Source organism: Mytilus californianus, unplaced genomic scaffold (genome assembly GCF_021869535.1).
Source record: "Mytilus californianus isolate M0D057914Y unplaced genomic scaffold, xbMytCali1.0.p SCAF_3, whole genome shotgun sequence".
Taxonomy (NCBI): domain Eukaryota; kingdom Metazoa; phylum Mollusca; class Bivalvia; order Mytilida; family Mytilidae; genus Mytilus; species Mytilus californianus.
The window spans coordinates 21,143,677-21,215,765 of NW_026262679.1; the positions used below are offsets into that span (position 1 = coordinate 21,143,677).

Consider the following 72,089-nt stretch of genomic DNA (forward strand, 5'->3'; position numbering starts at 1 on the left):
AGGGAAGTGGGGGTAGGGGATAGGGAATTGGGAGTTATGTAGATTTATATAAAAGTAACGAGATGAGGTATGATTGCAAATGAGAAAACTATCCACCAGAGTTCGAATGATGTGTAAATATATCTATGTTTGTTTGAGAAAGCTGATCATAGATTACCTTCACTAAGACAACATGAGATGATTCTCCAAATATGTGTGTATGTTTTGTGCGAAATAATCATGATAATTGATACAAAATCAAAAAAAGAAAATTTGCCCAGTAATGCCTCACAAAATTAAATATCAGCAATAAATCAACCATTTCATTTTGCGGAGTTGGGTTGCTTAGAAGACTTTGACAATTAATAAATTTCCCTGGTAAAATAATTTTCCCCTAAACCATCCATTATGTAAGAATGATTTGCAGAAAAGTATTGTGTACAAATTATATAAATAACTTGCTCACAGCTAAATACAAATTTCGTCCCTAAGGAAAATTAACATTCCTCCAAGCATGTAGATTTATATAAAAAATAAGGAGATGTGGTATGACCGCCAAATGAGACAACTATTCATATTTATGTATGTTTTGGAAAGCTTAATATAGACAAACTCCACAATTTACTATTATAATTATCTCCCTTTAAATGACTTAGTTGGAAAATTGATTCGAAAAAAAAAACAAATATTTGGTATTTGTCAAAATAGTCTCAATAATGCAGGAACCACAATTTTTCTTTATTCAAATAAAGTTTAACACATTTATCGCCATTCTGTCTAAAAATTTGCAGATGTAAGCACAGAGCTAGAGCGATTGTGTGCTGCTATTTTACAATCTAAGATGGCGGTATATGGTTTATCTACCATGAGTCGGTTTAGAATGTCTGTTAAGGATCCAATGTTTTTCTCTAACAATTCATATTTTGGTATTAAAGACGTTTTGTTAATGAGTTTTTTTCTCTAAAAATCTCCATTGGGAGTTGTGAAAAAGCTGTACGTACAAGAAAGCCTCCATCATTTTCATTAGAAAATGCCTGTAGATGTACCAAGTCAAGAATATAACAGTTGTTCTCCATTTGTTCTGTTGATTGATATAGTCAAGCGTTAGATGTTGTCATGTTTTACGGTCTTCTCATACATACGTAAGGACCAATTCATGTAGAGGTAATAATTTAAAAGCAGTATACAAAGAAAGACTTCATTGGTACCCCAAATTTTACCTAAGTTATTATTTTCAGATCTAGGATAAACAGACAAAAGGAAACTACCCACTGTAGACATAATTAAAAAAGCAATTTCTAAATACATTATACTTATATCCAATCCATTGTAAAATCTACAAATTGGTCAAAGTATCTATTGAGATATTGAGCACATTTGATGAATAAATATTTCTATGATTAAACTTCAAAACACAGTGTGATTTATGATGTTCCAGTGTTAGTTGTCCTTGTATGTAATTCGATATCGGTTTCAAAAAATCCGACCTTCCAGTTTTGTCAATGCGTTATCTATTGCATCAAGACATATTCCTGTTACTTTTATACATCTTTGACCTCCGACGATTATAATTGAACGATCCCATTTAAGTAATCAATAATTGTTGATAGAACAAACCTAAAAAATATTTTATCGTTATCGGGTATTTCGGGATACAATGATTTAATTTTGATAGTGATATTAAAATTATCTGTACGGCCAAATGACTTTTATTACCGAAAACTGAACCATAAAGATTGTTTGTACTTGAGACCAATCGACAATCAATTCGCAGTGGCTTGTGGCTCTCTTTTCCCTGGATTCGTTTATTATTTGAGTCTGCATATGTTATGAAATCTTTTAAAGAGATAAGTACCACTGACTCTATCAAATTACACGTTTTTATATGCAAATATATATTTTACATTATAATGCCCAATTTGCTTGAGAAATTGTAACATTTTATACCAAACTGAGTCTCTAATTTCTTGAATGTTAGGTACTTTTCTAAACAGGAAAAACATTTCAAAAACCGGAAGTGCCTTCTTTTGATTTACAATAGTACAAAGTGATATGTCATGCTCAACTGACTCGTACAATATATGGTTGTTTGGTAATTGTCTCAGGAAGGGACGTACAAATGTCTTTTAGGGGAACATTGTAACCACTGATAGCATAAGTCTTCCTGATTTCAAAATTATATAACTGATAGACACTTTTCTGTAAAATATTGCCCTAATATAACTTCTAATTTAATACAATATTATCTCATAAATTAAAGGTAAGCACCAAGACGTTACCATGTACGGCCTTTAAGATTGGATTAATTGGACTATTTTCAATTGCATGTGGGATTATTTTTTTTCCCAATCTTATATAAAGTTTTTGCACATATCACCAGTAGTCGATTTAGACAAAAAAAAAAAAAAAACACCCAATACTCAAGAAAAAAAACGTATAACAAAAATATCGAACTTTAAGTTAAGTTCAAAAAGGTGGGTCTATAAAAACTGACAAAATTAAATGTTATCAATCAACGAAACGAGTGAAAAAAATCTGGCATATTCTTGACTTGGTACAGCCATTTCCAGAAGAAAATTACGGGTTAAACCTGGTTTCATAGCTAGCTAAACCTCCGACTTGTATGATCAACCCAAACAGACATAACATGTTAATGTGACAATAATTGGGGTCCAGCAGTCATAACTGTTTAAACATACATCACACACATACAACTTAAATGAATAAAACATTCAAACAAACCTACAAATAAATATAACAAAGATACCAGCTAAAATGTTTTTGTAGTTGATTGTAAGTTGACAAAGACGTAGATAAAAAAAGTTTTTGTAGTTGATAGTACATACCATATATAGTATACACCTTCTCGATAAAGTACAAATCAAGTAAAATATAGATACAAGGGTAAACAAAATAGAAACCTCGGGACCCACCTGAACCATGAATGCCCAAAGTCAAAAACTCGATAGCGGGATGCATACAAACCGAGTCACGTCCAAAGGAAACATAATAGCACAAAGACAAAAAAAGGGGAAACTATAAAGCTGATAAAAAGATACACTACTTCAGGTGAGGAAAATTTGTAATTACAAAATTGAAATCGTCTCGTTTATCAAAGATTCTGGTACTGAGATGACCAGTGTTGTCAAATTCGAGCTAAATGTCTAGAAATGAGACAGACAGAAGAAGCTGTATCTGAGGTTTCTTTAATATATTGTTTAGGAGAATGTTTAAACGGGACACAAGCAGAAAAGTTTGTTTTGTTAATGGAAAGAACTTCATCAATATACCTGTATGTGAAATTAAGCGATATAACTTTTTTATCTACTTGTTTTTTACAATGTCTAAAAGAAAAGAACTCCGACTAATATGAAAATAAGAAAAGGTAAGACAGTATAGGTGCACTTTTGGTTCCCATATGAATGCCGACAACCTACCCAAACTCCAACTTCGACAAATATGTTGTCAATGAGAAACTCCAGCATACTGATCACTTGTTCTTCTGTTTAGCATGTTTTCCCCGTCTCATTTTTACGAAAATGTGCAGAATTATATCCCAACAAAATAAATTTGTAGCATTTGGTACCATTTTTCTGGAGGAAAGCATTGAAGATTATTTCTTGAAGATGGTTTTTTTAATTTTTCATGTGGTATGTAGGTATTAAGGGTGGAACATTCGAAGGTTTTGATAGGGTTTATTTCAGAGAATGACCAAGATTTTAAATTTTCCAGAAATTCTTTGGAGTTCTTACTTAAGAATCCATATACGGTTAATGCCACGACGCGAGTAAATAGTGTCACAGTATTTCTGAATCCCTCCTTTTATGATACTCAACATTTAGCAGTTTTGCTATAAAATTTGTACCTCAATAAGTCATGTTGCGCTCCCTTTCCCTGTTTTTACCTGATTTATGATTTAAAAGCGTTTTTTTACAATGCATTAAATTGTGTAAGCCTTGCATTTTCTATGTGTATCTATGTTTGTGTCTAGATGTTTGACTTAGTACAGTTATTATGTATTAGTACCTTTTGAGGTGTTGTTATTCTTTTTGAGGTTTTCGAATAAGCTTATTTTAAAACAAATTGGAACATAGCCAAATTAATCCGGAAAATGATAAGCAGTCCTGTTAAATTTGCTCACTCAGTGCCGAAAAGAGAGGTAGACTCAAGAATAATTTGGAATTACGCATTAGATGCCAAATTTCTGCCACCTAAGATTTGTCAAATGCAAAAGAAAAATCGAAAGCAGTAGATGTGTAAACATTGACTTATCTCAAGACATTGTTTGATTGAACTTATTTCTCTCCAGGTTAAGGTAGTTATAATATAGAAAATTAAGTACTTAATTACCACATATGTTCTTCTCTTATAATTACATCAACTAATTGTTATATGTGGGATATTGAATCTGAGTCACATTGGTTGAGGTAAAAGTCCATATATCTTTCGACATGGCGTACTTTATCTGTTGTTAATACCCGTAAATAAATATTATCAGATTTTTTATCAAAAGTAACAGCCTGTTTACTTCTTTTTCTAACTGTGATCTACAATACGTCAAGTATAACATTTTTACAAATATGTTGATACGTTTCTTTGTGGTAAAATAAAATTGAGAATGGAAATAGGGAATGTGTCAAAGAGACAACAACCCGACCAAAGAGCAGCAAACAGCCCAAGGCCATCAATGGGTCTTCAACACAGCGTGAAAATCCCGCGCAAGGAGGCGGCCTTCAGCTGGCCCCTAAACAAAAATGTGTAATAGTTCAATGAAAATGGACCTCACACTAAACTTCTAACCATATAAATGAACTAAAATTAATACACAAGACAAACAATCAAATGTATGATTTGAAAGATACACATACTAAATATAATAGATTGAATCCAAATCTCAATACAAATATTGGCGGTTACCTTGGGAGTATCTAAGAGATTCAGAGTAAGTATAAAGATATCTACATGGAGAAATGAAAATAAAACTTTATATATTTAGTGCATCTGAATCCCTTTTCTGAACAACCTTCATCTGGAACGCACAAACCTTAACATTTGAAAGCCAGGGATGTATATGTAAGTAGAAACATTTGGAATCTTATTGCCAAAATGGAGCAAGAGAGAAAAGCCAAATTCAGCTATGGTAAAATTTTCCTGAAAGATGCATTTATATTAGGTAGGCTGCAATTTACATACAATAGATGCATTATCAACCCAAAAATACAAATGAATAAAAAGGAACGTAAATAGATTGCTGTTTTTGCCGAAATTTAAAAAGTAAAGGTCAAGAGAGTATCAGATGCAAGCACATAAACACTATAGATAACATCCCAATGATTAAATAACACATAATTCATGGCTTTATACAGTATCTTGATGAGTTTATTGTTTACAATATTGACAAAAATAAACGTAATTGTTTGAACACAACGTAGATTGAGGTTATTTGTGTGGAAAGGGAAAGTATCTTCTGGCAAATATGAAATTATCCTCGGCGTATACATTATTGTATTGGAATGCATCATTTTGCAGTTCTATTATGGAGACATGCTGTAACAATAGAATAACTTTTCTGAGAATATGTTTTTTATCAAACAGACGGAATTAGTTGGAACTGTTGGTAGTATTACCATCACTAAAGCAATCTTTACGATATTAATCCATTAAACAAATCGGATGTTTATTTGATTGGAGAAAACGGTGAAAACCAATTTTTATGCTTGAATATTTTTATAATACAAGACACACGTTTGGAAACATGCAACATAACATTCATTAAGACAAGCTAATCATTGGAACATATTAGGAATAATCTATATTTTGAAATATGAACTATTATAATGACAGAAACATTCTTTCATACAGTATTTTGAATTATTACTTCGTTAATGATCGATGTTATACAGAACTGTACAGAGTTGGCCAATTGAATCTTGAAAATTGTTTTCAGTGTTTGTCATGCTAACTTATAATATTTTGAGTGCTTCACAAAATTCAGTGATAGATTGATAAAAAAAAAAATACAATACTAACTGTGGCTATTTATGAACATGAACAGTCCCATGTTCGAATACAGGCATACAGTCAACTAAATCTAGTGCATAATGTACTCTTACTCATGCATATATGTACAATCATCTTGATCAGTGGACTTATTCAGAATGTTCTCAACCGCTGAGAGTTGACAATGAGGGTCGGCTGAGAAGAAAAGTTTACTTTAAAAGACATGATTTCAGCTTCCAAAATAAAAAAAACCATTTCATTTCTATGAGCAACATTCAAGCGCGCCTGCATATGGATATAAAAATAAGAAGATGTCGTAATATTGTCTATGAGACACCTCTCCATCAGAGACCAAATGAGACAGAAGTTAACAACTATAGGTCACCGTACGGCCTTCAACAATGAACAAAACCAATACCGCATAGTCAGCTATAAAAGCCACCCCCAAATGACAAATGTATAACAACTCAAACGAGAAACAAACGGAGTATATATGTCCAAAATTGAAACGATATTCCAGGGCTTGCGTCTCCTATTAGAATGTCCTTGAAAGATGACTGCTACTTATAAGGAAGCTATAAAACCATGGATTCCTAATGGTAAATTTGAAGTTTTACCGGCATCATCATGAGTTGGTTGATTGTTACGGAATATCTGTGTCACAAATGTTTCTCATCTGTCATATTGTCGTAGAATGAGAAGTAAAATCGAAGTGAACTTACCAAGAGCAAAAGGACATGTGCAGGATATGCCTAACCTTCTAGATAATCCAATATCACCTCCAGTTTTTGATGGGTGACATGTGGTTAAGTCTATAGCTTTATATATAGATAGAAGAAGATAGGCGGACGATAGATTGAAGATTGTTGTTTGTCTTTTCGTCATTTTTAGGGTGTTTGTCATGATTTTGTTGATCTCTTTTCTATTTATGAGTTTTACCTCTCCCTGTAGGTGTCTTTCGTCTTTTCTCATACAGAACATATACATATTAGTGTCACAGATCATCATACATTCGTTTCGTTACATTTGCTGTAGCTAGACCTTGTTTTCTAAGCTGTGACGTATCAAAAATGTAATTTTGCATCGGATACTTGTGGTGAGTACAAACTGGAGTCACTGTACGTTGTAGCAGGAACACTTAACCGTCAATCATCCGAAAGCATCAAATGTTTTGCTTGGTCTATGTTACTTTATTTATCGTTATTGTTCTGTAAATATTTTTTTCGTGAATAAATGTATGACCATTTTGTGAGAACTATACAACGAAACAACTAACTTTATAAAGAAATTACCTGCGTATCAATAAACTCATCCCTTATATTATTAAGACCAAGACAATTCAGAATGCAATTTAAAAACACATATCACCTCGTTTCAGCGGCAACCTGCCTCTAACGGTTACTTTCAGACCCTCCCAAACGTTTTCTCTATATAATTTAACTTAAACCAGCAATCACTCGTCTAACGCGGTCAGTGGTGACCTATTTATTGCACGAAATCTTTATTTCAACTTTAAACAACGGTCATTTTAATGTTTTTAAATACCGAAATCATGACGAGAAATTCATCTTTTCAGTATCGAAGTCAAAATAAAAATCGGAACACGTTTGCAACGGAGATTCCTCAGTAGGAGTTGAATTAGTTTTAAATAGCAATTCTATGTAGCCATCAACCAAGTTGCGGCACGCTTAGTCTCAGATTTTCTTGAAATTTTGTTTGTTGGTAGCTATCGATAAAAAAACAAGAAATATGTTGACAAAACAATTGTTTATGTCCCCGTTGCCATGGTAACAGATTCCCTTGGATTTTGCCTATAAATGCATATTTTGACGAACAGAAATGACCCATTTTTAGCAGTCATTATGCACACATTTCAATTTTGATGAATATTTTGACATTTGTTCATTAAAATATAACACTTAATGAGTAAGATGAAAGATAAAAATTTATTCTAATAAAAAGGCAAGAGGGTGGCAGCACTGATTTAAATAACGGAGTTTTCATTGTATTCATGAAGGCAAATTATAGGCATTTTGCATGACATAATTTCACACTTTTCCATCCACAACCAATTATATTGAGGTAATAAATGTAAACTATCATTGTTGACTAGGAATAATTCATAACTAAAGGTTTGGGAAATAGGTTGCTAGGGTGGTTGCTATGGAAACGTAAAAGTGTCTTTTTTTGTTATTTTGTAAAAGAATTTTGACCTTGTTATTAAAATAGCTTAAAAACAGTGACAGATAAAGGATGAAAATCACTTGAGACATGTTGTGCATTCAATGACCTTAAGGTTGACCCAAAGGTCAAATGTTATTGATGACCTTAACCATTGACCTTCAGTCTTTTTTATTAAATTATGTAAAGAAATTGTAACACATAAACCCATACAGTATATAAAAAAGGTGTTCAGAATGATTATTGTTTTTACTTGGTAATGAAGCAAAATGCTGGAGGTCAAGGTCGTGTCATAAGTTCTTAGCAACGACCTTTACTTGATATAAAAGTACCTAGTAACCATACATATTTGGGTTCAGATTAATATGAACTATGATAGAGATCCTAATTGAAAGATAAGGGGTCAATATTGTCAACATATACTTTAGCAGCCATTCTCATATAGTTAGAAAATGCCTAGCAACCATCACTGTGTTGGTGCCTTGGGTCTAATTTCCGAGATTTTGAAACTAAACTTGTAATTCTTTCTTCCAATTAGACTTTTGAATTCCTTTTAAGAACAGAAATTGTGTTTCTTAGAAAATTCACATACATGATTTTACTCATGTGAATTTCAGTTAATCACCAGCCACTTTGTCGCCTGTTCTGATATGACTTGAAATACAAATGCTGTTTTTTTCCAGGCATAGATACATGTATATATAAAGTAGTTAGAGCAAGACAGGAATTTTATGGTCAGTAGGTATTAATCAATCGTAAAATTTCCAGAACAACTGGACAACATCAAATGTAAGCTTTAAGCAAATTTCGCAGTTATTTTACTTCATAACTTTTTTAGATAAAAAGTTACAAAAAATGTTAAAGACTTTGAAAGACGATTTTAACGCGTTTTTTTTTTGCGAGCCTAGCCTACAGGGCAAATTGAGTTTTTCATCTCTTATCGTCCATCTTAGTTGTCTGTAAACTTTTGCAAAAGTCTTGTCCTTTGAAATTACTAGGCATAATGCAACCAAAACATATCATTCTTTTTTTTTCTCCTGTCCTTTTTCTTTCCTCTTCTCTTTAAAATCTAATGAAAATGAATTATATCCAAAGAATTATTTTATGATAATTTATTTATTGGTCTAATGCTGTTACAATTACCTTATTGCTACAGCTTTCACAAACAAGGTACCCTGATGTATTAATATCTTTAAGTACATGGTGTCTTAAAGATAAGTTGTACTTTATAATTGTTAGTTAATTACATACTTTAATACAAACATATATAATGCAAATCACCTAAATTGGTATTTACGTATTTTTTGTTCCGGATTTGACCTTTACTTTTTCATCCTTATACAATCTACCTGACACATATTTTACTCCTTTAGAAATATAGATACAGGACATTTGAAGGGACATAAATACCTCATATTTTACTTTTTTGGTCTTAATCTTGAAACTTCAATAAATGAATAGAAAGTAATATAGCAAATCAAAGTTATTTCTATTGAAAACTATTATGAATAAATGGACAATTTATTAGCAAGAAATACCAACAAGACTAATTAATCAACATAGTCGAAATTTTCTTTTGACTCCATATAGGCCTTTTGCCCTTAAATGATTACTAAGGGTGACGAATTCAAATAACAGCACTGTTCTTGTTTCCTTATCCCAATTATTTAATAACAAAAAAATCAGCTGACGATTTCAACCAAGTCCATTTTTCGTAGATCTGGTGTTGCTGGTCATTTTTTACATTAAATGTTTCTCTCTATCTATTATTGTTTTCAAGATAATAGGCAAACATGAAAAAAATGTTAAAATTTATCATTTAAGGGCAGAAACTCCTGTAAGAAGTTGTCAAACAGTTTTGATGTAAATAGACAAAAGGTAGATCCTATCATTCGAAATATTTAAGCTCCTGTCAGATTTTTCACTATTTATAACAGTTTTCAGGATGATAGACAAATTAAACTTGCATTTTACCCCCTATATTCTATTTGTAGCCATGTTAGCCATCATGGGACACATTTTCAAAGTACATACTCTAATGATGATTGTGGCTAAGTCCGGTAAGGGCTAATTTCGGCCGAGAATTCGAAGTTCATCTGATGAAATTTTTTTTACATTTTAAACACTATAGTGTGTACTTCACTCGATTCAATCAGTTTGTGTTAAAGATTTGAACTGATTTGGTCATTACAAACGCTCAAATTCAAGTTTAAATATGAAAAATATATCAAATATGCCATTAAAAGTCACTTTTCAGATGGTTTTTGTCTAAAATGTGTTCAGTCTAAACATTTATATATGTTATGCATTTTCATTAAATACAATATATCTTTAAATATTAAGACTGAACACAAGTGCGGCCACTTCCATTTAAGACAAAAAAAATCAGTATTTTTGCATGCCATATTGATGCTTTGTACCTGATGCGTGTCCATTGTATTGTAAAAACGACCTATATTTATCAAACAAAAGTTTTCTACTTTCTTATAAATAGCTTAAAGTTTACAGTTTTTACCAACTTTGTAAAAACACTATATTTTGGGGCCAAAAAGGGGTCTTACTGGACCTACTACGTTCGCTTATTAGTTTCAGCGGAGAAGATTTTTTGAACAAGTTAACGACGACCAGCGCAATGTTATGAGCAAATCTCACATGGCCCTGTGGCCAATAATTTTTCAGAACACACAACGTATTTTTTTAAGAAAGAGTTTTTTTTTTTAAATCATCCACTGTTGAAATACAAACATAGCAATTGAGCGGATTCAGGGTAGTTCTATAAGTAAGGGTGGACCATTTTATATTTTGTGATAGGGATAAGGGATGCTTATTGAAATGAATGTGATGGTGTCTAGAACTGACGATCAATAATATTGCACAAGACATGCTGAAAAGGAATTTTCTGTACATTCAGATGCATATCAGTCACGTACGATTTGAAATATGAAATAGGTGTGTACACAATGAAAAAAAAATGTTCGGCGAAAAAATATGAAATAAGTAATCCAGCCTTAAATCGAGTGCAAATGATTATTCTGTCTATGCAAAACCTCTTGCCCTGAAGCCCAACCCCAACCAAAGAAATAAAACTGGTCGACCTCTTAGCAGTTCTGTTCCTTTTCACTTGTTCTTGTAGATTCATAGGACCTGCCTTAAAATAACCTTTGGTGTCTGGTGGAGAGTTGTCTCATTTGCAATCATACCACATCTTTAAATTTTTGTATTTGAATGTGAAATCAGTCTCTTGAAATTGCATCTGCCATATAATTCACTATTCTTGATTATACATGTTCTTAAAGAAAACTGCATGTTTGATATTAATTTTTTTCTGATTTTTGTCCCAATCAAACCGAAAATATATTGTTGCTAGACAGTTTTTCAATATAAATAAATGGTTGCTAGGCACTTTTCCAATATAAAAAGATTGTTGCTAGGCACTTTTCTACTTTAAATGAATGATTGTTTAAAACTTATGTGATGTCACCCCCCCCCCCCCCCCCCCCCCCCTTGACATTTTAGGTAAGGTTTATGTAATAGTTTATATAGTCCTGAATCAAATCATGTATGGTTACTAGGTACTTTTTTATCAAATAGGGTTGGTTGCTAAGCACTTTTGACATGACCTTGACTTTTTACTGTTTATATGTTAATAAAATAGTGGATTTAAACGTCCTGAACATTTTCCCCATGTATGGTATGCTACTTTCTATTATCTTTCCTTTCAAAATTCAATTAATATACACAAGGTCAAAGGTCAAGGTCATCAATGACCTTTGACCTTGGGTCAAATTTATGGTTATTTAATTGCCAATAGTTTGCAAATCATAGTCATTCATTAGTTATTACTTTTTGTGGATTATCTAAATAACATGGTCAAATTTCAGAGGTAAAAAGGCAAATATTACACATTTTTGTTTCCATAGCAACCATCATAGAACCCAATATCCCAAACACTTTGTTATAAATAATCGACAAGAAATATTGATACTTTTTATTTATAGCCACAGCTTAATTGGAGGTGGATGCAAAAATGTATAATTTGTCGACTCAAATACTATGAAAAATGACCTCTGCTTCTGCGGTTGTGACAATATTCAGCAAAAATATTTTTTATATACGATATTATTGTTTTGTTTTTTAAGTATCATGATTCTGAAGAATATTATCAAATATCATTAAATAAAATCTGGTTTTGATTCCGAAAGACTGCAATATGGTTGTTTTTTTTATGCTAAATTCCTCAAAATGTACGGGAAAACTCATTTACTTGGTTGCCATGGCAACCGTGGCCTAGCAACATTTTGGTGGGCATTTTTCTTACTTTTTTACCTGAATACATGTTTTGGCTAAGTTTCAGGAAAATCGGGGACTATGCGTGCCAACCCCCCTATATGAAATGGTTGGTGGTTACATTTGTACAGAGAATTGTTTTTTTTAAATTTCTCGTATTCCTCTCCTTTAAGTTTCCATTGAAAACTGTATCATCGACTTATTTCTCCACGAATATTTATATATTTTGAACGTTTTTTTTCACATTTACAGAGCTAGAATCCGCCATTTTTTTATTTCACTGACGCAAGAACGATAATTCTACCGATTGAAAACACTAAAACAATTTACCCCGATCCCGACCATAGGCAAAGTCGGAATCAGAATTTTATCGGAACCTCATTTAAAAGGTCACCTCTCTTGAGCTGTCACTTTTGATACTTCCCAAGAGTGACTGCTTAATACAGGTTTGACTGTACGGCCATTATCCAACAAGGAAAAATATAATCTTCCATGCAGCAATTTGAAATTAGACACTGTATAGTTGGTTACAGGAATAAATTTATGGGGATCAACAGTTGCTCTGTTGAAGCTTATTTTATCATTGGAAAAAAATAGTGTGACATATTTTAATGGGTAAAGGAGTTTATTATAAATCCAGAAACTGGCAAGAATTAGTCACCAGATGCAATATTGATCACATTTTATGTATAGATCAGCTGTTTATGGTTTGGCATAAGAAACAATGTAATTAAGTGTCATTTCCCCCTATATTATCAGAAATCTGCCAAAAAAAAAAAAAAAAAAAAATTTGGAATTTTTGGTCCTCAATGCTCTTTAAACTTGTACTTGTTTGGCTTTATAGCTATTTTGATCTGAGCGTCACTATGAGTCATGTAGACGAAACGCGCGTCTTGCGTATTAAATTATAATCCTGGTACCTTTGATAACTATTTACACCACTGGGTCGATGTCACTGCTGGTGGACGTTTCGTCCCCGAGGGTATCACCAGCCCAGTAGTCAGCACCTCGGTGTTGACATGAATATCAATTATATGGTCATTTTTATAAATTTCCTGTTTACAAAACTATGAATTTTTCGAAAACTAAGGATTTTCTTATCGCAGGCATAGATTACCTTAGCCGTATTTGGCACAACTTTTTGGAATTTTGGGTCTTCAATGCTCTTCAACTTTGTACTTGTTTGGCTTTATAACTATTTTGATCAGAGCGTCACTGATGAGTCTTATGTAAACGAAACGCGTGTCTGGCGTATTAAATTAAAATCCTGGTACCTTTGATAACTATTTACACCACTGGGTTGATGCCACTGCTTGTGGACGTTTCGTCCCCGAGGGTATCACCAGCCCAGTAGTCAACACTTCGGTCTTGACATGAATATCAATTATATGGTCATTTTTATAAACTTCCTGTTTACAAAACTATGAATTTTTCGAAAACTAAGGATTTTCTTATTCCAGGCATAGATTACCTTAGTCGTATTTGGCACAACTTTTTGAAATGTTGGGTCCTCAATGCTCTTCAACTTTGTACTTGTTTGGCTTTATAACTATTTTGATCTGAGCGTCACTGATGAGTCTTATGTAGACGAAACGCGCGTCTGGTGTATTAAATTATAATCCTGGTACCTTTGATAACTATTTACACCACTGGGTCGATGCCACTGCTGGTGGACGTTTCGTCCCTGAGGGTATCACCAGCCCAGTAGTCAGCACTTCGGTGTTGACATGAATATCAATTATATAGTAATTTTTATAAATTTCCTGTTTACAAAACTATGAATTTTTCGAAAACTAAGGATTTTATTATCCCATGGATAGATTACCTTAGCCGTATTTGCCACAACTTTTTGGAATTTTTGGATCCTCAATAATCTTTAACTTTGTACTTGTTTGGCTTTATAACTTTTGATCTGAGCGTCACTGATGAGTCTTATGTAGACGAAACGCGTCTGACGTATTAAATTATTAAACTGGTACCTTTGATAACTATTTACACTACTGGGTCGATATCACTGCTGGTGGACGTTTCGTCCCCGAGGGTATCACCAGCCCAGTAGTCAGCACTTCGGTCTTGACATGAAAATCAATTATATGGTCATTTTTATTAATTTCCTGTTTACAAAACTATGAATTTTTCAATAACTAACGATTTTCTTATCCCAGGCAAAGATTACCTTAGCCGCATTTGCAACAACGTTTTGGAATTTTGGGTCTTCAATGCTCTTCAACTTTGTACTTGTTTGGTTTTATAACTATTTTGATCTGAGCGTCACTGGTGAGTCTTATGTAGACGAAACGCGCGTCTGACGTATTTAATTATAATTCTGGTACCTTTGATAACTATTTACACCACTGGGTCGATGCCACTGCTGGTGGACGTTACGTCCCCGAGGGTATCACCAGCCCAGTAGTCAGCACTTCGGTGTTGGCATGAATTATAATTATATGGTCATTTTTATAAATTTCCTATTTTCAAAACTATGAATTTTTCGAAAACTAAGGATTTTTTTATTATTCCGTGCATAGATTACCTTAGCCGTATTTTGCACAACTTTTTGGAATTTTGGGTCTTCAATGCTCTTTAACTTTGTTCTTTGTTTTGTTTTATAACTATTTTGATCTGAGCGTCACTGATGAGTCTTATGTAGAAGACACGCGCGTCTAACGTATTAAATTATAATCCTGGTACCTTTGATAACTATTTACACCACTGGATCGATGCCACTGCTGGTGGACGTTTCGTCCCCGATGGTATCACCTGCTTAGAAGTCAGCACTTCGGTGTTGACATGAATATCAGTTATATGGTCATTTTTATAAATTTCCTGTTTACAAAACTATGAATGTTTCGAAAACTAAGGATTTTCTTATCCCAGGCATAGATTACCTTAGACGTATTTGGCACAACTTTTTGGAATTTTGGGTCCTCAATGCTCTTTAACTTTGTACTTGTTTGGCTTTATAAGTATTTTGATCTGAGCTTCACTGATTAGTCTAATGTAGACGAAACGTGCGTCTGGCGTATTAAATTAAAATCCTGGTACCTTTGATAACTATTTACACCACTGGGTCGATGCCACTGCTGGTGGACGTTTCGTCCCCGAGGGTATCACCAGCCCAGTAGTCAGCACTTTGGTGTTGACCTGAATATCAATTATATGGTAATTTTTTATAAATTTCCTGTTTTCAAAACTATGAATTTTTCGAAAACTAACGATTTTCTTATCCCAGGCATAGATTACCTTAGCCGTATTTGGCACAACTTTTTTGAATTTTGAGTCCTCAATAATCTTCAACTTTGTACTTGTTTGGCTTTATAACTATTTTGATCTGAGCGTCACCAATGAGTCTTATGTAGACGAAACGCGCGTCTGGCGTATTAAATTATAATCCTGGTACCTTTGATAACTATTTACATCACTGAGTCGATGCCACTGCTGGTGGATGTTTCGTCCCTGAGGGTAACACCAGCCAAGAAGTCAGCACATCGATGTTGACATGAATATCAATTATATGGTCATTTTTATAAATTTCCTGTTTACAAAACTATGAATTTTTCGAAAACTAAGGATTTTCTTATCCCATGCATAGATTACTTTAGCCGTATTTAGCACAACGTTTTGGAATTTTGGGTCTTCAATGCTCTTCAACTTTGTACTTGTTTGGCTTTATAACTATTTTGATCTGAGCGTCACTGATGAGTCTTATGTAGTCGAAACGGGCGTCTGGCGTATTGAATTATAATCCTGATAACTTTGATAACTATTTACACCACTGGGTCGATGCCACTGCTGGTGGACGTTTCGTCCCCGAGGGTATCACTAACCCAGTAGTCAGCACTTCGGTGTTGACATGAATATCAATTATATGGTCATTTTTATAAATTTCCTGTTTAAAAAACTATGAATTTTTCGAAAACTAAGAATTTTCTTTTTGGAATTTTGGGTCCTCAATGCTCTTCAACTTTGTACTTGTTTGGCTTTATAACTATTTTGATCTGAGCGTCACTGATGAGTCTTATTTAGACGAAACGCGCGTCTGGCGTATTAAATTATAATCCTGGTACCTTTGATAACTATTTACACCACTGGGTTGATGCCACTGCTTGTAGACGTTTCGTCCCCGGGGGTATCACCATCCCAGTAGTCAGCACCTCGGTGTTGACATTAATATCAATTATATGGTCATTTTTATAAATTTCCTGTTTTCAAAACTATGAATTTTTCGATAACTAAGGATTTTCTTATCCAAGGCATAGATTACCTTAGCCGTATTTGTCACAACTTTTTTGAATTTTGGGTCCTCAATAATCTTCAACTTTGTACTTGTTTGGCTTTATAACAATTTTGATCTGAGCATCACTAATGAGTCTTATGTAGACGAAACGCGCGTCTGGCGTATTAAATTATAATCCTGGTACCTTTGATAACTATTTACATCACTGGGTCGATGCCCAGCCCAGAAGTCAGCACATCGGTGTTGACATGAATATCAATTATATGGTCATTTTTATAAATTTCCTGTTTACAAAACTATGAATTTTTCGAAAACTAAGGATTTTCTTATCCCAGACATAGATTAACTTAGCCGTATTTGGCACAATTTTTTGGAATTTTGGGTCCTCAATGCTCTTCAATTTTGTACTTGTTTGGCTTTATAACTATTTTGATCTGAGCGTCACTGATGATACTTATGTAGAAGAAATGCACGTCTGGGTTAATAAATGATAATCCTGGTACCTTTGACAACTGTTTACACCACTGGGTCAATGCCACTGCTGGTGGACGTTTCGTCCCCGAGGGTATCACCAGCCCAGTAGTCAGCACTTCTGTCTTGACATGAATATCAATTATGTAGTCATTTTGATAAATTTCCTGTTTACAAAACTATGATTTTTTTCGAAAACTAAGGATTTTTTTATCCAAGGCATAGATTACCTTAGCCGCATTTGGCACAACATTTTGGAATTTTGGGTCTTCAATGCTCTTTAACTTTGTACTTGTTTGGCTTTATAACTATTTTGATCTGAGTGTCACTGTTGAGTCTTATGTAGACAAAACGCGCGTCTGGCGTACTAAATTATAATCCTGGTACCTTATATACCTATTTACACTACTGGGTCGATGCCACTACTGGTGGACGTTTCGTCGACGAGGGTATCACCAGCCCAGTAGTCAGCACTTCGGTGTTGACATGAATATCAATTATATGGTCATTTTTATAAATTTCCTGTTTACAAAACTATGAATTTTTCAAAAACTAAGGATTTTCTTATCCCAGGCAAAGATTACCTTAGCCGCATTTGGCACAACTTTTTGGAATTTTGGGTCTTCAATGCTCTTCAACTTTGTAAGTGTTTGGCTTTATAACTATTTTGATCAGAGCGTCACTGATGAGTCTTATGAAGACGAAACGCGCGTCTGGCGTATTAAATTATAATCCTGGTACCTTTGATAACTATTTACACCACTGGGTCGATGCCACAGCTGGTGGACGTTTCGCCCCCGAGGGTATCACCAGCCCAGTAGTCAGCACATCGGTGTTGACATGAATATCAATTATATGGTCATTTTTATAAATTTCCTGTTTAGAAGAATATGAATTTTTCGAAACCTAAGGATTTTCCTATCGCAGGCATAGATTACCTTAGCCGTATTTGGCACAACTTTTTGGAATTTTGGGTCATCAATGCTCTTCGATTTTGTACTTGTTTGGTTTTATAACTATTTTGATCTGAGCGTCACTGGTGAGTCTTATGTAGACGAAACGCGCGTCTAACGTATTAAATTATAATCCTGGTACCTTTGATAACTATTTACACCACTGGGTCGATGCCACTGCTGGTGGACGTTTCTTCCCCGATGGTATCACCAGCTTAGTAGTCAGCACTTCGGTGTTGACATGAATATCAGTTATATGGTCATTTTTATAAATTTCCTGTTTACAAAACTATGAATTTTTCAAAAACTAAGGATTTTCTTATCCCAGGCAAAGATTACCTTAGCCGTATTTGGCACAACTTTTTGGAATTTTGGGTCTTCAATGCTCTTCAACTTTGTACTTGTTTGGCTTTATAACTATTTTGATCAGAGCGTCACTGATGAGTCTTATGAAGACGAAACGCGCGTCTGGCGTATTAAATTATAATCCTGGTACCTTTGATAACTATTTACACCACTGGGTTGATGCCACTGCTGGTGGACGTTTCGTCCCCGAGGGTATCACCAGCCCAGTAGTCAGCACTTCGGTGTTGACATGAATATCTATTATATGGTCATTTTTATAAATTTCCTGTTTACAAAACTATGAATTTTTCGAAAACTAAGGATTTTCTTATCCCAGACATAGATTAACTTAGCCGTATTTGGCACAAATTTTTGGAATTGTGGGTCCTCAATGCTCTTCAACTTTGTACTTGTTTGGCTTTATAAATATTTTGATCTGAGCGTCACTGATGAGTCTTATGTAGTCGAAACGCGCGTCTGGCGTATTAAATTATAATCCTGATACCTTTGATAACTATTTACACCACTGGGTCGATGCCACTGCTGGTGGACGTTTCGTCCCCGAGGGTATCACCAGCCCAGTGGTCAGCACTTCGGTGTTGACATGAATATCAATTATATGGTAATTTTTATAAATTTCCTGTTTACAAAACTATTAATTTTTCGAAAACTAAGGATTTTCTTATCCGAGGCATAGATTACCTTAGTCGTATTTGGCACAACTTTTTGGAATTTTGGGTCCTCAATGCTCTCCAACTTTGTACTTGTTTGGCTTTATAACTATTTTGATCTGAGCGTCACTGATGAGTCTTGTGTAGACGAAACGCGCGTCTGGTGTATTAAATTATAATCCTGGTTCCTTTGATAACCAATTATCTATTACATTAAGACATATTTCTGTTTTTTTTACAACTTACGTTTAAAAAAACTCCGAAGATTGTACTATCAGCTATTTTGGGATAAAATAATTGAAAATTGACAATGATACTAAACGGATTGATTATGTCAAAAGATATGCTTTCATTGCCTGCATAATATTCATAAAGATACCTTTTCGCTGAGGTGGATAGACATACAAGTTTGAGTGATTCGATGCTTTCTTTTCGTCGCTTCTTCACATGCTATGATACTTACATATTATTGAAAAGAACTCAAAAACATTGTACGAACTAAATAACATAATGTCAAGTACACAGCAAACACAATACACAAACAAATCCAAAGACATTAAGAGGACTGGGTTTCTAATCAATATGGAAAGCACTTAATCGTCCCTAACCGAGAATTAAAGAAAAAAACGCAGACTATAAAAAATGTTATAAATACCGATTTTGTAAAATAACAAAAATCACGGAGATAAAAAGACAATTACGAAAGCTTGGCAGGCAAAAGTATATAGGCTTCATCTTGTTTTTTTTTATGAATGCAATGCACCCATTTTTATTTATCAGTGGTATAAAAAGCTACAAAATAGAACTTACATTAAAAATCAGTACAGAAAATCTCTTTATCCTAATGTTTACGGTAATAACGATATACGATAACACAACCACGCGAATAAAAAGAACAACAACAAACAAAACCTTATTAGAAATATCTCACGCTTAATCAAAGCAAACTAAAATTGGCTAAATGCTCATATCATACCTTCCTTCACTCTAACATTTTTGGCAATCAACGCAGTTCTTTTTATATACATTCGAGCCTACCTATAGAAAGTCCTTCTCAATTACGTAAATATGCGACCATTGTTTTGTACAGAACTCCAATGCAGAAAAAGAAATAACAACAGTTTAAGACATGCAAGTGTATGGATTCCCAAGAGACAAGATTTTGTTTTGGTTTTTTAGTAGTAACAACAAGAAGAAGAAGCGCATTTTGTCAATGTCTCTTCAGTGATGCTCGAGGCCAAAATACTCTAAAATCTAAATTATAATATAAATGTTGAACGATAATAAAATAGGAAAAGAACCAAATTTTTAGCCAAAGCCAGACGAAGAAATGAGATATAAGCATGATGGGGATAAAGTTCTTTGTCAAAAAAATTAAACAGCAAGTTTCAATTAAGCAATATCCGTATTAACATGCACGTATCGCATTACTATTGTGCAGGTGATACCATTGGGACGAACAGTTCACCAGCAGATGTATCGACCCAGTAGGTAGTTATAACACTAACGGTTCATTTTTTCTTAATCAGATACGCATTTTGATTATAAATGTCTCTTCTGTGATGCTCGAGACCAAATTAGTTAAAAAAATAATAACCTAAAAGAAACGCCGATTAAACAAAAAAAAAAAGGACCAAAATTATAGCCGATCCCGTACAAGGAATCAGAGCTATGTTTTAGGAAAAAACATTCATTAATTAAGAATAATTCAAAATTTTCGATAAAATGATATTCGTATAATCATATCAGTACCAAATAAAATTGAGAATGGAAATGGGGAATATGTCAAAGAGACAACAACCCGACCAAAGAGCAGATAACATTCGAAGTCTACCAATGGGTCTTCAACGCAGCAAGAAAATCCCGCACCCGGAGGTGGTCCTCAGCTGGCCCCTAAATAAAATTGTGTACTGGTTCAGTGAATATGAACGTCACACTAAACATATAAAGGAACTAAAATTAAAACAAACATACAGGACTAACAAAGGCCAGAGGCCCCTAAGTACTGACTAATTGGCTTGTTATTTCCTGGGTCATGATCCTGTTACTACATCAGCAGAGGTATCGACCTATAATCAAATTTGCATTGCTAAAGACAAACTACGAGGGTTAACATTTTTTTTTATATGTGTAGAGACCTTTCCAGCATCATATTTCAGTTATGTTATTACATAAGCATATGTTGTGCACAAGGAAATTATACCGTATGGATTTTAACAACCACTTGGTTAGCAACGCAGTGTGTGGACTATCTATCATTGAGGTTAACATCTGTCCAATAGCTTTTATTCAAATAATTTAATTTGTCAGTAAATTTCAGGTTGATAAATAAATATTTGTAGTTGTACTAAAGAAAAACTGCAACACACTCAGACAAGGTTGATTTAAGTTAGTTTTGAATTTCTGTTTAGCATTTCAATTTTTTCTTCTCTTACAATGCACATTTTGGCGTGAAATTAATTTGTTCATGAAATGTTTTTCTAAAAACCCACATTGTGCGCTGGGTAAAGCCGAAAGTACAAGAAATTCACTTTCACTTTCTTCTGAAAATGCCTGTACCAAGTCAGGAATTTGACAGTTGTTTTCCATCCGTTCTATTTATTGATATAGTCAAGCGTTTGGTCTTGTCATGTTTAAAGGACTTCACCCTTTTTGAATTTACCTTGGATTTTTTTTGTAAATACTTATTCACAAATCTAACGGAATTCTTTGCTAGACGTCAAAAACGCAACACATGTGCATTGAATTATTCTGATACAGGGCACTGTGTACAAATTACAGAATAAAACGGTAAAAAGAAATGTTAATATCAAAAATAAGAAAATACTGTTATGACTGGCGAAATTACAGAACAATACAAACAAACATTTGGACAGATCAGTATATTTGATAGATATCTTGACATGGTACATTGTATTAATCGGATTTTGAAGGTTTATAATGATATAAATCAATAACTTATTTCAATAGAATATTAAATTAAAGATATATCCGATCGCTTTAAAAAAGCTCATAATGTACGTAGAACATAAAATGCTCAAAAAAGTATAGTCTTTAATATTTGATTCAAATTTCATATTTCTTAGATCAATACGTACAGTTCCAAGTAATATACTCACTATCAAAAGCAAGCGTAAGGACCAATTCATGTAGATGTAATATATTGAAAGCAGTACAGAAAGAAACACTGCAGCGGAAACCAAAATATTACCTAAGATGTTATTTTCAAATTTAAGAATCACAAGCAAAATAAACACTGTAGACATAATTAAAAATGCAATTTCAAGATACATTATGCTCATATCCCATCCAGAACTGTTCTGCAATTTATAATTCGATATAGTATTGTTATCTTCAGAAACAAATAAATGTGGGTCAACGGTTGTTCGGTTAAAACTTATTTTATTCTCGGAAAAAATTGTTTGTGATATAGTAATAAGGTGTGTATTGTAAAATCCAAACACTGGCCAAAGTTTCTCTTCAGATGAAACATTGAGAACATTTGATATATATATATTTCTATGGTTACACATAAGAACAAAATGTGATTTATGAAGTTCCAGTGTTAGTTGGCCTTGAATATAATCTGCCATCTGTTCAAAAATAGGACCTTCCAGTTTTGACAGTGCGTTATCTATTACATCAAGACATATGCCTGGTTTTTTTACACATCTTTGACCTCTGAACATTATACCTTGACGATCCCATATTAAGTAATCAATCGTCGTTGTTAGACCAAACTCAAATAATATTTTATCATTATCGGGTATTTCAGGATACAATAATTTTATTTTTATATTGATATTGAAATTATCTCTACGGCCAAATGTTAGACTTTTATTACCGAAAACCCAACCATAAAGTTTGTTTGTGCTCGAGACCAATCGACAATCAACTCGCAGTTGCTCTTGTCTCTCTGTTCGCTGCATTCGTTTCTCATTAGCGTCTGTAAATTCTATGGAATCTGTAAAAGAGATAAGTCCCGCTTACTTCATCAAATTACATGTTATGACATGCAAATATATATTTTACACTTTAATGCATAGTTTGCTTGAGAAATTATACTTTTTGATACCAAATTGAGTTTCTAATTTTATGAATGTTATTTACTTTTCTAAACAGGAAGAACATTTCAAAAACCGAAAGTGCTTTATTTGGTTGACATTAATACAGGACGATAGGTCATGCTCAAATGACTCTTACAATATATGGGTATTTTTCCCAACAGGAAGGGACGTGCAAATGCCTTTAAGGGGAACATTGTTACCACTGATAGCAAAAGTCTTCCTGATTCCAAAATTATATAACTAATAGACACTTTTCTGTAAAATATTGCCCTAAGATAACTTCTACTTTAATTCAAGAAAGTTCTTATCAGATGAATTAAATGTAAGCACAAAGACGTTATCATGTACATTTCACGAAAATAGTGGATTAAACCTGGTTTTATAGCTAGCTAAACCTCTCACTTGTATGACATTTGCATACAGTTCCATTATATTGACAACAATGTGTGAACAAAACAAGCAGACATAATAGGTAAAAAACTACATTGTTAGCGCTTCCAGCGGTACATTCGGCTCTTTAGACAAAAAAGCAGGAATATATGCCATTCATACAGAAACCTCTCACAGACATAAACACCTTACGAAGTTCTTAAAATTTAAGATATAACGATAATGTTATGTCACTGAATAACACAAGTTCAGCTGATGGACCGTTACTTCATGACGGTATCAACATCCCAGTAGCCAGTACTTCGTTGATTGCATGAGAAAACTGATATTGTTTGACTCAAATTTGCTGTTATAAAATTTCATAACCATTTTAAATTAAGAAATGTATCTCCCTCATACATAGCTCTGACTATTCGTCTCGGCTCGAACTGGGATTTTACTTTTGGTCTATTGTGGTTTTATCAGCTCTTCAGCGTTTGCATTAGGCTTTGGACTTTCAAATAATGTTGGTCTAATCACTGAAGAGTTATATACTATCGAAATGCTCATCTGGTGCATTAAAATTGGTACCGTTTATGATATTAGTAAGTGTCTGTATCTGATATTTCACAGTTGTCATTAAACATACTACAGAAACAAGAAAGACTGCTTCACGTTAGAATCTAGTTCTTGATATTGAACGGATTGACGAATTCAAATTAGGATCTAACACATTCAATGTATACAAAAAGAAGATGTGATATGATTGCCTATACAACAACTATCTTACATTCTTTCAAAATAGGGCTCCCAGCCAGCATGAGCATGTAAACAGTGAATATTGGTAAACGAATTGCAATTTTACTTATTCATTGGAATAGAGTTTCCCACAATTGTCCCTCACTATTGAAAAATTAGTCGAAAAAAACTGTAAATTCAAAAATTAATGCGTGTATTTATTATTTCGAATCACTGATAACTGGTAAAAATGAGAGATCTTATTAATGCGACTTCAAAAACTTGGTGAACGTGAAATTATGAGTGAAAGTATTAATAATTGCGAACCTGATAGCGTCGAATTTTTCGCATTAACAAAACCAGTATAATGATTTCTGAATTTACAGTATTAGGTAGAGTTTTTTTCTGAATTATGTTTCCGTTCCGATTCGATATTTCTCAATTCTAACCTGACATTTCGCAGTTACAACTTGTCATTTAGTCACTTTTAATTTGACATTTAGTTACTTTCAACTTGACATTGAGTTACTTTCAACTTGACATTCAGTCACTTCCAAATTGACATTTCTCAGTCATAACAGATTTAATTTTGTCTGTAAAAGACTTTATACGTATATTCTGAACTGTCTAAATGTACTGTAAATTCAGAATGTATTGTGAGGTTTTCATTAATGCCAATAATGCGACTGGGTGAGTATCTCAAGAATAAGAACTCACATTTGGATATCTGAAACATAAATCTGTATGCAGCATTTCCAGAAATTGCTATAATTAACCTTGAAGTATAGTCGAACATTTCAAAACCATAATAATAAATGTTCGGAATAATTTCTGATTTTACAGTATTTTATAGTAGAATATGTATATTTTTTCTCTCGAGAGGAATTTCAAGAGTTCATTTCATATGTCAAGACCAATTACCAAATCCAAAGAGCATGACTGTTCACTACCAAATATACAACATGTTTATGACTATTGTTTTTATTTGAATTCAACAATACAATAATAGTTATCATATTGTTTTTTTTTGTATTGATAATGATTAAACAATTTATATATAAAAATTGTAATAAGTTGAAAAATGTTCAGTCCCAATAGGTGGTTGTAAATATTGAATAGTAAACATTTTTAAAGTCTCAACTTCTAACCTTGTTTAATAATGCGTTTCCATTGTTTGTAGATTAATAAGATGTACCATTTAACTAGATTTATTTTATTTTCTTCTTCAATGTTTATGATTTATAATCTGAACTCTGTTTCTGATTATCTAAAAGACAACTGATAAAACAACATTTTGCCATGTTCTTTTATTTCATTTTCAGATATATCTATGATGTTCTGTCACTTAATAACCCACATTTCAACTTACATATCCAAGTGAATTTGAGATTAAGGATATAACCAAAAACAGAAGGACTACTTCATACCTTGATCTTTTCCTCGATATTGACACAGATGAACGACTTTAAACAAGTATCTATGACAAACGTGATGAATTCAAATTACCAATTGTCAACTACTCATTTTTTCAGCAGTTCGTCGTATAGCGTGTACATATCTCAGTTAATACGTTTAACGTTTGAATGATGAAAATCAATGGACTTCATTATTAGGGGTTTCCCATACACATAAACTGCTTTGGAGTTTTGGAGGTTTCTGCTATTTTGACTCTACCTTTGGATTAAATGAAAAACTTTCAGATAGAATTTTGATTTCTGCAATATATCTATGAATTAAAAAGCTATTTGTTTACAGAAGATATTGGTCTTGTTTTCACTGTTAAGAGTGTATAGAATAGCTGATTTACGAACAAATACCTCGTGAACTCACAATATTTGTTTCCGGTTAATTGTTCATTATGTAATAGGAAATTACAAAGAATCCTTTTTGTTTATTCATTGCATACCCGACAGAATCCAAGACGACATAATTTCTACGTATGTTTTTAGAAGAAAGGTATTTTCCGAAACCATAAAGACACTTTTGTGGCTGAAAAATGTATCAAGTCATTGTTGATTGTAGTCCGTATCATATCGATGTCAAGTTCTGTAGTCAACAAGAAGAGGTAACCAACAATGTTTCTTTTCGATGGAAATTGTAACCATCGGGTTTGCACCAAATTATATGGTTGATAGACACTCTTCTGCAAATAACATTTTTTCTCTTCTATTTTTTCTGGAATTGGAAACAAAGAAGGTAATTTTAATATTCAATATTAATATTCATATGTAAACAACAAAACGTAAACATATCTTACCTTTTCTAAATTTTGTTTTTTGAAGTTCGGCTTTCAGTCTTTTGTTCTCTTCTTGCATAACATAGTAAAGATAACTAGTGTTAATGTTTTCACATGTTTGTGGTCCATCTGTTGAACTATCACTCTTCAATTTTATTGATAAACTGTCTAACTGGTTCGACATTTTTAGAATAGCATTTGATAATTGAAAACCATTCTGTTTGTCGTCTATAAAGATAAAAGGATATTTCAAAGTTTGTATGCTGTTAATTAACATACATACACATATATAAACGAAGAAACCTTGAAATTTTTGACCTCAACGTATCAATACAAAGTTTTAATGCTATGTAATTTAATCTAGAAAGGTTAACTATGTACATATAAAAAAGAAGATGTGGCATGATTGCCAATGAGACAACTCTCAACAAGAGACCAAATGACACAGATATTAACAACTATAGGTCACCGTACGACCTTTAACAATGAGCAAAAACAATACCAAATAGTCAGCTATACAAGGCCCCGAAATGACAAATGTAAAATAATTTAAACGAGAAAACTAACGGCCTAATTTATTTACAAAATAATAAACGAAAAACAAATATGTTACACAGCAACAAACGACAACCACTGAATTACAGGCTCCTGACTTGGGACAGGCACATACAGAACGTGTCGTGGTAATACTAGTTTGAAGGCGCCAACCCTCCCCCTAATCTGGGACAGTGGTGTAACAGTACAACATAAGAACAAACTATAAAAATCAGTTGAAAAAGGCTTAACTCATCAGATGGGTACAAATAGAAATACATCTAACAAAAACTCAGAGTGGACATGGACGGGTACTTGTACATCCAACCAACAAAAAGACAAAAAGACACAAAGTACAGATCTGAGAGTACTCGCAGTTACTGACAGCTAGTTAAAAGCCAATAACAACTAAGAAAAAAAGTCATGCATCTAAAAGTTAATTATCAATCAGTACACAACCAACATCCAATGGATTTAGTGTAAAGACGTCATAAACAGTCAGAGAAAAACATGACCTTGTGTGTTGTCAGGTTCTGTAGCCAACGAGAAGAGGTAACCAACAATGTCTCTTTTTGATGGAAATTATATCAAATTATATGGTTGATAGACACTCTTCTGCAAACAACATTTTTTATTTTATTTTTTCTGGAAATGGAAACAAAGTCGGAAATTCTAAAATTCATTATTAATATTCATATGTAAACAACAAAAAGTACACATATCTTACCTTTTCTAAATTTTGTTTTTTGAAGTTCGGCTTTCAGTCTTTTGTTCTCTTCTTGCATAACATAGTAAAGATAACTAGTGTTAATGTTTTCACATGTTTGTGGTTCATCTGTTGTTGAACTATCACTCTTCATTTTTATTGATAAATTGTCTAACTGATTCGATATTTTTAGAATAGCATTTGATAATTGAAAACCATTCTGTTTGTCGTCTAAAAAGATAAAGGATATTTCAAAGTTTCTATGTTGGTAATAAACATACATAAGAACAGAGTCTTACGCTAATATAAACGAAAAAACCTTGAATATTTGACCTTAACTTATCAATACAAAGTTTTAATGCTATGTAATTTAATATAGAAAGGTAATTTATGTACATTTATATTTGTTGAAAAAGAGACAAGTATAAGATACTATTATTATAGATTATATTCGAATTGTTTCGAAAAAAAACAGAAATAAAATTGATTATTAAAAATAACATTACGCTTATTGATTTGTTTCGCTAAATTACATTTTGATACAAAACTTTTGGTTTTTTGTCGGTTTTCCTGCATTCACAGTTTATGCTACTAAGACTGGGTATTAAAGATCATGTCTACCTTGTCTTTTTATGCCGTTGTTGTATGTGATCTGCAACCGACGAAATAACAGCGTAAGACGGCATGATTTAATTTAGACAGGTAAATATCTTTGAGCCAACTTTTAGTAATTGCAAGCATTTTTGATTCGAACTAGTCTTCACTCGTGATTTCTTTCCATTTATACAGGTACTGTACCGTTTAGTTCATGAACGGATTTTTAATGTATGTTAATTCATTACCCTTTTTATAGCACTTGGCTGATACCGCTGCTAGCGGATTATCAGTCCCCGAGGGTATCATCACCTCATTTATATCGTAGATTTTCTAAATTTTCCGTTCATAAATTGATAAATCATTAAGAAACTAAGGTTCGAACTCCCCAAAACAAAGTTGACCTTAGATGGATATAGCTTTTGTTGTAGATCCTTTTTGGTCATACAGCTCTTCAGCTGTTTCGGTTCTTATACGTCTTTATATATATAAGAAGATGTGGTATGATTGCCAATGTGAATTTTCCTTTCTTTTGAACTCGAATAATTGAGATGATTGGAGGACAAAGTTTTAAAACGCATTAACACCACCACATGTCAAAATACTGGAATATCTGTAATTCATACATAAACTCCTCAATGAAAAAAACGTCTTACGAAGTTCACATACATTCAGATATATTCAATGTTTTATTTGATTTTAAACATATTTTATTCATTGATATATAAAAAGGATTGGGCAGCACACACAGCCTATAAAAGCGCTCTCCATATTACATGTACAAGGAATAAATCAAATATTAACAACTGTATTTAAAATAATATAAGATAGTGGAAAATGCATGCTACTTATTAGCACACACAAACAAATACATATTTAGTGTTAATTACTAAATGTATAGTATATTTAAGTGTGTAGGCAATTAATCATCATTTAGTTAAGTAAATATCCTTAACAGTCTTTAGAAATATATCTATAAGGTTTGGAAGAGACATGGAAGAGACACTAAGCTTACTAAGTGGAAAGAAATGAAATGATGTTGGAAAGAATGAAAGAAATGAAAACAATAAACACTAAATAAGTAGATAAAAAATTAAAAAGATTTCAAACAAAACGATGAGTGTCGCTGATATATTTCTGAAAAGATTTGAAAATAGCAATATTTATATCATACGAAAATTCTATGTTTCCAAAAAGTAATAAGTCAATATTATCATCAACTTTGTAACTTGACATTTTTTCAGACATGACATTCAGTCAGTTCCAACTTAACATTGTTCAGTCATAACAATCTTAACTTTGTCTGTAAAGTCTTGATACGTATAATATTAAATGTTTGAATATATACTATATACTACGTAGTGAAAAATGTATGATTTTCTCTGTTGAGTTTCGAGAGTTCGTTTTATACGTCACAACCAATTAGTAAAACCCATCGAGCATGGTCTCTACGAAATATAAAAAATTCATATGACTATTGTTTTCGTTTGAATTCAAGTATTGATTAATAATTATCATGTTGTATTTTTTGTATTCATAATGATTAAATAATTCATATATACATATTAAAATAAGCTGATAAATATAAATTCGCTGGTTGTTAATTTTGAACAGTAAAATCCCCAATTTCCTAACTTTTAAAGTCTAAAATTCTAACCTATTTATATAATGCTTATCAATTTATTAAATAATTTAATTCAATTGATCAATTAATTAGATTTATTTCATTTTCTCTTCCTCAATGCAATAATCTGTTTGTCTATAATGTTTATTAATTCTAAGCTCTGTTTATGACTTATAATCTAAACTATGTTGATGACCTATAATCTAAACTATGTTGATGACCTATAATCCAAACTATGTTGATGACTTATTATCTTAACTCTGTGTCTTAACTTCTGAAAGACAAAATGAAACAAAAGACATCTTGCCAATTTCACTTTCAGATATAATGATGATGTTCTGTCACTCAATAACCCACATTACAATGATTGCTAACATCTCATATAACCTACGATGTGTTGGTGTCTCGACTCACTAGCGACATGTTTTCGTGGTCTTATATGTTTAGATACCAGTATAATCGTCTGATCTGTAATTGTACTGATTATGACGCCTTGACTGAGTATGAAATAGTATGGCGGGTGAAGCATGTATTGCAGGAGACGCTTACCCTATCAACGCTCCTCGCTCCTTTTGAAGTTCATGCGGTTTTCTCGGTTTTAGTTTGTTACCTTGATTTGTGTATTCCTAATCGATTTACGAGATAGGAACATCAGATGTATACTGCCCTTTAGTTTATAATCTTAACTCTGAGTGTCAATATAAAATCCTATGTATTACCTAATCTAAGTTTCAATCTTCATAACTATTAAACTTGTATTCAGTTAAGTTATCATTTTACATATATATCAATAAAGGCAACAGTAGTATACCGGTGTTCAAAAGTCATAAATCGATTGAGAAAATTAATCCGGGTTACAAACTAAAAACGAGGGAAACACATCAACTATAAAAGGAAAACAAATGAACAACATGAACACTGAAGTGCAACAAAAACAAACGCCAACATACATAGAAACGAACTATTTGATAACAACTGTCATATTCCTGACTTGGTACAGGACATTTTAAGAAAAAAATGGTGGGTTGAACCTGGTTTTATGGCTAGCTAAACCTCCCGCTTATATGACAATGTTAAAAAATATCGCTAAAATGACAACACTACGTGACAGAAATACAGCACAAACACACGAAAGAACACCTATCACAGAGAAACGCACAAACAAATAATATAATAGTCGACACAACATGAAACCGCAGATCAACAACGAACATCTTTCGTCAACGACAGACACCACAAGACATCACAAACAGTGACGCACTTATGTAATGCAATCTCGAACTTTATACAATTATTTTCGCAATACCAGTCCAAATAATTTTCACGACAATGATGGTATTGAAAGGCTAGTTTATAATTATTTGGACTACAAACGATAAGATATAACACATTATCCAACAGAAACTGTAACAGAAACATCAAAAGTAAATACATGAATGTTGGATGTACAAAATACCGAGACACGTCGGATAGCAAAGCAAATTCACACTCGGTATAACAGTCACATTTGGGAATAGGTCACGCTCGGTATTTAGCAGACAGACGACATAGATGTTAAACCACAATCTAAGATGTTGTAAAAATGTCATTAGTTAGTTAAGACATATAACACCTATAAACGTTTCTATCTCCCAAACATGTCCAATCCCCCCAGACGTGTCCATTTTATCCCAACGTGTCCTTACAATAATAAATCGCCCAAATGTGACCAATTTCACATCCCCTAAACGTGTCTGGTTATTTACTTCGCTCACATGTGTCCGAACTTTTACACTCACAAACGTGTCCGACAATTGTTATCCGCCGAAACATGTCCACTTTAAGACGCCAATACTTTTAATGCTAATATGCCCTCTGTGATGACAGTTACGTCTTTAGGGAAATTCAATGATGAAATCGGGTTTCTACGGGGGTCTAAAGACAAAAAAGTATGAAAACCAATATTCAATGACATCAATGCATAGGTATTTAAGGGACAATTCCTTGATATATAAAAAGAGTTACTGGTATCTATGATGAGGTTATTTAAAAGAAGAAAATAAAACATTGTGACCACGTTTAAATTGCAGAGATAGTCAGAAGAGTCATAGACTGAAGGATGATAAAAAACAAATTGTTTTTTATAAGGAATCCACTGAAAATCTTTATGTTGGTCACACATGCAAATATTTCATCCATATTGATGACGAATAAAAAAATTAAATATGAACAAAAATATTTTACATTAGGTATTAGTCATACAGAAGGCTATATGAACGGGGTCCTTCAATTCTGTATCTTTCAGTTTTTATGTAATTTTTTTCAATTTTTTTTTTCATTTTATTTACCTGTATTCTCTATTGTTTATATTTTAGCACCCATTATTCTCTATTCTGTATTTTTCAACTCCATGAAGACTCCATACAGTTGGTTCATAATGTTTTATTTTATTTTTGTTAAGTTGAAATCAATATTTATTGAGACAATTTATGTGTGCTTATATACTACTACTTTTGCCTCGAACACCACTAAAGATACATTTATTGTCGAAATGCGCATTTGCTGTAGTAATAGTAGGTAGTGACTTTAATAAGATTTACCGGAGGAACACATTTTTGAATTTAATATAATAAACAAAAGACACTTCATGAAGTTCGACTGGAGTTTTTTTTCTCTAAAGGATTTGTGATAACGAATCACTGATTTATAACACATTTTCACAGTTTTTTTTTAATAAAGACAGGATTGGGCGTCCTTAAACAGGACACGTTTTAAGCGCCTTTAAGCAATTAGAAATGTTAAGAAGTTCAGTGACGTCATATGGACACATTTACGGTGATGGACATGTTTCTGAGTTTATTAAAAAAACCAAAAAAAATCAGATAATTTAATTTTAGATAGTATTATTCCAAGATGGCATATCAACCACTAGTAACAACTCATCATGTTGAAACTGATGACCAAATATAAAATCCCTCTGTTAAGTAGTCCTGGAGAAACTGTGTGATGGAGAATAATTTTTTGTTTCAACGTGTTAAAATTTCAAAGAATCGCCAATAAGAGGTAGGTACTAAAAATATATAAAAACCGCTAATTCGTAAAAACTCCTCTTTGTAAAGCTAAGGTTAAAAAATTAACAGCATTTTTTCAATTCGTACGAAACAAATGTGTGACGGTAAAAAAACTATTCAACATATTGATATATTTAAAGTATTGGCAAATAGAAAAGAAACAATATGACAGATCATGAAAGAATTTACACGTCACACCATATTACAATGAAGCTACAAAAAAAAAACGAAGTAAATGGATTCCATAAAAAAATTGTCGACAATTTTGTTTGAAGAACGGATTTTTTACGTGCAAACTACAAAGTATTCTCATAAATTGATAAAAAGGTTACATGTTATCACATGAATTCAATGTTCCGCATTTCTTGTTTGATATTGCTGCGTTTGTATGAATCATTGTTGTAAAACGCTCGTAATCAAGGGTAACACAGTGGACAGAGGTAGTTAAGGAGTCAAAATATCCAGTTGTTCACCTATCAATAATAGATAAATGGAACTCGTAAACGTAGTGCTTTATGTTTCGGAATATAAATCCAAACGCCCCCAACCCCATCCACACACACACACACACACACACACACATAGTATAATGACTTACCAGTTGAGATGACGACAAGCATTGTTACAGACACAACTACCGTTAACACAATGCCAACAACAGATACCATAGTACCAATACATATGTAATTTATTTTATTAGGCAGAGCTGTGTGTATTTCAGGGGTATGTTTTAGAGATTTTACAACATTCACTGCGTCGTCAGATCCTTTATTCGCATCGTCGTCACTACAATCTCCATTGTCATTACATTCGCTTTTACAAACCGGTTTCTCCATTATTCTAAAATGAAATGAAGAACATTTTAAATATCAACCATATATTTCATATTCTTTCACATAAAAGTTAAAACATAGGCAAAAGATTTTTTTTGTTACAACAGGGATTTATCAATGAAGTTAAACGTTACAAAAGTGTTATCATTTGATCATAATAAAAAAAAACGAATCGTTAAAGTATGACGATACATTCTGTAATAGCCAATCGACGTAAATGGACAAAGTGAGTCACAACAGTTTTTATGCAGTTATTTTCCATCACTATTCGATATATTATGAGCTCATTTGATAACACACTGAACGATATTGATGTGAATCATAAATCAATAAGATTAACAGCAAATTATGGCTTAAGGTCAAGGAACAGTAAATGGGCTATGTCACAGATTTTGGTAAAATTTGGCATACAACTTCTTTTAATTGAACTATAACTGTAAATCGAAAAAAAGCATTCGTCTCTTTTATTTTACGAAATATTACTGATTTAATTCTTTCAAAATAGGTAAACATTTTTTATAGAAATCACATAGAAACGGCGAGAAACGTTCTTATAGAATCATCAAATCTCATATTTCAAATCTATAAATTTTTCTTAAATAGATATAAAAAGATGTGGTATGAGTGCCAATGAAACAACTCTCCATCAAAGTCACCATTTGTAAAAGTAAACCATTATAGGTCAAAGTACGGCCTTCAACACGGAGCCTTAGCTCACACCGAACAGCAAGCTATAAAGGGCCCCAAAAATGACTAGTGTAAAACCATTCAAACAGGAAAACCAACGGTCTATTCTATATAAAAAACGATAAACGAGAAACAATTATGAACCACATCAACAAACGACAACCACTGAACATCAGGTTCCTGACTTCGGACAGGTGCAAACAAATGCAGCGGGTTTAAACATTTTAATAGGCGCCAACCTTTACCCTACCTGAAACAATAGTGTAACATCACAACATAGAAAAAGACACTATAAAATATCAATTGAAATGGCTTAACTCGATCAAAAGACATATTGATAAAAACAAGGGAACATACACTGAACGAATAAATTAGATCTATGACACAATGTAAATACAAAATTAATAAAACAAAGGGGTTAGATGTAGAACAATATCAGAAAGACAACAATAATTTTGGACAAAATGCCGCCAAATAAAATAACGTACACAGGTAAATAAAAATAATTTTGTTGTAAGGTATACATGGAGTACGGAAATAATTTTTACAAAATAAATAATTTTGTTGTTCCTAGTAGGAGAACAAAAGTGTAACATCACAAAGTGAAAATTATTTATCGTAAGGTTACCTTAAAAATAATGACAAAAATAGTACTTGTATTAGTTGTTTTATACATCTTTGAAAGAATTAGTAATTACAATTATTTAAGGAACATATGTAATTGTTTTGGGTTTCAAATTATAAATAACCTCAAGTCTTAACAGTATCCATCTATTTATATTTGTCTACCTTTAAGATTTTAAAGGAAAATGCTATTTTGATAGTCCCAAAAGACAAATCTTTGACCCAGAACCGTCGATATGAAAGGCGACAATTAGTGTTCCAGGAGGATTAGTCCTTATATTGCATGGGAAAAATAACTAGATGTCTTTGAACATTCGTTAAAGCTGGTAAAATCTGTATGAATGGACACCTATAAAAACAATATTATATAAGTAATTTTTAAAATAGCCCCGTTTTCATTATAACTTGTATAGGTAATTTTAAATGTTATTTGTTGAAGTAATCCTCCTGACTGTTGAAGAGCTGATGAGATTAAAATAAATCAGGAGAAAGAGATACGTTACTTAATCTAAAATGATTTTCAAAGTTTTATAATAGATTCTGATTGATGACAATGATAAAAAAGGTACAGGCTTATAATTTCAACGCGCGTTAAGTCTACATATCCAAGCGTAATCAGTTGCACTAGAATCAAAGCATTCGGAAGGCCAAGTCAAATACAAAGTTAAACAGAATCGAAAGCCAACAATTTTGAATATTTCTGCTATATACGGCTAGGGCAATCTATGTTTTGGCTTCGAAAAGCCATTCTGTATCAAATCACTACATATTGAATTAATAAACAGCTGATTTACAGAATATTGATATATAAATGACATTTAAATGTCAACACAAATGTGCTGACTCCAAGGCTTGTTGCAACGTCCACATCAGTGGCATCAATCTAAAAAACTCATCAAAGAAACAAGGCATATGATTTGGTAGGCCAGACGGGCGTTTCGTCTATTTTAGAATCAACATTTGTATATGTGTTAGATTATGTTCATGGTTTTGATATGTAAATGTACGGATTCGAACATTGAGAATCTTATCAAGGATATGTTAAAATTTATGTCAGTATGATCTCGGTCTCCAATCTTGTGTTCATAGACATTGTCTTTCATGGTAATGTTCCAATTATTAATGACTTTATAGCATTTCATTCCAGAAATCTTTGACAAATGTGCATCATGCAGTAACATAAAGCACACTCTGGGGTCATTTCAAAATATTTTTATAGTTTGATAATATGTAACATAACTATTTGCATTTATATACTTGAACTTTATTTTTATATAATTCCTTGAATATAAAAGATGAACAACACTAATTCACCACCCCATTGTTTTCTATGTCAAATTTCTCAATTTCAAACAGTCACAGCTCTTTTAATTTAAGTTCAAATACAGTGACAGTCATAACAGGTCAAAGCAACACCTTATGGTGTCTTGTACTGAACAAACCTTGAATTGCATATAAGAGAGTACTGGGTCCCGGAACTTGGGAAATACCGAAAAAGGTACTTCCTATCTGAAAAACAGGCAAAATGTACCCTTCTTTTTTAAATTTATTACAACCTTTTTTCTTATTCAAAATTATCAGCCAAAAAGTGTTCTACAATGATCATCAATCATGCAGCTTTCATTTGATACCACAATTACCAAAACATTCCACATATTTTGAAAGTTACACCTATGCGTAGGAACTTTATTATTCCAAATATGTACTACGTTTTGGACTGGGCCCGAATAAGTAGAATTACACCTCAAGCTACATATTTGTCTTATGTGTAATAGTGTAACATCTGATTATCTCATCCATTTTGTTATTCCAATGTTGTTGTTATTTATAAGATATTGATAAATGATTGAAATTTCAAAATCTGATAAGTTGATCTATTTCATTATTTATTCTGATAAAATTAACCTTTTATTAATATTAACTTGGTCTTTGACAGAGTTATTTTATATGAGGACATATATTCAAATTTTATATATTGTATTGATAATTCTGCTATCCAATTGTGTTTTAATTTTAACTGTCTCAGTATGGTATTTTCACTGGCCGTTTTCGTTGATTAGATCATCAAAATAGATTATAAACTAATTTATTCTAATGATCCAGTATGGCATAGTATTGGTTGCAAAAATTTGATATTTTTCATTTAAATGCAATATTTCTTATTTAATTGGTATATTTCTTCATTCAAATGGTATAATTTTTCATTCAAATGGTATAATTTTCATTCAAACGCAATAGTTTTTATTCAATTGGTATAAAATGTCATTTGAATGCAATATTTTTTATTCAATTGGTAGAGTAGTTTTTTATTTATATGCAATCATTGCTTTATGGGAAATTCTTTGACGTCATAAGGTCAAATTTGCAACAACGTTTGTGATTGGTCGGAAATTGTTTGGATTTCTTCCCTTTCTTTCTAAACATGGGTGACCAAGAATTAAAAAATGCGTCAGAATATCGCCCCTCTTAACTAAATCTAACGTTCGTGCGAGTCCTGCACTGGCTGTTAAAATCTTGTGGTCATAACTAGTATTTCTATTGCAAAATTTCGATGGTCAAAACGTTCGGTCCACTTTTCAAAAACCGTTTCATTGTATATGGATTTATATGCAAGTTTTAAATAGATAAGACACCGTTGGTTTTCCCGTTTGAATGGTTTTACACTACTAATTTTTTGGGGGCCCTTTATAGCTTGCTGTTCGGTTTGAGCCAAGGCTCCGTGTTGAAGACCGTACGTTGACCTTTAATGGTTTACATTTACAAATTATGACTTGGATGGAGAGTTATCTCATCAGCACTCATACCACATCTTCTTATATCTATATACAACGTAAACCAGACGTTTCTCAGACTGTTTTCTTTTTTTAATAAATCCTTTGCCGCGCGTTGTGTACTGATTGATAACTCAGTCTGGGAGAACAAAATTTATTTCAGTACCAGTTGTAATTAGGTTTGAGCAAACTTCCAGTTATTGCAAATACTCATATGTCGGTGCTTTGTGTCTATTGTCTTAATGTTAGTTTTTTTGTGTGTCTCGTACCGATCTTTTGAGTTAATTTGCTGATTTGTGCAGGTTGTTATTTTATTGTACTGTTACACCACTATCCTAGCTTCGGGATGGGTTGCTCACAAACATGTTGTTGTACTGTTACACCGCTGTCCCAGATTAGGGGGAGGATTGGGATCTCGCTAACATGTTTAACCCCGCCACATTCTGTATGTATGTGCTTGTCCCAAGTCAGGAGCCTGTAATTCAGTGGTTGCCGTTTGTTGCTTTGTTATACATATATGTGTTTCGTTCGTTTTTTTGTACATTAATTCGGCCGTTAGTTTTCTCGATTGAATTGTTTTACATTTTTGATTTCGGGGCCTTCTATAGCTGACTATGCGGTGTAGGCTTTGCTTATTGTCGAAGGCCGTACGGTGACTTATAGCTTTTGATTTCTGTGTCATTTGATCTCTTGTGGAGAGTTGTCTCATTTGCAATCATACCACATCTTTGTTTTTATATCCACCCTGCCATATTCTTTATTCTGTCCCAGGGATGGAGCCTGTAGTTTAGTGGTTGTCGTTGGTTCCTCTCTCGACTCATATTTGATATTTTGTAAATTTTTTTGTTATGTGTAATAAGGCAGTTTGTTTTTTCGTTTGAATTGTTCACACTTTTCATGTCGGGCCTTTTATAGACGACTTTACAGTATCAGGTTTTTGTCATTGTTGAAGGCCTTACGATTGTCTACATGACGGCAAAAAGCTCTACAGAGCTTATGTTTGTAGTATTTCATGTAACCCGACTAGCCTGGCATCCCGGTCCGATCTAGCTGCGCGTCGCAAGGGCCAGGTGGGGAACAAATACCACGTGATCGATTCAGTGCCAGTTGAATCTAAAGTGAGGCTGAATAAATATATGCGTAAATTTTGATGTTTGATGTAAACAAGCGATTTCAAACAAAAGTTTAGGAATCATACACCTTATCGCTATTTGTCCGCCATTACTGGACATCACAAAAGTTCCCGTAAAATTTTGACGTCATAATAGAAAATATCTGACGCCACAATGGAAAGTGATTGTTGTATGACGTCAAAATTTCTCGGGTCTAGCGGGAAAAGCGATAATGTGTATTGCTTCTGATTCAATAAATTTTGCTTTCAGGTTGACCAGTCCCCAATGTCAGTAATTTAATAAAATAAAATAACTTCTAGTACGTGTAATCAAAAACAACTTAATATACTTTGAAAAATGTTGTACATTAAAATGATTTAATATATATTTTATCAGGAAGGATTATATGGGATAAGAGTCAACGAAACAACTCTTTAATAATAATAAAAAAAAAAATTTAATAAATATTGTAGTTGTCTAATGTAATAATAAATGAAAATAGATGTACATGTATCTTTGCACCTGCACACATCGTTTTTATATTTACAATATAATCTGTTGAAAAGGGAAAACTTTTTGTAGTTGTCATATTTAGCTTTACCAGTGTGCATTGCGCGACAAAATTAGCATTAACCAATCATTGACAGGCAGTATATTGATACCCGCCTGGCTATACTGACAAGATTAGCCAGGACCCCAGGCTAGTAACCCGTCTTTAAATAATTTTTTCTTATCTTATCTTATCTTATCTTATCTATAATTGCTTACATCCACTTCATATTTGAACTCCGGTGGATAGTTGCCTTATTAGCAATCATATTCCATCTTCATTTTTATATTATATACGTGACTTCTAAACTCTTGTTTTCCTGAACAAGCATGAAATAATTTTCACTGGGCGTTAACATTAGCAACAAACAATCAATCAATTTAAACTTGTGTTAAATAAGAGGAAAACCATTTGATATTGATTTATTTGTTGGGGTGGGGGACAGAAGGATTTCATATATGAATATGGTTGCCTGGTAAGAGCTGAAAAATAGGTATGATTAGCGACAGATTGAAATGAGTAATAATTCCCTCTCTTCCCTTCCCCATCCTTCATCTATAAATTTAAACTGACCACCACGGAATAGCCCAATAGTGTTGAAAGTAGCGTTAAACACCAATCAATCAAAATCCCTTCCCTAGAATATCAAATAATCGTCCCTTAACTGTTATTGTCCGTGTAGTTCTTATACTTATCCAGCTTATCGTCCTACAGGGATGTACTACTAAGGCTGTCATACCATAAAAACGTTTATAAAACAGTTAACATTCTAATATATCTGCAAGTTTTGTTTAATTAACATCGATTTTATATATATCCTTATTGGTCAATCAATTTTTCCCAAATTAAGTTAAGAGGGGGGTGGGGGTGGGGGGGGGGGGGGGGGGGTAGGGGGTCAGTGAAAAAAACTATATGAATTAAGTTTATTTTTATCCTACATTGAACTTTTGATGTCGTCCCTAATGTGCAAAAAAGTAAAAAAGGGGCGGGACCAAACCTATAGATAACATAATAAAGAAATGATGAAATATACAGATTACGTTGATTGACTTTTGGTTGCCTTATGTCCAGTGGCAAGTATGTCACGCATGTTTAGGACAAATATAATAGAGATCAAAGGATAAAGAATAGAGTGAAATAGTAAAAACTAAAATATATAGAATTATAGAAACGATCTTTGATCTGAAACCCCTACCCTCACACACACACCATAACCATTACTGCCAATACTCGCATATATACATCTCTATACAAATATCTAAATTTGAACCTACTCCCCCCCCCCCCACCCCCCCCCCTTCTAGACACCGAGGTTTTGGATCCGCCCCTGTTAAATGTGTCTAATTATATACATTTTGTACGGGTCTAGATAATAGCTAAACGTACAATCATATAATTTGTTGGATACCTAATTATATTATATAATGTGTCACAAAATAAACTTGTATACCCCCCTTCCCAATGCAGTATTGAAAAGTAAATCATTTAAAAGTCCTGGAGATAAAATATGTTTTGAAATATGCCCTGCATACTTATTTATGCAAAGACATATAGTAATTATTGAACTACTGTGGGGCTTGAAAAAAAATCTATTTTAGGGATTCGGAGACGAGAACAGTAAAAAAATGCTCAGCAACGAATCCTAAATGTAAAATGATTTGCAGCATAAGACATGAGAGCACATATTATAGATAGTATTAAATATGAAGTTCACGCCTCATATAGTGAAGTCCTATGTCATAGGACTATTGTTGTAACATGGGTTAGTAACTGGTTCCAATTTATCCTGAATTGTCTTTATTAAAGAATTAGTTCCGGAGTATAACAGCTTATGTCTCTACTTGTGGGTTTCTGGTTCTGCTGTCGTAATTATGTGATTTTTTTTCTACATGTAGTAAAAAAAAGGGGCTTAGTCCAAATAATTGTAACGTCCTGGATGCTTTTTATTATAATTTTTTCATGTGTGCCTTCCTGCAACGTCTCTGAGGATCAAGAAAAGTAAAAAATGATATAGCACTAAAGAACGTCATGATTACATGTATCTGGACTTAGAAGGGGGAGGGGGGCTAGCTATGTATTTTTTTTTTATTTCAATGTGTAGACTGTAGGAGAGTTTCTTCGGAAAAGGTTTTCATTGGAGGTGTTTTTGCCATGCACGCAGGCATCTATTTCTATCCATGAACAAGTTGTGTGTCAAATTAATTATGATTACTTGTCACTCGCATTTTTTGCTCGTCCTGGCCATTATTGGCATTAACAGCCAGTGCACGAACTCGCACGAACGCCAAATTTAGTTAGAGGGGCGATATTCTGACGCGTTTTTTAATTCTTGATCACTCAAGTTTGGAAAGAAAGGGGAGAAATCCAAACAAATACCGACCAATCACAAACGTTGTTGCAAATTTGACCTTATGACGTCAAAGAATTTCCCATAATGCAATTATTGCATATAAATAAAAAAAACTACTATACCAATTGAATAAAAAATACTGCATTCAAATGACATTTTATACCAATTGAATAAAAAATATTGCATTTGAACAACAATTATACCATTTGAATGAAAAATTATACCATTTGAATGAAAAATTATACCATCTGAATAAAAAATATTGCATTTAAATGAAAAAATATACCATTCAAATAAAAAAAATATTGCATTTAAATGAAGAAATATACCAATTAAATAAGAAATATTGCATTTAAATGCAAAATATCAAATTTTTGCAACCAATACCATGCTATAATCCAGGACAATAGTCGATCATTTTAATAAACTTACTAGTTTCTTTAACTATCTCGAAACTCTGTTGATCTTTATTAGCTTTACCATTAAAACATCAATATGAACAAATAACAAAAAAAATTAAAATGTCAAATTAAAAACATAACTGTGCAGAAAGCCGACGCGCTGAATGAACAATCGATCAATACTATTCAACCACAGTGATCGAGTAACATTGGCATATTGAATATTAAAAAAATCACTTTGTAAATAAACCGACTAATGTGTACCTCTTATATATAAAAACACATTTAAAGTTAAATTACCTGATCAAAACTAAGTTAAATAAACGTTCGAAACGATGTTTTTTTAATTTTCAAATACTTCTGATTTTTTCTATATATGTGATATATGCTGAGAGACCAGTATCGAATATTATCGCCGATACATTAATACTGCTTTCTTTTCCCTTACTTAGCGGGTATGTTTGTGCTAGATACACAAAAGTTAAAAAATGCTTCAATATATGACACATGACATAAAATGCAATGGAATGAAAGAAGGACATATCATTAGAAATTGTTTGATATAAATTACCTTTTTCGGGTTAAAATTGCAATAGTATAGAAGGTTTAAATAGAAAATAAAGTACCTACCACATACATACGATGTTTTGAGTCGTGGAGGTAAGGAGCTTAATCGTCTTTCGAAATTGTGTACATTATCTGTAGTTCGTACCCGTGAATAAATCTTACCTAGTTTGTACATATATGAACTTTTTACTTCCTCTTCATATTATCTACGATATGCAAATATAACATTTTTACAAATACACATAGGTTGATATCTCCTTTTAATGTGTATTGTATGATTGGCAAGATACAGATACTAAATAGTTAACGAATATTTTTGTTTACGTTTACATTTGGACTATTTTTACGATCCAGAGGAATTATGAAAGTGCCTGGAAAGCGGATGATGCATTGGTAATAGGTGAAAAATAATATTCATCAATAGCATCATTAACATTATAGTATAACTGAAAAAAACTTAAAGGGTATAAGAGTAAGGAAAAATAAGGAGACAATCTCCATGAAAATATGAACTCGTCCTCTCAATATATATGGTGTGATGGAGTTCAGCATTTTGCAGTTCTATAATAGAGATTATTGATTTGGTTTTTGAAAAAAAAATAAAACATAACTAGAATTATATGTACAGTTATATAAACGCATGATCATACATCCTGTCGAGACAGTTTACTTAAGCTTTGACCTTACACATGGTCACGCGGTTCCCATAATGTGAATGGAGTCTTTGCACTAAATCAGTCCGATAGGTACTGATTAATACTTAAGGACACGATTTATCTATTAATTGTAATTTGGTTTTCAGTAACTGCGAGTACTCCTATATCAGAGCTAAGTGTCTATTGTTTTTATGTTAGTAGCTTTGTGTGCTCCGTACCGAGCCCTCTGCAACTGACTTTTAAAGTTTGGTTGTGCTGTTACATCAATGTCCCAATTTACTGCAGCACTGAACACTCACAAACATATTTCAACCCACCATATTCATGATATTCAATATGTGCCTGTCCCAAGTCAGGAGCATAAAATTCAGTGGTTGTCGTTGGTTTATATCTTTTATTATGATAATTGTTTTTTCGTAAATTGATTTGTTATAAATTAGGCCTATAGTTTTTTGTTTAAATTTGTGCACGTTTTTATGTTTGGGCCTTTTACAGCTGACTAGACGCTATGACGTTTTCTCATTGTTGAAGGCCTTAAGGTGACATTAAATTGCTTGTTTTGAACATCATTTGAATGAACCACATCTCGTTATCTACGTTTAAATATGTGACAACTTTACGACAGACGTTCTCTATCGGATAACTTGTGGTTGTACAGGGCTTACACCATAATATATACATACTTCGTCTCAAATTTAGCCCAACAACGTTAGTATTTACTCAGCGGAATTCGAACCCCTGCATCTGAGACATCGTGGCAACACCGTCTGCACTGTGTCTAGCGCCCTAGACCACTCGATGTAGATGGTATACCTTATAGGTTGCAATTCTGTAAATATAGACAATGCAATTTCCCATAGGAACTCCCTCTGCGGCTGAAACTGTGACACTTTTACTATGAAGTTTCGTGAAAAATAATATCCCAGAACGGAAAGTTTATATGCACTACTATTTTATTCAAAGGTCAAAATATAGGGCTGTGCGGCATATTTTCAACATTTATATGCCCTGAACTTCTAAGAGTTTAAACTTATACTAAAATTCTATACTACCCTTACCTTCATATTTGGACCTCCTAAGAATTAAAATTTAGGCGCTACCATGTCTTTCTATACTGGTTACATTCCCAAGTGATGTCTCTATGAGATGAAACACAGAGATCATAAATGGGAACCAGCACATTAACGAATTAACATATCTATGAATATTATATATCTCCCCAAAAGAGGCGTGGTTTGAGAAACAGCTGTATTTACAAAGTGCAACCTATACAAACATTTATTCAAATAGAAAACCTTTTAAAAACACTTTTTCTCACAACAATACTTATTTATCAGAATTATAGCCTTAATGAAATCACTGCATATACTCTAAGTTTCCTTTTACAGTACATTTTATACCCCTACCCCTATTTCAGTTTTTTAAAGAATTTGAAAACAAGACTTTAATCATTGCCAGCTTACCCTATGTGCATGTTTTCTGACATGAAATGTCTAAAACATGTTTGAAACTATTCTGATAACAAATTGAAAGCATTTTAGAATACTATAAATGTATTGTTTAGTAGTTGATCATTCCAACATTCAAGATTATACAAAGTATCCAATCCTGCCTGTGTCTCCAGTCCACATCTTACTGTATGCCTATTTGTCAATGACAGTTCACAATTTATGTCTCAAATGATCAGTTAAGAATTCTTGTCACAACAGTATCATCTCTAACCATATAACTAATATAAGTTAGTTAATGTATGAACTAGAAGTGTCTAAACAAAGCCATATTTGCAAAATTGTATTTAAGAAGATATCAGTCTGGTGCATAAATTCACTAAAAGTTTGATAGAAATGACTGCTTACATCTTATTTTTGCATAACTTTCCAGCACAGTTATTGTTTTGTTTACAAAAGACCTTGAAAATAATAAAATCATAGCATTTACAAGTTAAATTATCTGTTTTATGACCCAGGGTAGGCATTTTTTTCTGTTTTTTGCCCCCTGGGGCCTCACATTTCCTAAATATTTTCCCTGTTTCTAGCAATGTGGAGTATTTAGTATATATTTAGGATAGAACACACTATTGTAAGTTTTATTGAGGTCTTTTTGTAATTCTAGCTTGTACTTTTTAATGCCGCGGTCACAAAAAAACACATTTAGGTGTTACGGCTTACTTTTGGGTTATCGACAGGACAAAAATAACATAACAAAATTATTTAGGAAGGATCAACGAGTTGCAATGACTGCAAAGAGTAAATATAAGCACTTCTAAACAATTTAAATCACAAATAGGCATATATTATGAATTTATTTTGAATTCAGGGCTTTAAGTAAACCATGCATACTGTAAACTGTGAATTTATGCTGAGTCATCATAGTTAAGGCTCAGGATTTTCTCAATCTTCATGAAAAATTTATAAAACTTCATATTTGAGTTAAATTCTTTAAAATCTCTGAGATAAACCAGATTTTGTGAAATTCTGTATGTTCTATTTTTTAACCCTATATAGGTTGCAATTCTGTTAATATAGACAATGCAATTTCCCATAGGAACTCCCTCTGCGGCTGAAACTGTGACACTTTTACTATGAAGTTTCGTGAAAAATAATATCCCAGAACGGAAAGTTTATATGCACTACTATTTTATTCAAAGGTCAAAATATAGGGCTGTGCGGCATATTTTCAACATTTATATGCCCTGAACTTCTAAGAGTTTAAACTTATACTAAAATTCTATACTACCCTTACCTTCATATTTGGACCTCCTAAGAATTAAAATTTAGGCGCTACCATGTCTTTCTATACTGGTTACATTCCCAAGTGATGTCTCTATGAGATGAAACACAGAGATCATAAATGGGAACCAGCACATTAACGAATTAACATATCTATGAATATTATATATCTCCCCAAAAGAGGCGTGGTTTGAGAAACAGCTGTATTTACAAAGTGCAACCTATAGATCAGTTGTTTTTGTCTGTCGTAAAGGATGAAATGTATTTTTTTTCTTGATTTGACGGCAGATCTAACATTGTTTGGCTCAATTTGAGACGAAGTATATATATATTATGGTGTTAGCCCTATACAACCACAGGTAATTAGATAGAGAACGTCTGTCGTAAAGTTGTCACATATTTAGACATATATGATTTAATCAAAATTTGATGTGACGACATGGTAAAATGATTATCCTTTACGACAGACAAAAATGCTAATGCAAATTTGCAGTTCTAACATTGTTGGGCTAAAATTGAGACGAAGTATATATATACGTCTGAACCAGTGACGACTCTACAACAGATTTTATCCATCGGATCACCAGCAGTAATGGTGATACAAGGCTGAAAATACATTATGTGTATATAATTCGTCTAAACAACAGCCCAACAATGTTAGATCTAAAAATTTGCGGAAGCAAATTTTTGTTCTTCCCTGGCCAGGATTCAAACTCATGCTACTGAAATATCGTGGCACTAAATCGCCTTGCACTATGACCGACGCACAAGACCTATATAAACATATGACTTGTCAGTGTAAACAATGAGTCTGTTACCTTCTGATTTCTATTACATAATCTTCTTATAATAAATTAAAACAAACAATATGTAATAACATATTTAAAAAACAACGATTGACTTTGATAATATACCAATATGATAGAAGAAACGGAAAGTTTATATGATCTACTCAAAAACTTTTTCAAAAGTTTTGCAAGAATCGACCAAATACATTAAAAAGGGTATAGTGACAAAGAATGCATGTTTGAAGTTGATATTAACGATTTCGAAACTTAAATGATGTACCTTCTCGAATTGTAAATGCCAATTTTATATTGTATTGTTATCATCAGAAATAAACATATGTGGATCCAAACTGGTTCTGTTGAAACTGACGCTGTCTTTTGATTGAATTGTAAATGTCATATTTATCAAATGTGAATTGTATTATCCAAACACTGGCCACACTTGCAAACCACGTTACATGTTAAGTTTACTTCCTACGTATTTATTCTGTTTTTATGACACGAGAATAAAATGTGAGCTTTGAAGTCCCATAGTGATTTGTCCTTGAATCCACTCTGACATCAATCTTTGACAATATTTCATCTGAGACCTCTAGACAACTTCCAAATTGATGTTTACATTTGAAAGCCGTCACAGCAAAACTTTGATAAACATAAATGTTTTTCTACAGATATTCTAAAGAGGATGAAAGTTTTTCTTGCGTCAATTAAGATCCGTTCAGTCTTTGTTCAGACAGATCAGTAGCAGATATTTACTTGTACAAATACACATCATACTGAATTGCCTAAAATCCTACTGAACAGTAATGAACGGTACGGAATCGACTGCAAATGAACTGTCTGAGCAGAACTGAACTGACTGCAAGGGAACCGTCTGAACAGTACTGAAAATGACTAAAATGGTGAACATGACTAAATAGTGTATTGTTCAGACTTTTCAGATTCTGTTAAGATCAAAATGACTGTTTCAAACTCAAATTCATGTACTAGTGATCGTCATATACTTGGATGATATAGACTAAGTTTGGAACAGGTCAAACAAATATAGACAATGCATTGCGACACAAATGACAAAAAAGATTAATAATCAGCAAACCCATACAGAGGTTAACGTTGGAAAGATATCAAACAGAACAATCCTAACTATAGTTGCGGCATGCCCTGTCTCAACCTTCACATACACAGTGTTATTCACATTGCAATGCGATGATAGCTCAATGTCGAGGAATCATAGAAATGCCGGAAAGTTAGATATTTTTTGTTTAACCTTCGTATTATCAAATTGATGTAGCATCAGTACATGTAAATACTCTTATGGCATTAAAAAACCACTAAGCATGCTATAGAAAAACAACCCGGAAAAAACCCCGGTTGTAATGGTCAATGGTGATACCCATTAGCAAGGGCTTCAGTATTTTCATGGTTGAAATGACCCATTGAACAACGTTTATTGATTAACGTAGTCATAAAATAAGGTTGATTTCCGCTGCTTCCAAGTTAACCCTTAAGATTAGGTGGAAGATACTAAATGGATATATAAACTCATAAGTCGATAACTAACTGACAACGCCATGGCAAAAACGGAAAAATAACCAAAGAAGAATAATAGTATACAAAACTCAACATAGAAATTCAAAACCAAGCAACAAGAAAACACACGTTGAAGTCAAACAAAAAACCTCCGTCGATCTCATGTGCTCCGGAAGGGTCAGCAGTTGCCGATCCACATGTGGCACCCTTCGTGTTGCTCGTATACGTATAAACTCGTTAATGATTCGGTGAAGTCACATTCGCGGAAACGAAGACGGGATTATGGTTTCAACACTTGGCACCTATCCGTCGTCATCTGTGAATGGTTAATCAACTCGTGATGGCTTTATGAACATGACGGTTCTATTACATGTATGCTTTTAAATATTTTCTTGTCAGCTTTCTAAGAGTGTATGTAGTGACCTGTCTTGATACACGAATTTTGCACCTAGATATTATATCAACTTGTTTATGCACATGTATGTTGTGGACATGTATGATATATAACCCACTGAAAATGTCAAATTGGAATGATTTCCCTTTACATGAATGGGACATTTTTGGTTCACATGTAAGAAAACATATTAAAGAAAAATCCTCGTAAATACGATGATGTCAAAAATTTACAGAAATTAAAAACTTGATTGAACTGAATTTGTTTTACTGAAACAGCGAGACACAAACGAATAAGAAATATTGTGTTTGCCAACTGATGCCCCCAGAATGAGGCGAATAATAACAATATTATCATAATTATTAAACATAATATGAAAAAAGTTTAAGCAAAGTATAATGTTAAGGTAAATCTAGACAAGCGCTTCGGACGCTTATGGTTTGTAACGTGTTATTTTATCTTTCTAGCACTGGGTATGATACCCCTTCTCGTGGACTGTTAGTCTTCGGGCTATCATCAACCCAGTAGCCAGCGCTTCGGTACTGACAGTATTCATAATACACTTTTCTAAAATATTCCGTTAATTGTATTACGAAATCATGAAATAAGTTACGACTCTAACTCCCTAATGCAAAGGTGACATTTGACGACATTTGGATATTCTTTGTATTGTCCCTTTTGGTAATACAGTTAATAAAGTTTCTCCGTATTTATACATCCACGACACTAATTTTGTTGACTGAATGTTAACCCATTTCTCTGACATGAGTCTATTGTAGATTATTTTCTGAAGAATCCATTGTCAAACGATATGTAAATTGTCTGATTTTTTTGTTTAATTGTTTTCATTTTTGAGTATTTAATTCTTTGGCGTGGTTTTGTTAACCCAGGTAGCATGACGTTCAACTTTCGGCATTACTAAGGGAAACATCAATACAACACAGTTCTAACTATGATAATACAGTGGTATAGTTACAAAGCAATATAAAATATAGAACGACAAAACTGTAGCAACGAGAAACATAAACAATTGTATTCCGTATGCCAGGTTTGAACATGATTTTGATGTTCGATTTCGGTTTATGATGTACTGAACCGAAAAGTTATACGATTGCGGCTATTACACCATGATTATAAAACTGTTCAATTATCTAACATTATGCAATTGACACTTGCCACGTGTTTCGAACAAGGACTTTTGAATTTTATTCAATCGTAGTGAAAATTTGCATTTGTTTTCAGTTTTATAATGTATGGTATCAATCAATTTGTCTTTGTTTGATCATTAATGATTCCAAATAAACAAAATGTCAATTTTTTAACGAAATCTATGTTAAATAAAGTCTTACATAACAAACACAGTAAGTAAACTACCCCAACTCACCCAAATTTAAGCACAATTGATTCTTCACGTTCAAATAATTAATTTTGCTTTTTTAAAAGCGCATAGCTACCTTGATCTATTTATACAAAATGTCTGATAGCTTTGATTGAATATACTCTCTGAACAATTGCAGACTTTACCTGCAACATATATTTTGAATTTGAATATATTTAAGTTTTGATGTCTTGTTGGATGCCTAATACAGATCGGAACCATTTTCCAACTATAATCCACAATACACGAAATTATATTATGTAATTCCCTTGATTTATTGTCAAAACGCAAAATCGACAGCCATTGTATCAGAAATGGATTAAGATAGAGAATGTATAAGTAGCTGGATTCAGAAACGATAATCAAATTTCGAGTAACGTCGTGGGTTGATTATCGATTACGAATCCACTTTTTCTTCGAACGAAGGAAAAATATAACGTGTTCATTTGTTTATGATTAGTTTTGATATAATTAGTTCATATTCATTATCAAGTAAATGAAATAAGTAGTTGTTGATTATAATAAAAAAAAAATGAAAATATATATAAAAGCTCATTGTTTGACCAACTGAGACAGCACTAACAAGAAGTTAAACGATTAAACGCAATATTGATGTACATTTCTAAAGATGCATATCAAATGGACATCTGTAAATTTGTATATTACATGTACATCTGTAAAACTGTATATAAACTGTACATCTGTAAAGCTATATATAAACTGCACATACGTTACTATCTATTTAAACTGTATTCAAAATGTACATTCTGTAAAGCTAAATATAAACTGTTCATCTGTAAAACTATATATAAACTGTTCATCTGTAAAGCTGTATATAAACTGCACATATCTTACTATCTATTTAAACTGTATTTAAAATGTACATTCTGTAAAGCTAAATATAAACTGTACATCTGTAAAACTATATATAAACTGTTCATCTGTAAAGCTGTTTATAAACTGCACATATGTTACAATCCATATAAACAGTACATTTTTACAGCTGTATATAAACTGTACAGCTGTAATGGTGTATCTAACTGCACATCTGTTACAAGGCATAAACACTGTACATATCTAAAGCTGTATAAAAACTGTACATCTTAACTGATTTTCGCAGTTCTGTAACAGTATTGTTTTTTTCAGTGTGTTTCATGGACTGATTTATTTTCCTATCGAATCTATACTAATATTGCTCACCTTCTCTTAATCAATATTTCTCTTCTGTTTAAGTAAATGATGCATGCAGTCCATATTTTTCAGTGTCTTTTTTATAAGGATGTCAGTTCACATTTAATCACTGTTTCCATAATTATGAACATTTATATTAATTTAAAAATAAGAAGATGTGGTATGATTGCAAAAAAGACAACTCTCCATTAGAGACCAAATTTCACAGAATTTAACAACTATAGGTCCCCGTCCGGCCTTCAAAAATGAGCAAAACCCGTACAGCATAGTCAGCTATAACAGGACCCGAAATGATAAATGTAAAACAATACAAGCGAGAAAAAAACTTTTTGTCTGACTTATGTACATACCAATGAACGAAAAACAAATATGATATACAGCAAAAAAACTACAACCACTGAATAACAGGCTCCTGATTTTGGTACATGTATCATCAAATGCAGTTAATGTACCGTTTTGACGCATATCAACAGATGTACAGTTTATACACAGCTTTCAAAATGTACAGTCTATATACATCTTTATAGAAGTACAGTTTATATACATCTTTACAGATGTACAGTTATAGACAGCTTTTAAAATGTACAGCTTATATACATCGTTACAAATTTACAGTTAATATACATCTTTACAGATGTACAGTTTATAAACAGTTTTACAGATGTACATTATATATATATATATATATATATACAGTTTTACAGATGTACATTTTATATACAGCTTTACAGATGTACATTTTATATACAGCATTACAGGTCATCTTTAGAAATGTGCCTGTACTAAAGTAGCAGTGAAATACTAGAATTATTGTTGGAGAGACTGAAAACATTCCTTTTCTACGTGCATATATCAATGATTAGGAGATTTGGAATGATTAACAATGAGGCAACTATGAATCAGAGACCTACGGACATTGATATCACTAACGATAGGTCCTTGTACTGCCTTCAAAAATGTGCAAAGCCGATACCGTATATTAGAGGTTTCCCGATTTGCTACGTATCAGGTACGGTTGGTACGTAACTCAAACGTAAGTGCTGTCTTGGAGGTATCATTTAATGCATGAGATTATTTTATTTATAATGATAAAATTAAAAGAATTAAAATGCATATCAGCAAGAAACTAGCTTAACGTTTTATTTGATAACGATTTCAACGTTTCTAGAATACTTTGATTATGATTCTTTATGAGATTATTTAGTTGTGCACAAATGCACGAATCAAACAGACCTTAAACGAACTGAATTGACACGGCCTAGATTCTAAATATAGATTTGTGTTTCTGATTGCTATAGGTATTGTTTTTGATTCGTTTATTTGTAGGGGAAAAAAATTTCTCATGTATAAACAGAATTCGGAATAATTAAAATAATAACTATGAACTACTTTCTAAAACACGTATTACTGGTATTGGTTATATACGTTAACGTGTTAAAATTGTGTTTATTTCATATTATAATTAGTTCTTGCATGATTTTGAAATTAGTTATTATTATTTAAGTAATCTATTTCGGTCATTACAGCAGAAGATTGTTCTTGAGAGGATGAGAGTGCTGAGAATTCATATTGAGTGAGAAAAGAGCACTCTTCTCATCTTTTTAATCAACAACTTAAGATTTTTTCCTAGAAATGCATTCTAAAAAAGTGAACTGAAAAAATATTGTAAAATAAGTATTCACTATTCTGTTGCTGATGAAAAAAAAAACCACCAATGTCTTGAATCATTGAATTTAAACGACTAGAATAATATTCATATAATTATAGTATATTGTACTGACACTTGTGTTCTTTGAATATTATATTAGCGTATCTTTTATTTGACACTATCTTCGTACTTTTAACCCTGGTAAAATTTCTCATACGTGTGTATGACGATTTTTGCGAAAATGCAGAAAAATATAAGAATGGTATAGATAATGAATTTGAACTACTAAAATAACTTACAATATTAAATTCTATTAAAGAATGCGAAGTATTGATATTAATTATTTAATACAAACGTTTGTTGATCACCGATATGACATAAGTTTATATGTATACCTAACGACTTGTTCAGTCGGATTTATATGTTGTTTTTTTAAAACTTATATGTTTATACTTTGAGTTGACTTGCACGCGAGGTTTTTTAATATGGAATGAGGTTAGAACGGAACAGGTTTTGTATTTATCTTCATCATTAATACATTTTCAATAAGGTCAATTTTGTATGTTAAAATAGCTCTTATTCTATCATGTTTTCTAAAAGTCTACCCCAAAAAATGCCAACCTATTCATTTTATACTGTTATATCAATATAACAGGCAAAAAATAGATAAAATATGAATGTGCTTTATATTTAGCTTCGTTTTGCCTGTGCAATTTCAGGGGAAGTAATTCTTAATTATAAACCGTTCGTGTAACCAACGGTTACTTGCAACGGTTGGTTGAAAGCATAATCGAGTACACACAATATCGTTTGTTATGAATAGGGAACATATCCACATGAAATTTATACCAAGTTGTAGCTAAAAGTCCTCAAAATACTTTTGGAAATGATTCATAAAACATACTTTCAAATTAAGGGCATATATGAATTATTTTCAAAAGTTCAATGACGGCTCCTAGTTCGTACTAAGCTTGGTACGGTAGTAAATCGGGAAACCTCTATTAGGGAACTACTTAGATCTTACGGACGTTATTTATGTTTCGTCGCCACCACAGTACGTATCTCTCGATCAGCGCAATGACCACATAAGGAACGATGGCAAATAAAGGTGTATACATGTCAAATATAAACTACAAAAAGGGCCAACTTGTTACTATTTGTTGGGCTTTACAGAGACATAAAACTGGTAAAAGTTCACACCCTGTTTATTACAGTATAAAGCACAACTGGGAAATCGGCAGTTTTGACATACTTTGCAAAAATATATATAATAGAGTCTACAAATATACAAAAGGAGCCCCAAGAGGATACAGAGAACTTACAAATGCATAAACTTTATAGAACTCATGGTCCATTTCCGTAACTTTATATTGTTATACAGTTTTTTGCACCAAACATAAGACTTTAGGTGTCTGATCTTTCTTGTATTAACCGAGAGAATTGATTGAATGAACTACTTCTGACTGAATAACGTCATATGAACACTGACGTCGCTTTTTATACAGAATGATATTAACCAATCAAATAGTTCTATTTGCAATCTCAGGGCAAACGTACAGATTTCGTTGTTCTACGTATCCTCTCGGGATAATTCACACTTCGTAAGGGATCATAACATCCAGATGGATCCATAAATATATGATTAACCAAGAATGAAGTATATAACTGTGATCGAATAGAATTAACTAAAATCCCCACTGGAATACAGTTGATGACATACAAAAATGTATGTTCTGAACTGGCGAATATTGAAAGTAGACTGAAACTACAATATAACAGCTAATATATAGATAATAATATAAAAACAAGGAGATGTGGTATGATTGCCAATGAGACAGTTATGTTACACTATTGTTTCAGGTAGGGTGAAGGTTGGCGCCTATTAAAACGTTTAAACCCGCTGCATTTGTTTGCACCCTATCCTAATTTAGGAACCTGATGTTCAGTGGTTGTCGTTTCTCGTTTTTTATATAGATTAGACCGTTGGTTTTCCTGTTTGAATGGTTTTACACTAGTCATTTTTAGGGTCCTTTATAGCTTGTGGTTCGGTGTGAGCCAAGGTTCCGCGTTGAAGACCGATAATGGATTACTTTTACAAATGGTGACTTTGATGGAGAGTTGTCTCATTGGCACTCATACCACATCTTCTTATATCTATCCACCAAAGGTCAAATGAAGTGAATTGGAGCAATTATAGGCAACCGTACGGCCTATAACCCGTACCGTATAGCCGGCTATAAAAGGCCCCGACATGAAAAATATGAAACAAATTAATTGTGAAAAACTAACGGCCTAATTTATAACAAAACAATTTACAAAAACCAATAGGACAGACTTGAACCAATGACAACCACTGAACTACAGGATCCTGACTTGGGACAGGCACATAAAGGAATTCGGCGGGGTTAAACATGTTTGTAAGCGCTCAACCTCCCCCCGCCCCTCCCTAACCTGGGACAGTGGTGCAACAGCACAACATAAGAACAAACTATAAAAATCCGTTGAAAAAGGCTTAACTCATCAGATCGAATCAAAGAAAAACATAAAAGAAAACACAGACAAGACGTGGCAGGGAATATATCATCCCTAACAACAAAAATTACACTAAGTACAGATTCGAGAGTACTGGCAGTTACTGACAGCTAGTTCAAAGCCAATAACAACTAATAAAAAAATCATGTATCTAAGACTAAAATATCAATCAGTACAAATCCAACATCCAATGGATTTAGTGTAAAGACGTCATTAACAGTCAGAGAAAAACATGACCTTGTGCAATGCCAAAGTATAGGTATCGACAGACTGTAGTACCGTGAAAGTACATATGTGAAATATTTGGTATGGTTTTAATTTACTGATAACAAAATCAATATTTATACCAATAAAAACAGTATTCAAAATGCAAAGATTTAATTACAGTGTTGAATTGGTAACTTTTTAGCGTAAGTTTATTAAAAGGATTGATAAGTTTGTTAAACACATACAAATTTGGGGGCATCCATTTAAAAATGAGAAAGTTTTTCGGCAAGTCTGTGGATCTCAAAGCTTTCAAAGTTTGTGTCTATGCTTTCCCAGTTAATATGAGCGAAGAAAAGTTGCTGCACCCTTATTGGCATTTACTGTGTTGAAAGGAACCATATTCTGTTTTTTTGCAATAAAATCTTCTTCAGAATAAGAAGCAAACCGCTTCACATTGCCTTGTATGATCTTGTTTTGCTATGTTTGTTTGTTTTGTTTTGCAGACGACATTTTGAGTGGGGATAAACCGGAAATTAATAGTTTGTTATTTTCTTTTTAGAAACAATTTTAATATCTTTTTTTTCCAAAATAGCTAAAGCATATAAAAAAAACAGTTATTAGAATTTAATGTTTATCGCTGAACCGTAAAAATATTCGGCCATTTTTTGATATTCTCATAAACATTTTTGGGGTTGCATTTGAGGTATAAAAGTCGTATATACCCCTGCAGTTTTTAGAATATATACTGACATCTCTGTGTTGTTATGCAATCACAAAACTCGACACATTCGTAATCCGTAATATATTGTGATATGTACAAAAATATATTAAAACCGATCGGTCTCCAAACTTTTTTTCAAGCTACATTTGGTGAAAACATGACATATTTTGTATGGATTATACTGGACAAAACATTATTATGTGAATAGAAGGTGAAATAAATGATATAATTGTGGAATAAAAAACGAGAAAATAGCGCTCAGAAAATGCTTTCAGAATATAAAAAAAATAGGGTCACCGTACGTTTTTTTCCTGTTATGACATAAAATATACAAATTTCATGTAGATTCCTGTATAAATTGTACTATTTCAAAGTTACCTCTCCCTAATTCACTAATTTAACAGAAAATGAAAATCAAACAAAAATAATCTACGATTGTAAAATTATTAGTTATTACTAGTTAAAATCTTATAAATTTGTTCATTTAGATGAAAATTCACCTTAGTTAACTGCATTCCTGCATCAAATTTTGTTGACTTGATTGAAAATCTAGACCTATTGTGTTCTGATATTTTACAGTCCGAGATGGCAAAAGACATCCATACTATAACTATAGGCTTTTTGTAATTCTTGATTATTGTTTGGTTGTTAATACAAGAAATTATCGCGTTCCTTTTTGGAGTTAATGCGATTACTTTGGTTTTTGTTTGTTACCTTGATTTGTCTCTTGCTAATCGCAATGCGAGATCTAAATATCGGTAAACTACTGTAGTCGTAATTTATTATTGCTTCACCGAAACCTGTCTACCTGTTGACAGTTGTCCTGCTTTGGTGTGAAATTTTATTATGTAACAATAATTGATTTTAATGATAGGAACTGTGAAAATAAACAAAAACATTTAAGGAATCATCAAATTACTTTTGTTTATTGATTATTAATTATAATTATGATTTGGTTGTTCTGTCTTCCCTCTACACAAAATGTATAAGTCCAAAAAAATAATTATTGATTTACTATATAAATATGACAAAGAGAATGTTTGTATAATTCAAGTTGACCTTAGACGGATTTGGTTATTATTTCTAGGTCCCTTTTGGTCGTATAGCTCTGAAACTGTTTCGGTTCTTATACATTCTTGGCTTTAAATTATTCGGCTTTCAGCGATCCTGGTGACGGTTCATCCAGAAAAGTGCTAAGGACGCATGAAACATATAAAGTGTTGTTATTTTTTTTTAAACTTTTTTGAAAGTTCAAAATTTTAGCCTTTTAAACACAATTATATGTTGTATATGAAAACAAAATCAAAAAACTATTACCGGGTATTGAAACTAGTTACTTTGCATATCTCTTTACCCACACGCGTACGGTAATCAATGAAACTGGTTTGATTTGCCAGTTCTTTAGAGAATGTCTACAATATTAGATTCGAGCATTCTTTAAAAATCTGAAAATAAAAACTTAACACTCATTCTTTCTTATCCTTTTGGTTTTTATTTTGAAAATAACATAGCATTACATTTTACCAAAACGAAAGCAGTAAGTAAATGAAGTAATAATCTAACCGATCTGCCTATTTTTGAACATAAAAAAATCAGTTTTATCTTTTTAAGGCCGGATTTAGTCTACTTCACAAAATCTTGACATACACGTGAGCGTTACGTTCTACCATTCAGGCAGCTATGTATTCTGTCTAAAATAGGTAAAGATTCAATTATGGACAAACAAGGCAAAAGATACCAAAGTAACATTCGAACTCATAAGTCGAAAGTAAACTGACAACGCCAATGCAAAAAACGAAAACCGATCAAACGACAAACAACAGTCTGCAAAATACAACGTATGAAACTGAAGACTGAGCATTACGAACCTATCAAAAACTCGGGGCGATCTCATGTGCATCAGAATGGCAAGCAGATCCTGTTCCACATGTGGCACACGTCGTATTGCTCATATAAGTACAAACCCCATGATAAGTCTAATTCGGTAGGTCAAATTCGAAGACAACAGGACGGGATTGTGCTTCTGACAATTGGAACATTTCCGTCGTCATCTGTGAAAAAAATATTCCATAAAGGTCAACCAACTCATGATGGCGACATAGTACCATAGATATTCTCAAATCCCATAAACAAAATTGTTGAACACTTACCTACATAGATATCAAATGATAACATTTCAAAAGCTAATGAATAAAGCCAAATAAGTAATTTTTTTTTTATTATCATAAAACACATATTGATATATATACCCTCACGTCCGGAATCGCCGTCTCCCGTTAAGCACATTCATTTTGTTAACGTATAACCAGACGAACGTAACTTACGACCAGCATCATATATTTATGAAAACAGATTACAAGTACATGTGGGTAAACATGGACAAAATACATGAATATACACAAAAATAACACAAGAAACAAACAAATACACAAACACAAAAACAAAATACGAGTAAAAGCCAAAAAAATAAATATTAATAAAAATCCAACTATTCCCTAGATCCAAGCTCCATACATCCAGGAAGATATCACTTAATTAACTACTGGCGAAGTTTCTTATTGTCATATTAACACTAAAACAATAAAATTTCCCCCATTTAATCTAGTTCATTCTAATAACCATAGGTACATAAAAGCCCATACAATATGATTAAGTTGACAAATACGGATATCTAGTATGTTGGTTCTCTTATTCTCATTAAAGAAGTTTGTATTCTTCATATACCAATAAATTTTTCCTGATTTTGTTCATACGAAGAAAAAAACACGTATTCATCTTTTCAAACCATTAAACTGAAAGGTCTTAAAAACATTTGAATCAATTAAACTATATTATATTTTCAGAGAAAAGTACGGTATGAATCTTTCAAAACATTAATTGTACATGTCTTAGGGAATTATTTTGCCTTTTCAACTATGTTTTAGATAGAGAGTTCTAATTTAAATGCAAGATAAAGCAATCTAATAATATTTGAAGTCCATTATAAGCTTTAGTATAATTGAATAACTTATAAAGTAATACCTTACAATCAAGGAAAATCTTCAAATTATTCCTTTCGGAAATTCAAACCAAATAGCCAGTGGTTAGTGCTATGGATTCATAACAATCGATTGTTTATTTATCAGACAGCTTTCAAGCCTCCCCCCAAAAAAGACCCACTTGATCTTACCCAAAAGGCATACGTTTATCTTGCAAAAACTTTGCATCAGTTTTACTCTCTCAAAGACTAACTACTCGTATAAATTTTAGGCACACCTGAATTGATAATGATGTTACACAGTTTAATACGTGTGATATAATATTGAAGTATATTATTCTTGATCTAGCAAGACCGGGTCTAAAATGAGCTAATTTTCATCAATTTATATCATTGGAATTTGTTTTCCCTTTTCAGCTTCATGCGGTATATTTAGCATTAATAATACTGACAAACTATCCAATGAGACACATGACGGATGCAGCCTGCAGAGCCGCGACGTCTAGCCATCCTTGGGTGTATCCAAAGAGTTTTAGTTACAGTATTTCTGAAAGTATGGATTAAATCGACGCTACTAGCAACTTGTTTTCGCAGTAATAGATCTTTAGCAAAGTGGTCTGATCTGTAAATTTACCAATTGTGCCTTATTTTCGATCGTGACATTGGGCTGAGTGTAGATTGATAAAGCATGCATAGCAGGAGAAGGCTACCCTGTCGACACCCGTAGTATCACTCCTATTGGAGATCATGCTATTCCCTCAGTTTTTGTTGATGGTTATATTGATCTGTCATCTTAATCTATTTATTGAAATTTAAATATGATCAGTAAAATAACGGTTGCCTTAATGTACCACGCCACATCTGTCTATTGAAGGACATAATTGCCCCCAAAATCTCCTTTTTTCAAAACAAACAAATACAAAGGGACAATCAGACACCTTACTTATTTGTAGTTTTTTTGTAATGATATAAATAATATCACTTTTTTATATAGATTTTAATAATTTAATTTTGGATGTAACGCGTCTTCTGATTGGCTGACGTTGTTTTGTTTATCAGCTCATAGACATAATTTTGTCATGTGACCGTGACGTCATCAACGTTTTTTCATGGTTTACTCCGGTTTAAAATGGAATTTAGAATTAAATTATAAGAAATGACTGTAATATTTTTTCTGTCTATTCGAAATAACATAAAAAATGTGGTGCACATTTTAAAATAACCCGCTATGCGGGTTATTCAGTGTGCACCACATTTTTGATGTTATTTCTTCATAGACAGAAAAAATATTACAGTCATTCCTTAAATAATAAAGTATATCTGATTACTTGAAAAAAGACCATAACGCATGTATGAAAAATAATATAAATCAAAAAATTTCAAGGGAATCTTATTTCTACAATTACAATGTAACAACTCATTAAACAATATACACACAACTGAATAGTGCGTGACTTTTTGAAAAGTGTAAAGGAGTTTATTATGAATCCAAACAATTGTCAGAGTTTGTAACCAGATGGAATACTGATTACATTTGATATATAGATATAATTAGAAATGTGATTGATGACGTTACAGTGTCAATTGCCCAACTATATAATCTGAAACACAGTGGTCTGAAAAAACATTCCCTTTTGACAATACGTAATTTGTTACATAAAGACTTATTCCTGATTTTATCCCCCTGACAGCTTTGACTAGACGATAACAAATTAAGTAATTAACTACAGTCTTCAGACCAAACCAAACTAAAAAAAAGTGGAGCGACATACAAATATAAGTGGCTCGTTGTTTTCTACTCTTCGACTGCCGCACTTGCATTGATACCTAAACAACTTGAAATATACCGAAGACTTTTAACAAATAAATAAAATAACAGCATGTACACAGGAAACAAATATACCAAAAAAACATCGAAAGACATTTAGAAGTTTGAGGGTACCCCAAAAGATTCTAAACAAAATAGCAAGCTGTTAATCATCCCACACAAAGTATTCATTTATTTGTTGAATTACAAAAACTATAGAGATAAAAAAAGACAACTACGGACGAAGTTCCTGACGCTTGACAGGCAAAATGATAAATGTTATTTATCCACTTTTTGATGATTTCAATGCCCCCATCTATTTTTTTTCTTGATCAGTGATATCAACCTGGTACATAATAGAACTTACAACGAACAAAATCAGATATGAGCCCTTTAACTTAATACTAACGATAATAACGATTATAATGATGGTACGATAATAAAACTACAAGCATAAGCAAAACAACAGCAACCGTATTAAAAAATTCTCACAGTTAATCAAACCAAGCTAAAAATGCATTCAAATTGAATGCTTATGTCATACCTTTATTTGAACTCATAAAGGTGGCGGTAACGGCTGTTCTTTTTGTGTACTTTCGAAAATCATTTGTCGCTACATAAAAAGACGTTATGAGCAAAGTTTTTGTACAGAACTCCAATGGAGAAAAAGAAAAAAAACAACATTTAAAACATAAAAATTTGAATACATGACAACTTGGACCAAAAATTTGAATACATGACAACTCGGACCAAAGAAAAGTCCGACCAAGACAACTCGGACCAATTTAAAGACAACTCGGGCCAGCTTTAAAGTTGTAAACAATGTAAACATCATTGTTATAGTCCTATAATAGAAGATTTAGTAGGTTCATTGATATTGTTTGCATTCAACGTTTGTGGTTCAGCATTGAAAGTAAAAATAATATCCAATAAAAAAACGTTGAATGCAAACGATATGGACCTACGAAGTCTTATATTATAGGACTAATCGTTGTTAATGATTCAAAATAGTGCAATTTCTAAATAAAAGAAATACAAATAATGACTATTTTTTCATATGCCATATATATTTAAAACAGAAGACCCCAAACAGTACTCACCAGATTCAAACAATCATAAGAAAAAAAAGACAAAAAAAAAAAAATAAACATCATATATATACATCGTAAAAAACGTTAACGATCTGAAAGGAATGTTCTACTCCAACACCTTGTTTTGTTGGTCTCACAAATGATTTCTCCTGATAAGAATTGTCTGTAAATTGGTCCGACCTGTATTTAAAACATATACATGTCTCTGCTCAAACATGTCCAAGTTGTCATAAAATTGGTTCGAGTTGTCTTTAAATTGGTCCTTATTGTCTTGGTCCGAGTCGTCTTTGGTCCGAGTTGTCCTAATTCCAAAAATTTATAAGACTACCAAAAAATAACCATTACAAAAACAATGAAACTGACCAAGAAGCCAATTTCGACAATATCTTTGCAGTGATGCCCGAGGCCAAACTATTCGATAACCAAAACTATAATAAAAACTTTGAAGAGTTTATAAAACCGAAAAAAAAAACAGTTAGTCGAGCCCGGACAATAATCAGAGCTATGCATGTATGAGATACAGTCCTTAACTTAAAATGGTTTATAAAAATATTACCAGCAAATTTCAATAAATCATATCAGTACCCTCATGTCTGTATCGCATAACTGCTATGCCGTTGATACTAGCATTTCACAAGTAGAGGTATCGACTAAGAGTGTAGTTATAGCACTAACAGTTCCAGTATAACTGCACGAGATTGGCATACCGATTACTTATGTCTCTTCTGTGATACTTGAGGCCAACATATTAAAAAAAAAGGAAAGAAAACAGAAGTTGATTTTATAAAAGGACCAAAAGTGTAGCCGATTCAGGACTAGAAATCAGAACTATGTATGGGAAAACACATTCGTTGATTGAAAAACGGTTTCAAACATTTCTAACTGCAAATTTTCCGTAAAATAATATACGTATTATCATTCCAGTACCGTAGTACTGGCTAATGCGCTGATTATATCATCCATCAGTTACAGTCCTGTCACACAACCAGCAGAGGTATTGACATATGATCAATATTGCACGACTAAAGACAAACTATGAGGGTGAACATTTTAAAGCATTTATAAAGAATTTTCCAGCAATATATTTCAAATATTTTATTATAGAAACATATGTTTTGCACTTGGGAATTAAACTTTAATTGTTTTCCATGTATGTTGTTTTCAAAACTCGCTGTAAAAAACTGCAAGTTCAAGAGGTAGGGTCTCTTGTACAAGTTTAACGGAATATTTTGCCCGATGTCGAATAAGCAAAGTATGTGCATTAAAGCACAACGACGCAAGTTAATGTCTGCAAATTACAGACTAAAACGGGAAAATATGAAAATACTGTTATAATTTCCGAAAATACAGAACAATGCAAACTAACACTTGGACATATCAGTATATAAGGTAGACATTTTGACATGATACACTGAGTAATGACCGGATTTCGAAGCGTTATAACGATATAAATGAATAACATTTTTCAATAGAATATAAAGAAAAAGATAAATCTGATCGCTTTTAAAAGATCATAATAAAGGTAGAAAACCAAATGCTACAAAGAAATAATAGGAAGAGATGTACTGCAATTCCATTTTCTTTTCAATCATTTAAAACCATCAATCCAATCATTACACTCACTGATATAAGTAAATGTAAGTAAAAATTCATGTTGCGGTAATATATTGAAAGCATTATACAAAGAATCACAAAAATGATAACTAAAAATATTTTTTTCATTTGATATAGGATCAACATTATTTAGGGAACTAATAGTTATAGAAATAATTAATAATGCAATTTCAAGATACATTATGCTAATATCCCATCCAGAACAACTAAGTCTTATGTGCGGCAATTTGTAATTCGATATCGTATTGTTGTCCTCAGAAATAAATAAATGTGGGTCAAGGGTTTTTCGGTTAAAACTTATTTTATTCTCGGAAAAAAATGTTTGTGATGTATTAATAAGGTGTGTATTGTAAAATCCCAAAACTGGCCAAAGTTTCTGCTCAGATGAAATATTGAGTATATTTGATAGATAGATACTTTCATGGTTAGATATAAGAACAAAACGTGATTTTTGAAGTTTCAATGTTAGTTGCCCTTGTATATAATCAGAAATTTGTTCAAAAATAAGACCTTCCAGTTTTGACAATGCGTTATTTTTGACATCAAGACATAATCCTGGTTCCTTAACACATCTTTGACCTCTGACAATTATAACTGGACTATCAGATATTAATTTGCCGAATATTGTCGTAAGATCAAATTTAAATAATATTTTACCAGTATCGGGTTTTTTGGGATTCAATAATTTAATTTTTATATTGATTTTCAAATAATCTTTACGGCCGAATGATAGACTTTTATTTCCGAAAACCCATCCATTCAGATTGTTTGTTCTTGAGAACAATCGAAAAATCAACTCGCTGTGTGCTATCTTCTCGCTAGCTCCGTTTTTTTTTATCAACTTCTGTGCATGTTATGGAATGTGTAAAAGATATTAATCCCAAAGATTTTGCCATCAAAGTATATGTTATCGTTAGCAATTTTTATTTTACTTTTTAATTCCTGTTTTGTTTGTTGGCTATGAGATACCCAACTAAGTCTCAAAGTATATGAATGTTAGGTACTTTTCGTAACAGAAAGGGAATTTTCGAAACCGGAAGTGACTCTTTTCGTTGACATTGTACAGGGTGATAGGTCACGCTCAATTGACAATTAAACTATATGGTTGTTATGTTATTTTGTCAACAGGAAGTGACTAGCAAATGCCTTTTTAGGGAAACATTGTAATCATTGATAGTATAAGTCTTATTGATTCCAAAATTATATGACTAGTAAACACCTGTCTGCAAAATATTTACTTTCCATGATTTTATCTTTATAATAAAAAATTTCTTATCTGATAGAATAAATGAAGGTTACCGTGTACGGCCTTCAACAATGCGCAAAACCAACACCGTAGTGTTAGTTATAAAAGGCCCCGACAATACAAAATGAAAAAAAAATTAAATGAGGAAACAAATTGCCTGCCTTATGTAAAAATAATAAACGAAAAACAAATACGACAGACAAAAACCAACGTCAAACAATTATATGACAGGCTCCTGATTTAGGACTGGAACATGAATAATATGGCCAACTTAACATGCAATAAGTTCTGTAACAACACTAAAAAACAAAAATGTAATCAAAGCGGCCAATGCCTTTATTTAGTTTTTAACCCGGATTTGTTTTCTTCTCAATCTATTTATGAATTTCGAATAGCGGTATACTACTGTTGCCTTTATTTTGCTTATAAAGCTGTCAGTTTAAGTAAAAAATGTTGTTCACGCACTGTGATTGGACTGTTCCCAAGGTGATCTTAATGCTATTCAACTTTGTACTTGTTTTGGCGTTGGAACTTTTTTTATCTGAGCGTCACTGGCTAGTCTTGTGTGGACGAAACGCGCATCTTGCGTATTAAATTGTAAACCTGGTACCTTTTGTTAGCTATTGCTCGTATGTTTCTCTGTCCTATATGTTCTCCAATTTATTTGTATTGTAGTCCTGTCATGTAATGTTGTAATTTTAATGTTATATTTAACATTGCTATAAAAGCGAGAGGTTTGGCTAGCCACAAAACCAGATTCAACCCACCATTTTTTTCTTGAAATGACCTGTACCAAGTCAGGAAAATGGCCATTGTTATATTATAGTTCGTTTCTCTGTGTGTTACATTTTAATGTTGTGTTTCTGTTGTGTCGTAGTTCTCCTGTTATATTTGATGTGTTTCCCTCAGTTTTAGTTTGTAACCCGGATTTGTTTTTTTTCTCAATCGATTTATGAATTTCGAACAGCGGTATACTACTGTTGCCTTTATTTAGCTACTCATCATTTGTTCTGACCACATTTTCCCTATTTTTTTCATTACTGGTATATCAACTCCTGTTTTAAAAACATTTCAAGATATCCATCTACACTTGTGATAACAGAATTTTGACAAAATTGTTAATTTATGTTTGGACACAATTTCTATTTACGCAGAGGGGTTCGAGAAAGAGGAAGACGATACCAAGGAGCATTTGAAAATCACAAATCTCATAAAGACAACACAATGACTGAAAAATAATACGTTGTTTTCATTTTCATTTCAACAAAAATCTACCTTTTTTAAAAACCCTTTCAAATCACAAAAATCATTGAAAAAAATGTAGTTCTTCTGAGGTATTTCGAAGTGATCGAACTCACTGATGGACAGATTGGAAGAGTTGTGTGCATAATTTCAAATCATATTATAAGGTATGGTCACCGTGACGAAAAAGAAACAATTCTAAAAAAATGAATTTATCACTGTTGCATTGGTTTTACAAAGATCATCCTTATTCCGTAGACAAAATAAGCTTGCCTCTCTACATTTACTTGTAAATAGTTGCTTTTGTGAATATTTCTTTGTTCAAATATAGGTATACTATTTTTCGAACTCATCTAAGGGGACCGTTTATGGATTTTTGATAAAGTTTTTTGATACAGAAAGAGAATGATTCATAGAAAAGAAGCAAAAGATACAAAGGATATTCAAACTTATATGTCGAAAACAAACTGACAACGCCATTGCAAAAAAACGAAAACCGACCAAACGACAACAACAATTTACATATTACAACGTCGGAAACTTGATTGAGCATCACGAACCTATCAAAATCCATGTGTGATCTCAAGAGCTCCGGAAGGGTACCAAGATCCTGTTTAATATGTGGCATCTTTTGTATTGCCAACGTAAGTACAAATCCGGTGGCAATCCATATTACTGATGTCATATTCGAAGACAAAAAGGACGGAAATGTGATAATTACAATTGGAAGGGTTAATTATAGGGTCATTTTCAATATTATACTATCAATATAAGGTTGTATTCTTTGCTAAAAGATGGAGAATTTCTCAACAATGATTCAAATTCTTCTGATATTTGAATTTGAGAAGGTGGATTGTTTTTTAAAGCTTCTTCTTTTGGTAAACATATTTTCAATTTAATGGTTTTGATATGGATGAGAAAAATATTCTTAAAAGGAAGGTGTAGTGTATTATTAATTGAAGTTTAACCAAATAATTTCATGAAAGAGGCATTGAAAATGCACCCATTCAATATCACTAAAACGTGACTAATTTAATTTTTAGTTGATGTGTGTTCTTCATTTGGAAAATACATTCCCAGTATCTAATTGCAAACAAACTTTGTACATATACAACCACTTTATAATGTTAAATATCATATGATAGGAATAAACAAAAAAGTTTAATTGCAGAAAATGCTTGAGTAGTGATTTTGTTTATTGTTTCAGGCCAATTACTGAGAACTATACCTTTAATAAGCAGAAACCATTGACTTATAATAGATGATTATGACCCTGATTTAATAAGTAAATATCACCAGCCCAGTTATGTTTGAACAATAATTATCATCGATAAAGTCATCATTATAAATCAGCTGTTTACAAACGTTTTGAAATACTAAGGATCTACTACCTCAGGAATATACAACCTTAGCTGAAATTAGCAATTCGGAATTTTTAACTATCATTATTCGAGCGTCACTAATGAGTCTTTTGAAACAAAAAGCGCATGCGGCATACAAGTTTTAAAACATGGTATTTATGATGATTTTTTGTGACAGAACCTGCTTGCTTTTTCTTAATATAAACATAAGACGATATGGTATGATTGCCAATGAGACAAGTCTCCACCATAGACCAATTGACATAAAAGTCTACAACTATAGGTCACCGTACTGCCTTTAACAATGAGCAAAATCCCATACCGCATAGTAAGCTATAAAACATATTGTTTTAATTGTCTTTTCTTTGAAAAAGTTCGTCTTATGCATCCCTCATATGTGACCGTAATTTACAGAATAGTTTATGGTACTGTAGATAAACAGAAATTATAGATATGCTTTTGAGGCCAAGAAATGTTTATTAAGTTGTTTATTGAGTAATACAAGATATCATAACTGTGATCAATTATGATTCGAGTTAAATTGGAGGTCACTCCAATTAAAACTCACACATGAGTGTAATTGATTGTAAATCATGACAGTTGTCCATCAAACTGACAAAAAAAAAAGAAAACGACAAAAAGACAAACTAGAGTACACAAAACACAACATAGTACACTGAAGACCGAGCAACACGAACACCACCAAAAATCGAGGGTTATCTCAGACGCTCCGGAAGGGTAATTAAATCCTGCTCCACATGTTGCACCTGTCGTGTTGCTCATGTAACTACAAACCCAGTGATAAGTCTAATTCGGTAGGTCACATTGGAGAAAAAGAGGACGATATTGTGGTAACAACAATCGGAACATTTCAGTTATTTTCTGTGAAACTGATATTAAATAACGGTCAACCAACTCATGATGGCGTCCGTTAAATTTTCGAAGGGATGATTTTAACTTTACCACTTGTAACTATTGGTTCAATAGCTTCCCTGTAATCAGTAACTTATTCCATAAAGGAAATCATGATAGGAAAGGGTAACTCTGGAATATCGTATCAACTGGGAGGTATATACTCAATATGCAGATACTTCTGGAATTTTGCGACATAAAAAGGGAAAGTTTACAATTGTGAAGCTGCAATTGTCTCTTTTGTCGTTAAGTTTTGATCTAAACCAACCCTCATTGTCATTTCTAGATGTGAGTTAAGATATATGGCAGACTTAACTTTATCTGTTGTATCCTATATTAAAGGTCGATGGGAAAAAAGTTAAATCACAAAAATACTGAACTCAGAGGAAAATTCAAAACGGAAAGTCCCTAATCAAATGGCAAATCAAAAGCATACAACTGTCATATTCCTGACTTGGTACAGACATTTTCTTATGTAGAAAATGGTGCATTGAACCTGGTTTTATAGCGCAAAACCTCTCTAAACTGGGACAGATGCGTTCATCATAGTCACAAAACTTTTAATTATTTAGTGAGAGGACATTATCTATATAGTGAAGTGAAATAATACTGCTAGCTTCTTTTCATTTTTACTAAGAAGTTTCTGTATGAAATCAGCCTCATATGAATAAAGGAAGTCGGAAAGAAGAGGAGCACAATTGGTTCCCATGGGAATGCCGATTGTTTGTTGAAATACACGTCCTCCAACATGTCCAAAAGGAATAAAATCTTCGTCAATCAATAATACTTTCATAATTTTTTTCTGTTGAAATTTGATATCTTACCTTTTCACCTTTATTCAAAATAGCAATATTCTATAATTTTGAAGTGTATAGCTTAAGATCTAGCAGCTGTTCGATCTCTCATTTCTAAATTAAACGACAAATAAAATGTAAAATGTTAAAATGTTGGCAGCAGCTGATTAAAATTGTGTTTCAACTTTCGTTAAGTCACAAAACACATCATTCGTTTTATGACATGTCTTCAATTAAGAATATGTCCCATCTTAAAATTTCGTAGTTATCACATAGACCCAGTATGGTTGCATCAAAAATAAGGATGTCTTATCCCATTTAAAAAAATATTAAAATAATACAGGTAGAGCAAAATTTTCAATTCAAATCTTTGTATTTACGAAATAGTTTAGTAAAGTTCCAACAATTTGATCCCAGTTCAAGTAAGTATATTTATCATATTTGCCGAAGGCTTTACATAATTTCCATTCAAATTTCCAATGCGCCATATAATAAAATAATAATTTGTTTGATAAGATTTGTTCGAACTATGAATACTGAGAGTCAAAATCATAACTGTCAACTAAATTGAAATGATCCCCAAAAGCACGCAATTTATCTAAAAGTTATTTATAAACAAATATTTTCTTACAGTAAAACATTAATTTATTCACTATACTTCAGAAATTGAGATGTAGAAAGGACACTAGTTAACAGCACTAGAGGATTATTTGTATAACTCTGCTAGAAGCCAAGATGAAACGATAGTTTATGTGTTTTTTATAGTTGAGAAAGCCAATGCTAAGTAAGGATCTTCAATTATTCAGAGACGGCCTTAAGCTCAGATGTGGTAATGATATTAGTGTTTACTCTTTGACTCTCTGTATACAATGGTATACAGTACGACCCAGAAAATATCAAAAATTTACAATATCATTCTTAGGAATATAAATGTAGAATTTTCGTCATATATACACATGATACACACGTTGTTGCCTGCTTTGTGTTCCGGTACGAACACAAATTGCTTGAAGTGTATTTTTACTTCTTAAAATATGTTTATTAGCAACCATTTTATCAATTTCTTAATAATTTTTTTAAATCTGATATGCGATTACAATTGCATATTAAAAAGTTGATGCTCGCTCTATTTGTTTTACTTGATTAATTATAGGGGAAAATAGAATTAGAAAATTTGTCGGTAATTTCAATATTTATCATCAATTTCTAAATGTAATAAAACAAATTCTGACGTTGCTAGATTCACAAGTTGTTCCCTTTTATACCAAAAAATTTCTGTAAACGTAAGTTACTATTACCTTTTTCAGATTTTTCTTTATGTAGTTCAGCTTTCAGTCTCCTGTTTTCTTCTTGTAGAACATAGTAATCATTGTACAGTTTTTCATATTTTGTCGGTGCAACTGTTGGTGAACAATAAGTCTTCATTTTCGTTGATAAACTTTCTAACTGATCAGATATTTTTAGAATATCTTCTTTTGAATGAAAAACATTCTTATTGTCGTCTAAAAACAAATATAACGAACAATTTAAAGCTTCATCGTTGGTAAATGAGATAATTTGGAACTGAGGTTTGATATTCAAGAAGTATTCGCGACTGACATCTTTAACATCAAATTATGGATTACAATTTTTACTGATGTAGGTTATTTATTTGCATAATTGTTTACCGAAGACATTTATATTTTTTTTGTTATATGACGATGAATTAAATTTGTTGCAAAAACACACAAGACTGATTTTTGAAAAAACATTTGGGCATTACAATTTCAAACAGTTATACTATGGAATCAGACAAGATCATGCTTTTCTGTACTATTATGACGCTGTCGTTTGAAATCTACTCTAAAGACAAAAAAACAGCTGCCAAAATTACAGTGAAGGGTGACACGATTTTTGTATTTTGATTTGTTTTAAACTACGTCGAACATTCTTTGATACTGTACTGCTTATACATAATCCTCTTGTTTGTAATTGTGTTTTGTTATATTGTATACCCTTATTTTATAAGCAAGTGCCCTTTCTGTACTGGTTTTATTTGAACGAAGGCTGATTTCTGAATGCAAGCTTAATTCCGACATATGTGCAGTGCAGTGCCTGTCTTAAGAGTAGTTTTCCTATTATCTTGAAAACTATAATAAATACTAGTAGATAAAAACTTTAAATACAAAAATGGACACCAAGACAAGATCTACAAGTCAGTTGCCCGACTCCTAATATGAGTAATTGTCCCTAAGAAGTAAAATTACAAAAATACCGAACTCCAAGGAAAATTCAAAACGGAACATCCTTTATAAAATGGCTAAATCAAAAGCTAAAACACATCAAACGAATGGA

General features: G+C 32.5%; 1 protein-coding gene across 5 annotated transcripts; it reads right to left on the reverse strand.

Annotated features, from left to right (window-relative positions):
- Nucleotides 1–21,940: 21,940 nt before the first annotated feature.
- Nucleotides 21,941–43,093, reverse strand: LOC127734113 (uncharacterized). Of its 5 annotated transcripts, XM_052243771.1 has the most exons (6): nucleotides 43,001–43,093; nucleotides 33,641–33,882; nucleotides 27,796–28,005; nucleotides 26,556–26,762; nucleotides 26,205–26,473; nucleotides 21,941–23,088 (listed from the first exon to the last, which is right to left on the reverse strand). In XM_052243771.1, the coding sequence occupies exons 2-5, from the start codon at nucleotides 33,876–33,878 to the stop codon at nucleotides 26,244–26,246; spliced, it is 885 nt and encodes a 294-aa protein (XP_052099731.1). In that variant the 5' UTR covers nucleotides 33,879–33,882; nucleotides 43,001–43,093; the 3' UTR covers nucleotides 21,941–23,088; nucleotides 26,205–26,243. The 5 variants fall into 5 exon arrangements, with proteins under 5 accessions (XP_052099731.1, XP_052099730.1, XP_052099727.1 ...); XM_052243770.1 differs by lacking the exon at nucleotides 26,556–26,762; XM_052243767.1 differs by lacking the exon at nucleotides 26,205–26,473.
- Between the last annotated feature and the right edge of the window lie 28,996 nt (nucleotides 43,094–72,089).

Coding starts and splice junctions, on each gene's coding strand:
- LOC127734113 (XM_052243767.1), bottom strand. CDS start 33,878: ATGGAGAAACCGGTTTGTAAAAGCGAATGTAATGACAATGGAGATTGT. Junction 28,006..33,640: donor GCTTGTCGTCATCTCAACTG/GTAAGTCATTAT, acceptor TTATCTTTTTAG/ACGACAAACAGAATGGTTTT. Junction 23,089..26,555: donor AAAAACAAAATTTAGAAAAG/GTAAGATATGTT, acceptor TCTCTTTTACAG/ATTCCATAGAATTTACAGAC.